Here is a 72,089-nt window from a genome sequence, read left to right on the forward strand (position 1 = left end):
TCACACCAAGAAGATCCGTTCGTAAATAGTACATATCGACATATGGGGAGGAAGGTGTGAAGTGCATTATTCGTTAATTTCAAATCAATTCCCAATAGACAGTGACGTCATTAACACTTATCTATTCTAATTGACATTCTCTAAATATTTTTATTAGACAATAAATGTTGCTTGCGGTGTTATGCATAAGTAACATAGAAATAAATTCAAAATTTGTACATACAAAGCTCAATTTTCCCCTCACAGACAGACCACCTCGATGGAGGACGCAACAAGGCCAAGGACCGAAGGCATAACAAGCAGTAGTCACAGTGGGACTGCTTCGTGGCAGGTTATTTCCATCCTTTTTGTTCTAATATTTCCATTCCGGCATGGCACCATCAGCATCTTCGACTGACGAACTAGCAGTCGATCCGGAAGAACTCAACAAAGGCATCCGAAACGAGATAATTAATGGCTTTTCGATACTGCTTGGACGAGATGAATTGGGCCACGCAGCGGTGACGGTGTTGTTGCTGAGTTGTCGAACATTCATTTCTAAAGGATGCAATCTACATGTTGCCGCTTGCTCTTGTTGTCGGTTTAGCTACTGGAGTTTGTCGGTTCGGTTACAATCAAATGTTACCGATGTTTTTTGTTGCCACGACAGGATCATTTCCCGAAAGAATTGGTCCAGTCATGCCGAAAGGACGGACCGCTTGTTGTGGTGTCGGGCGGGAGGATGAAAGCATGGTACGGAATTAATTTATTTGATTGGATCGTGGAATAATTCGAGGATGAGGGTGTTAATGTGTTTTTGGATCGACAAAATAGGTTGTATAGCGGTGGATTGATCGAATTCCATACCAATCAGTTATTTAATAAGCCAGTAGCAGCAAGCTGTTTTAGTTATGGGAGACTCAAAAAAACGACTGACTATTCTATTACGGTCTTAAGATACTGCAGAAACACAACAAGGAAGTTTTGAATTGAAGGAACGACACACACAAGAATGCGAAGCATTTTATCCATTATCCATCAGGATGAACTGATATAAGTTGCCGGCAAATGTTTATTACAAACAGAGATGAGAATTCTCGCATCATGAGCTGCGTAAAGTATTTGAAATTTCAAACTCATAAACGATTAAAAAAAATAGTGTGATTTGGAACACACCAGAATAATATCATGTTTCATGAATAAATATCTTCAACTGTGAAGGCCATTGATGAATGGCAACAGAAGATGCAGCATGGGTTGGGCAGAATAGATCAACTAGAGGCTTGGGCATAGAATCTAGAGCGATTCTACGATAAATACCATCAGGTAACCGTCAAGATAGAGGGGTTATCTACCAAGGATCATAGCATTAACCTAAAATGCGAGCCTTTGAAAAGATAGTAAATATATTCCCAAATGCATGATGTTAAACGCGCGCATTATGTCATGAATTTGATTAAGCAGAAACACGAATAATAAAATAAAACCCGTTCCAGCACCACGTACCATCCTTTCATTATAGAGGTAATATTATCAAGTTGAGAATATAAGCTGAAGTTAAAAAACTGAAGCAACTAATTTTGTTTATCTTTAATTTATAAATTTTCAGTTAATTTAATTAATCTCTCAGCAAATAAATACTTGAATATGGAAAGGATAGATTTTTTGCTGCGTCATTTTCTTATACCAATAAAAAAGCAATGGAAACTTTAAATCCCCTTTTAACTATTCTTATCTTTTTCATGTTTTTAACATCTCAAACAAAATACTGTTGTAGACGCTCTCTATTTTCAAAACATATTTGGCGAAGAATAGTGTATGCAATCAAGGAACTGACTTCGTAGTACAATATGAGCTTCAACAATAATGCTTGTTGGGCATAAGGGCCTTACGATTTGGTAAATCGTACATAACTTATGAATTTAAAAAAAAGCAGTAGTTGTAAAAATTTTCTTTTTTTTTTAACTTTTTGGTCTACAATCGGCCGGCTTGGCCTTCCTGCTTCGATTTCATTTTTTTTTAAATATTGTTATTGGATATTTAAAATATAACTTATCATGACGGCCTTTAGGAGGCGCTAGTGAGTTTAAAAAAATGATATCTCAATGACTATGTACACTAATATTTACATTAAACATTTGATAACCTAGATTGGAACTGATCCCTAAGCAACGGACCCTAAACTTTTCTTTCTGGGAGGGGTGTTGAGGATCATACTCAGGAATCTGTTTTGGACTCGTTGAAGTTTGAGGTAGTGGGTTTTAGCTCAGCTCTCCCAGAACGGCATGTGGTATTCGATCACAGGGTAGATGATTTGATTATAGACAGCAAGCTTATTTTTCATGGACAATGACGACCGACGGTTGATCAAAGGGTACAGTAGCTTCAACAAAACGTAACACATTGGCACTGTCTTGTCAACCTGTTGTAGGGTTTTAGTACCGGGAGTACCGGTACCGGAATTCCCGGGAGTACCGACCAATTTTCGGTACCGAAATAACGGTACTGGTTTAATGAAAGTACCGGTATTTTCGGTACCAAGGAAAAAGTTTTGGATAAAACTTCCGATGGTTAAAACCACATTATTTGAATGCAGTAGCTAGTAAGAAAGATATTAATTTTTTTTTACTAGAATGTCAAACATCTGACAATGGAGGTAATAAACTATAGAGGACCATTGTCGCTGCGGTTCCCTTTGTTATCGTCCCCAAACATGTTGGCTACCTATCTGTCAAAACGTACTCATTTTCCTTCGCTGACATTTAGGCTGTAAACCATTCCACCGATTCGTTTAACTTTTAGTTGAAATTTGACACTTCGATGGTTATTTTCCCCTCATGGTTGTTCGGAAGCCGACCCATTTGAGTTTTGACAGATTGATAGTTATTCGGAACGAAAATGATTTTGGCGCCAATTTTCTCGCGAACAAAGTTTAACTTTTTGTTAAGGTGATTATAGAATGAAGCCCGTGGTTAATTTCAAATTCACCACACGTTTATCTACATACTTTTCCAAAAGCCCAAATCTGGCGTAATAGTTTTCGTACAGTGCCGAAACTCAAATTATGATTGTTCAGCATTACTAAGCAAACGATCTACCATTATTTCAGCCCCATACGCGTTATGGTTCTTTCATCTCGTGCTCTTGAAAAACATATTGGAAAAGCACGTGGTTTACAAAATGGCCGATTTCTGGCTTTATTGTATAATCACCTTAAGAAAATCTTCCAGTACCGGTATTTTCCCGGTACTCCCGGTACTGAGGGGTTCAGTACCGTAGTACCGGGACTCGCCAAAAAGGGTCGGTACTAAAAACCCTAACCTGTTGCCGGAAAATAAGCTTGTTATCAAGAGTCAAGCAAGGTGGTCGGCCTCATTGACCCATTCCACAGTCGTGCCATTGAGGATGATTTTACAGTCCCCAGGCGGGACAAGTTTAGGGGATTTAGAGTGGGGAAAAATGATGACGTGGGTCTTCGCCGCTTCCAGCTGGTGAGGTACTCTGTCAGGTACTCTGATCACTGTACCATTGTAGACGATGGAGGTGTCATCTGCGAACAGAGACCGATTGCTGCCTTCTGGAGGTTCTGGCATGCCGAGGGTGAATATATTGAAAAGCAGAGGCCCGAGGATACTGCCTCGCTCCGTTGATGGAGACCTGGAATGTCGTTGCCGACAGGCAATTATTGATGATTTTCACTAGGTAGCTGGGAAGATTGTAGCGTTGTAGTTTGTACACCAGGCCATCGTGCCATACATTGTTGAATGCCTTCTCGACATCGAGTAAGGTCATGGCAGAGGTTTTTGAGACAAACTTGTTCCGTCTGAGGACGTTGGTAGCTCGGGTCAGTTGATGAACGGTTGATTGACCGAGCAAGATGTTGTGGTGTTCGGCAGACTCAATTAACCGGCTGTGGATCGTTTTTTCAAACAGCTTCGATAATCCTGAGAGAAGGCTGATGGGGCGATAGCTTTTCGGAGAGGAAAGATCCTTCCCAGGCTTCCGGATGGGGATGACTTTCGCTGACTTCCAGGACGATGGGGAGTAGCTGAGACGAAGACACTGATTAAATGTCAGCGATATGTGCTCGAAGACTGGGACCTTCTTGTTTTTCGATTATTTGATATAGGCTATCAATTCGCCAGCTGAGATCTTAAACTCCTCCGAGAAGTCGTTGGGAATAAGATGGATGTTGGGAATTGCTCGTTAACAACTGCTTCGTGTGGACTGATGATTTTCTGTCCAAGATTGTGTGAGCTGATAAAATGGCGACCTATTTCGGCTGCCTTCTCTGCAGGAGTTATCAAGCGATACTTAGAGTCATTGTTGTCTAGCGGGATCAAAGGTGGAGTGAGCCAAAGCTTGTATTTTAGAACTTTGGTTAGCTTCCAGAACGGCTTAGCACAGTCTGGAAGAGCGCGGATCTTATTGGAAAAATCATTATTTCTGAGGTCCACCATTTTGGCCTAGATTATTTTTGACCATGTGATTGCATCTGGTCTTAAGCGCAGGCAGCCCAGTACTTTGGTACTGCCTGGGAGTGGCATTTCTCTGTCGGATCAAATCTTTGGCGAGTGCATCCATTGTCAGGGTATTACTTACCTGCCGGGTCTTTGGAACCGACCTATCAACTATCTATCAGCTATTAGGGCTCAGGATGGTGTAGTGACCCTCTAGCTCATCGTTGCACCAGATGACTCCGTTCTGTTTTGAGACAGTGTTTCCCCATGATTGGTGCTTTGCGTTCAGGTCTCAGGCGAATATGAACTGCCCCTGCCGCCGAGTGAGCTTGACTATGTCCCTTCGTAAATCGGCCGTCGGCGACTCTTACTTGTGTGGGGCAGTAAGCCACGATGAACGTGACGACTCCGACGGAGGTGGTGACTTCCACTCCAACGGCTTCAATTATTTAGAGCTAGACATCCGGCAGCAGGCGCTAGCAACGTTACTTCGCAAGGCGATTGCCACTCCTACCCCTCTGGAGCTTGTTCGATCGAACCACACCAGCCGACCGGGTGCGTCGTGCGTTCATGAAGCAGTTCCGCATGCCATGGCCGACGTGGATACAGTACGTCTCGTCACGATGCACGGGCTTGTACTTTGTCCACTCGAAGATGGTGCTGTTGATGGATTTGATTTGCTTGAGGTCCTTCAGCGTGGTAGTACCATGCTCCAGGGGCACCAGGTACATCTGGTCACGATAGGTCCGGGAAGTGTCATGCCGACGGATTTTGTATATGTTGATCGGCTTCAGATCACTTTCCTTCAGCTCCTTTTCGTCCACGTCGTCGTTGCCATGCAGCACGACTTTGAGGGGCGTCGTTTCGCATTCAGGTACTCCAGAACCTTGTCGAAGTGAGACCTTCCCTCGGTGATTAGTTTCACATCTTCGACGCACAGCCGAAAGGTGCACTCTAGGCCCCGGGCTCTCAGTTTCCGGAGGTCATCACGAAGGTCCAACGGATGTCCTTTCACGAAAATCGGCGGGCACTTCTTCTTCCAGAGCGGCGATTTATTGTGGAACAGAGGCTGTTGCTTCTTCCTTTTTCTCGTAGTGCCCAGCAGATTGCCGGCTTCACCATCCTTGAGCGAGGAGCACTGGCGGGGACAGAGGTGGGGCACCACACGATGCAATCACACTATTGTTTTCATAGGCTATTGTTCTTGCGCCAAGTGGTGCCCCACCAAATAATAATAGCTGGCTCCGCCAGTGGCGAGGAGTACTTGTCGCTCAAGAGGAGCTTTTCACTTCACCAGCTTTTCAGCTGGAATGATGCATTTAGCTAGTATTCACTGTTCGTCCTTTCATACTGTAGGTATTTGGCTCCGAATACTTGTTTTCAACCTACCATAAAAATGTTTTCAATGATAGCGATTCAATCGCGATTGACCTCTATCAGTCGGAGGGTAGCAGAGTAGTCGTTCTAATATTTCATGCCTATTCTTCGAGCGGGTGCTGATTCATGTTTCATTTGACAGCAAAAAAATTATATTTGAAAGGATGAACTTTCGGGCCCTCCTTAGCCGTGCGGTAAGACGCGCGGCTACAAAGCAAGACCATGCTGAGGGTGGCTGGGTTCGATTCCTGGTGCCGGTCTAGGCAATTTTCGGATTGGAAATTGTCTCGACTTCCCTGGGCATAAAAGTATCATCGTGTTAGCCTCATGATATACGAATGCAAAAATGGTAAACTTGGCTAAGAAACCTCGCAGTTAATAACTGTGGAAGTGCTTAATGAACACTAAGCTGCGAGGCGGCTCTGTCCCAGTGTGGGGATGTAATGCCAATAAGAAGAAGAAGAACTTTCGAATGTACTCTCGGTTATGGTGAAGGAGTTTTTTTTTTAAACAAACGAAATACTTTCACAGAGGACAGATTTACATTCATTTCAATAAAATCGAAACACCTTTCGAAATAAAAGCGCAAACCATTTAGTTGTACAATTTTTGTTATTTTCTGTGTAGTAGTTTGTAGAAGTAATGAGTGAAGTCCTGTAAGCTCAGATGTTCAACTGAGATGTTTAGCGATTCACGGATACGTCATTAATAAGGGCTTGGTTGATCGGGAAGACCGCATGTTCTGAACTCCGGAACTTTTTGGAGATCCTGAAACATTTTGCGTTCATTCAAAACTTGACAGGATCACATACAGGAGAAGTAGGAGGAGTACCAACGCACACTTTCGAAGAAAACGCAGATGTAAGATATGGAGGATGCAAATAAATCACGAGTTGTTCTAACAAAAACTTTTTTCATGTCCATATTGAGTGAAAATTTATCAGCGTGTTTTATGCATACAGCGCCAAATATAGGTTCAGCTGCCTATCATCAACCAACGACACATTTTGGACGTTTAAAAATTTGTTTAGGAAGTAATGTCTATAACATTAATGTGGACCAACATTTGAAAAGGGCGTATATTTTCCTAGATTTCTTATATCAATGTTACACACAAATGACCAGATTTACAAAATTGTGATGTTTGATGGACTATTGTAAATTTGTCTGAACTGTAAAATCTGAAACATAAAAGAGCGTTTCGTTCACCGAAAAAATAAATCAATGAATGTAAAGATTAAAATTGGTTTAGCAAAAAAAAAATACTCATTAATTTGTAAATTTACTCGAACAATTTGAAGACATTTGGGCCTTCATCTGAGTTGGAATATTTTTAGCCAGGATTTTATTATGATCGATTGGTATAAAATAATGAAACTTTTGTGTGCCAGTTATAGTTTTTTTTTTTTGAATAGTTCATCAAACTCTTCTGCCATTGTTGAGTATTGCTCATTCGAGATATAACAGAAATGTAATTTATGAAGATATTTTTGTCTGATTGTGTAAATGCCAATTCATACAAGGAGGAGCCTTAATAATATTTCCATAATCTTTGGCAAGACTTGCTCGTTTTGCCATTCGTTTGAGAGAGCCACCAATAGCTTCGCAAGGGCCTTTTCCTTGCGATGTTGGAAAAAAGTGCCATTCTGCTTCTAAGCCATGTTTTGAATTGAAATTACACATTAATTTCGTAACGCAAAAATCTACCATTTTCAACCCTCTCCTCCAACCCTCCAACTTTTTATATCAATCATTTTAAAATTGTGTATTGATTGTCACACTTATGTAATTCATGGATGTTCATTTAGGTAAGCAGAGTTTAGATTTAGTTGACAACTTCAGCAAAACCAAATTGTTAGTAAAAAGACCAAAAAGATCCCAAATTATCTTTAGATTTTTAACATTCAGATAATTTTAAATTTTTAACATTATTTTAGATGGCTCGGAGATCCATAGTATTACATACCGACCGTCTATGATCGGCGAACTGAGGTGATGTCTGTGTTTTTTCTAACCCATTTTGCGGTACTTATCCTTATCCTTATTTGCTTTCAACTGGTTGCATTTAGTGGGAGTTTCATTCGATTATGAGATGGTGCTGCCAGCCCCATAGAAGAGTTGGCGCGAAATTCGTCTATACATTAACACCTCAGCGTGTCAATTGGTGATCAGCAAGCCATGACTCGACCTCTTCTTGTCAGACCTCCGTGGCGTGCACACGCACCGACGGAGAGCTCCTGTGATCGCATTTCGTTCCGGCCAATTTGGGCCACACATTTTGGCGAACCTTTCAGGTTATTTTTTGGATGCTGAAGCTGATTTCAATAGGTGAGCTGCATTCAAGGGGCTACTGTGCTAATTAGTAAAATATTGGATGGATTAAACAACCACAAAGCAAGGTGGTTTGTATTACCACAAAGGTGATTTGGAAAATCACAAAGCGCGTCGGGACGACCGCTAGCAAATGGATTGTGGTTTGGAAAATCACAAAGCGCGTCGAGAAGACCGCTGGAAAACGGATTGTGGTTTGGAAAATCACAAAGCGCGTCGGGACGACCGCTGGAAAACGAATTGTTGTCTGGAAAAACACAAAGCGCGTCTGGAAGACCGCTTGAAAACAAATTGTGGTTTGGAAAATCACAAAGCGCGTCGGAAAGACTGTTAAAAAAACGAATTGTGGTTTGGAAAATCACAGAGCGCGTCTGGAAGTCCGCTGGAAAATTGGTTGTGGTTTGGAAAATCACAAAGCGCGTTTGGAAGACTGCTGGAAAATGATTTGGGGTGTGGAAATTCACAAAGCGCGTTTTGAAGACCGCTGAAAATTTATTGTGGTTTGGAATACAAGAGGCGTCTGGGAGAATCCCAAGGTGCAGTGGCGTAGCCACGGGGGTGGTTTTGGACATACCCCCCCCCCGAAGACAACATTTTTAGAAGTTTTTTTTTTGTCCAAAAATTGTTCGGTAACAACCCCCCCACCCCCAGGCAAAATTTTTGGCGCCACTACCAAGGTGAGTGCTGATTTAGGTTAAAATAAATTTAGTTTGATAGTTATACACTTGACGGCTTTAGTGTACATGAGACTACCAGTTAAGACAAGTTTATTTTGGAGTTCAGTTTTCAAAGAAATTAATCGGTTTCTCAAATGCAACATAGTCAATATTCATCTTCGTCTCGCGCATACAACTAACTTAGAAGAAAATCATTGCGTCCTATGCAAGAGGATTTTTTTGCCTTTTTTATGAGAGAAGAAGGGGAATGTGGGGTTTGAGTAAGTTACTTTCAGCGTGTGATTATACATTAACACCTCAGCGTGTCAATTGGTGATCAGCAAGCCATGACTCGACCTCTTCTTGTCAGACCTCCGTGGCGTGCACACGCACCGACGGAGAGCTCCTGTCATCGCATTTCGTTCCGGCCAATTGAGGCCACACAGTCACGTAGTCAGAATGTAGTATAGTAATTCGATAACGATCCGACGGGCTCAAGAAGGCCAGGTGCGCAACTAACAAGGAGGATCGATCAGGTGGAAGATGATTTGCGAACGGAATGGAGATGACTATTATGTACTGCACAGGTCACTACGGCCTTAAGCTGAATCCTGGGGGGGAACTGTTCCGTTTTCCATCTCACTGAACATATATTCACTGCCCATGATCGCATATTTGAATTATTTATTTATTTATTCAGACTAAGGCCGAAGTGGCCTTTGCGGTATATAAGAGTTTTCTCCATTCGGCTCGGTCCATGGCTACACGTCGCCAACCACGCAGTCTACGGAGGGTCCGCAAGTCATCTTCCACCTGATCGATCCACCTTGCCCGCTGCGCACCTCGCCTTCTTGTACCCGTCGGATCGTTGTCGAGAACAATTTTCACCGGGTTATTGTCCGACATTCTGGCTACGTTCCCGGCCCACCGCAGTCGTCCGATTTTCGCGGTGTGAACGATGGATGGTTCTCCCAACAGCTGATGCAACTCGTGGTTCATTCGCCTCCTCCACGTACCGCCCGCCATCTGCACCCCACCATAGATGGTACGCAGTACTTTCCTTTCGAAAACTCCAAGTGCGCGTTGGTCCTCCACGAGCATCCAGGTCTCGTGTCCGTAGAGGACTACCGGTCTAATGAGCGTTTTGTAGATTGTCAGTTTGGTACGGCGGCGAACTCTATTCGATCGGAGCGTCTTGCGGAGTCCAAAGCATGTACGATTTCCAGCCACTATGCGTCTCCGAATTTCTCTGATGGTATCATTTTCGGCAGTCACCAGTGAGCCCAAGTACACAAATTCTTCTACCACCTCGATTTCGTCACCACCGATGCAAACTCGCGGTGGATGGCTCACATTGTCGTCTCTTGAACCTCTTCCTATCATGTACTTTGTCTTCGACGTGTTGATGACTAGTCCGATCCGCTTAGCTTCCCTCTTCAGTCTGATGTAGGCTTCCTCCATCTTCTCAAAGTTACGTGACATAATATCTATGTCGTCGGCGAAGCCAAATAGCTGGACGGACTTATTGAAAATTGTACCACTCGTGTTAATCCCTGCTCTTCGTATTACCCCTTCCAAAGCGATGTTGAATAGCAGACACGAAAGACCATCACCTTGCCGTAACCCTCTGCGGGTTTCGAAGGGACTCGAGAATGCCCCTGAAACTCGAACTACGCACATCACCCGATCCATCGTCGCTTTGATCAACCGTGTCAGTTTATCCGGAAAACCGTGTTCGTGCATTAGCTGCCATAGCTGGTCCCAATCCCAATGTGACAAATAAGACATATATCTATTCGCAAATTATTTAGCTGGCACTTTCAATTCTAATTTGAGTTATTTCGTAAAATGAGACGGTTTTAAATAGAGAAGAAATTGGAATATATTAATCATGCAAAGCTACTAATAATAATTTGTAATTAGCATGTCATATCAGAAAAATAAAGTCTGTACAATAAAGAGAACAATGCAGTTCATAGTCTTAACTCTTCTCAATTATGGACAGATGTCGAACAGCTCCCTAACTAAATAGGGTTTCTTACCCCATTCCCGGCCTAACATGCGCACGACTGCATTAATTAATTGATATTTATGACTAGGAGCTACTTTTCCTGAATTTTGTGGGCCGTGTAATATTGCGATGTGGTTCACCTCTGCTTAAAAAATAGTTATTCTTGCTAAAAACCGCTCGAAAAAGCTTTTATTTGATTTAAATTAACATGGTGCAGCACTCATTTCAGTCACAGGCGATTGCTTATCCGGCATACGCAAGTCTCTTCGGCATACGCAATATTTTACTCAATCTCTCAACATCTTACTCTCATTCTCTCTCTCTTGGGATGGTAGAAAATGCGACGTAAACAAAAATATGCACGTTCCACGATAACGTGATGCCAGATGGTATTATTAATAATAATTTTTATTTGATTGATAAAATATATGCACTCATCCAAATTCCTTCCAAATACTTGAAAAAGTATTGTTTTTAGTCTTTGAAATTGAGATAATTGTAAATAACATAAAAGCGTCAACGTTTTAGACAGTTTTCCTATTAACGACGAAGGATTATCTTCATACTAAAATAAGACTTATGGTCTTTTGGCAGCACTGTACAGTAGGGTGGCTCAAATTAGTATGGGAAAAACTTTTTTCAATTTTTTTGATGGGCCGCCCTCTTATTCGGTTCTATTTGATGCCCTGATGCTCTGGACAAAATTTCAGCCAAATCGGTCAACGTTTGGGCAGTGCTAAACTCGTTGGAAGTTTATATGCAAAAATGTATGCAGAAACATCCCAAAACAGCGAATTGCAGTTGGACGGCACAACTTACGATGAAGAACTATGATACTCACTCAGATCTTGAAGAATTTAATACAGAATGTTATGCAAAAAACCGCGAGAAGATTCGAGTTTGCCCGGCTAAGTTATTAGCATTTCTCTGAAGTGGGGTTTGAGCAAATTTCGTTTCTTTTACCTTTGAAAAGAAATAAATTCACCCCTACAACACTCCAGTAAAATGCTAATATCTTTGCCTAAAAAACTCTAATCTTCTCGCGGTTTTCAGCATAACATTCTGTATTTAATTCTACAAGATCTGAATGAGTATCATGGTTCTTGATCGTAAATTGTACCGTCTAACTGCAAATTACTGTTTTTGGATATTTCTGCATACATTTTTCCATATAAACTTCCAACGAGTTTAGCACTGCCCAAACGTTGACCGATTTGGCTGAAATTTTGTCCAGAGCATCAGGGCATCAAATAGAACCGAATAAGAGGGCGGCCCATCAAAAAATTCGAAAAAGTGTTTTTTGAGCCACCCTACTGTACAGCTAGAAGTTCTTGGGCCGAGGTGATTTTTTGTTCGGTTTGAGGATACATTTTTAAATGTATTCTTATATGTTTATATAAGATCTAGTAATAAGAACAATTAGAAAAGATTGAAGTGTGTGATTTTAGCATTATTGTGTGGTGATAACCAGCCTGAAGTAATGGTTGTATCGAGCACTGTGACGATTTTCAGGTAGGTGTTTATTTGATGATACCGTTTTGTAAAAGTGGAAAAAATCACTCCGGCTCAGTGGTGTTGCAACAAAGAGCAAAAGTTTGAAATCTGCATTTTTATTTTCTATAATTGGATCGATTAGGAGTGAAATAAATGGTTGAAAAATATTGAGTATTGTGCGCGATAAATGGGAGACTTTTTAAAAATTATCAATCATAAGCCTACAGCTACCAAACAGTATAAATCATTAGTTTTCTGTGCAGTGAGCCTGGAATGGGGTCCATAGGCCCAAGTAGTGATTTACTCTATATTAGATTTCTCGAAAAAAAAACATTCAAAAATAAATTTCTTTGAAAATGTTGACCCGTTTTATATTCGCTAATTCTGCGACAATATATGTAGATTTTCATCAGAAGATGAAATGTCTTTTTACATTAGTGCTGTCCAATGAGAGCTTGAAGTAGCTCGAAGTTTCTCCCTGTTTTGCTCATGCTCATTTGTTGACAAAAAAGAACGAGCAGGACGGGAACAACTTATTTGTAGGTAAACAGGCTTTATTGCAAACGCTTATTAGCAGATGACAATGTATATTTACATTGAGCTAATGTCGAGATAGTATTACGGACAGTACATTGTCGCCAAGATTATAGTGGATATGTAAACGGGCCATCCCATAAAGTTTCGAATATAATAAAATATCAAATCTCGCTAAACTTTTAAAAAGGACTTAAGTGACATTTTTTCCCATGAATCAATTTGAATATTGCAATCAACAGAAAAATATTAAAGCTTTTAATTGCAGTACTCAAATTAAATCATGAAAAAAATGTTACTTAGGTCCTTTTGAAAAGTTAGGCGAGAAATATCAAAAGCGCTCTTGCTTCGCGGTACTTATTCAAAGCAGAACTTTTGTCATGGAACGTTTTGAGAGAGCAGAAATGTGCGCACTGTACTCTTCGCTTTCGATTTTGTTCCAATCGCACTCTCTTCACTGAATCGCGCATGCGTTGTTTGAAGCGGTATACTCGATAGGCACCAAACCGTGCAGTGCCAGCGAAGAACGCTTTGACTACCTTAGAGTCCTACAAGAAGAGTAACGTCATGTGCCACGTTTGACAGGTCTCCTGCTCGTTTGGAACGCGCATTTGTATGGAACTGACAGACGATTCTGTTCCAATTCTGACACTTGACGACACTGTTATTATAGTCACGGTAGACTACCTATACATCGCCGACTGCGGTTTTCAGATTCATACAGAAACACCTTGCTAGAGGTTACCAGAGCCCGTAGTCAAATTCCGCCACAAATCGCAGTGCTTCTGGTAACCCCTGAGACACACAAAATTTCAAAGCTTTTCAACATTTCATTAAATTATGTGTTTTCTGTTCAGCAAAGCATATTTTCTAGTAATGTCATAATAAGAAATATAAACAAAACATCGCAAATATAGCATTAGTTGCTTTGATCACTAGCCTGGAAAATATCCATTGTAGGCTCTTTGGATTTTCCAGGGCTCCAAATTTTTCTTGCAATGCGTAATACAATCGATCTTATAGATGCTGATCACGTCAGCTAATGTGGCAGAACGCGAAGTGATAAAACAAATGTCTGCATCGAAGAGCACAAAATTATTTAGTGCAGAATCGATCGTATTGTAGAAGCTTATTAAACAAAGCACATTGATCTTGCGTTGGATTGATTTGAAACACAGTTTTCGTCTTCTTGTTTTCAAAATAACTTCGTTTACAATAAATATTTAGTCGGTTACCAAGAGGCTTAACATGAATTACCTTTTCTACTAACCAACGATTCCTTTCCCGTAGCGCTCACGGAGATGCAGAGCATTCTCCGGTCATTTATAACAATGAGTGTTAAATAATTTTTTCTCTCCTAATCCTAAATTGACTGTAAGGAAGTGACCAGCACCGTTATTGGTCATGAATTGGAAACTACGCAGCAAGTATACAATAAGAATAACTTTGTTGCATCCTAAGAATATTATTTAATTGGTGAGCTGTACATATTTGCTGTTTCTCGCCCAATCACGATTAGCAACTACGATGTGTACAGTTAATCAAGCTAAGCTCTTCTTTGACTATTTGCATAATATGCAAGGAACATTGAAGATTTGTGGGCATTTCTAGATATTCGCATGGAATCTGCAAAATAAAAAATCCAGTACGGGTTGAATGATCATTATAATTGCTGAAAGTTCTTTACTTATGATTGCTTTCAGCTCATTCTGACCATAACAGCTGTTCTCATATGCCAAGGACAAACAGACAATAGCTCAGTTCGTCAAGCTGATTGTATATAAGACTATGGGTCTGTGAAATTCAATCTGAAGTACATATATATGTGCATTTTAGAAAGGTGCACAGGATTCTTCTAGTGTAAACAAAATCCCATGCAAAATTTTTGCAAAGTTGCTCAATTTTGCATGATTCGCCGAGAAATCATAAAACTTTTTTTACACGGATTTTAGAATTTTGAACTGAAAACTTTTTTATACGAAACGCATCCTCCGTGTTAAAAAAGAATCGGGTGTATGCTATATATGTAGACAAATAATAAGAAGGAATAAGTTTTGGCTCAACCGTCTAAGACGAGTAAGTAACCTCCATTTAATTCCACCAATTATTTCGATATCTTTGCAGATACGTATTTCGACCACAACTGTGTGGTCGTCTTCAGTGTCTCGTACTTGACTCGACGAGACACTAAAGACGACCACACAGTTGTAGTCGAAATACGTATCTGCAAAGATATCGAAATAATTGGTGGAATTAAATGGAGGTTACTTAACTCGTCTTAGACGCAGGGTTGCCACATTTAAATCTGTATTTTTTCCCCAGAAAATCTTTATTTCTGTATCTCAAGTTAAAAAATCTGTATTACAAATCTGTATCCATCTGAACTAAATCAAAATAGTTAGTTTTCATAAGATAAAGTACGGAAATATACAGAACTTCAAGTATTGTCGCGCTTATCTTTTTCTAGAGTGCTGCGGCGGTCTTACACTCGCAGTCTCGACTGCGAAGGTAAACGTCAAGATAGCCGCCGTGTTAAAAGATAGGCAGAATTTTCCCGCTCAAAACAAAACCACGTGCTTTTCGCGAAATGACAGCAGTGTTCGATTGTATTAGTGAGAGGCAACCGGAGTCACTGAGTACATGGATAGTGTTTATCATGGCAAGTGCATACGGAGGGTGAGATTTTTATTGACTCTGTTGTGTTTAGTGACCGTTGCGATTACCTGAGAAGCAACCAGCAGGAAACTGCAGTATTCTATTTTATCTCGAGATGCATAATAAGACATGTCAAGATTTAGCAAATTTTTTACACATTTCTTCACAAGGATTACAAATAAAGAAATACAGGCAACAATGTTTGCTTTCTCAAGGTTGAATATTTGATCATTTACGAATAACATTTGTCAAGGATCCATTATAGCAATATGCACAACTTTATTGGACTAATACTCAGCCACACTGAAAAGAAGTACTGATAAACTGTTTCAAAGCATATCAGATATGATCAATAATGGTTAGACCTGATTCTTTAGTATTATCACAGATAACAGATATTGAAGCTAGAACAAATTTTATTGAAAATCCTGTGTAAACTTTTGAATTGATATACGTTGGCCCACTACTGCCATCTACTCAACTGATTGCGGCAGTACATAAGGATGCAGCTGATTAACAACCGTCGAACGCAGCCAATGCGTTTGACAGCCGCATTTGGGCTGCGTTTTCAATAACAATGATCCTTGCGCCATCTCCAATCGATTGCCAAACGCGGTCCCAATTTAAAATACATTTGAATTAACGGTTGCGGATGTTTACACACGTATCGGATGCCAGCCTCAATATCTGTTATCTGTGGTATTATTATTAGAGCGTTTTCTGAGACCACATCTATTAAAATATAATCTGAACATTTTCCGGAACATAATCTGATCGAATTTCAAAATCATTAATCTGCATAAATTGCTAATTAAGAACAAAACCTAACAGTTCTACATTTTCAAATTGAGATTCAGTTAACTTCTATTAGAGGTGCATAAATTACAATAATTTTCGGTACTAAAATCCTCAAAAAATCTGTGAAATCTGTAAATTTTTCAAAAATCTGTATATCTGTATATACAGATTCTTGGTCACAGCCTTACCTCAAAAATCTGTAAAATACAGAAAAATCTGTATATGTGGCAACCCTGCTTAGACGGTTGAATACATTCCAATAAAAAGAGCTTGAAATATTTTTTCTGAAGTTTTGGCTGTTATGCCCTTTTCAAATTTACATTCTCAATCTGTGTATGCGCCTGGCAGATGTGGATACATAATTGAGTATCCCACTAAATAAAAAAAAATTAAGCTTTCATTTTCTAATTTTGACTTAACTCAATTCTATAAAATCACAAAACGCGATAATGCGATGATTTATCACCGACTGCATCTTCTGTTATTTTAATTCTATTGGTCGCAAAACAGTTATTTGACTTCGAAAAAGTGAAATCAGAATTGCGTACATAATGTAAAACCAATTTAATAAAAATTCCGCGGAAAAAAAATTAAAATTTCGTTTCGTTTCGAAAAATTTCGAATTAAATGAATCTTGATTTCGTATCGTTTCGAAGTTTCGAAAGTAAATCTATATTTCGTTTCGTTTCGATCCGAATCAACATAGACATTTTAAATTTCGTTTCGTTTCGTTTCGTTAGGAAAAAGTGTGTTATCGCATACCCTTACAGTCCATTATACATTATACAATACAAAGTTTTAGAATAAAAACTGAAACCATCAAAACTGTATCAATGATTGTTTTGGAACTGTACACATCCGCCATTATGCATTCTTATCCGAGGTACCCCCTGCGGTCAGCGAAGGTACCCCCAGGGGTACATGTACCCCAGGTTGAGAACCGCCGCCCTATATATATATACATAAAAATGAAATTCTGTCTGTTTGACCCTTACAGAATCGGAAACTACTGAGCCGATCGGCGTGGAAATTTGTATGCAGGGGTTTTTGGGGCCGCGGAAGGTCTAGCGTACTGTAGGGTCGTGGGTTCGAGTCCCATCGAATAAAAAGTGGTTACCTCCAATACATTTTTCAAATCATTATCTCCCACATAATGTACATATTCATTCACATATGAGTTTTCATAACACTTCAAGTTAACCTACTTTTTGGTGCTTGCAAAACTGGAAAGGAATAATTAAAAATCTGATTGGCAGCTGCAACAAATACTAGGAACAACTTCAAAGGAATTTCAAACGTATTCCTTAACAAAGTGAATCGAGAACAACTAGAGTCGAGCTAACAATCTTTCCTTTCCTTGGTGACCATAAGGAGGTAGCCATTTCCGTTATTGCCTTAGTGAATTGATTAAACTTCCAAACATAGGGAATAATAACTAACCTCCAAGTTCTATTGACCTTTCCCGTCAAATATTTTGTCTCGTTTATTGTCAATTTTTCCAAAGAACCCATATTTTTTGAAGTCTCTAACTATTTTTAAAATCGAAACAAAAACCGAAAAAGTGCGGCACGTGTAAACCCTGAAAAATTCACCCGATGTTCGTTCAAAATAAAGGTATCATAAAAAAACAGCGCTTTTCGATTTTTGTTTTAAATTTTAAAAATGCTTAAAGGAGTAAAAAAATATGGGTTTTTTTTAGAACAACTTTCTCAATAAGTCAATAAGCCAAAGAAACGATTGAGTAAATAAAAAAAAATGACGGGAAAGGTCGAATCATTTGTTGATTGTTATACCTAATTGTTTTGTGACTCGGATGATTATATTAAAAAAAAGGTTGAGGGATCATTTCTTTCAACTTTTTCAACAACTGAATTATTTTTGAACAGTTTATTACGCATTAATCTCTTTGTACCTCATTTTTGTATATAAATATCTTCTCAACTTATTAGTTTAATGTAAGGAATTCAATTTTATCTAATTTAGAAATATTCTTATCGTCTAATTGTCTCATATCTAGTCAAAAACAGTCTGATAACATTTCTCTCAATTTGTAAAGTAAATCTACATTCGCACCTTTCGCGCACTGCACACGTCGACGACTACTAAACCTTCGTTACCTTTGCTACAAACTAACCCTGCTCGAGCTAACCCTTACTGCTAATAAAACTGAATTTATGAAAACCCCCGAACAAGGCACCCATCGGCAGCTCATATCCAAATATTTACAACTTTGCAGCGCGCTTTGTCCTGTCGGTCGGTCGGTCGATCGATCGCCGTGGCCATGCAAAAGCCCATAAAAATTAGCTAAGGTACATATTTTCAGCCAACTTGAAACACTTAAAAATCTAGCCCCCTTCTAGAGATAACGAGATACAGCGCAAAGTCGCGCCGCTCCATGGAAAACCGCAGCGAACTGAACGCGTGCTTGAATATTTATGAACTCCCTGAAAACGGAAACTTTTCGCTATCTACATTGCGGCGGGGGCACCGTCGGCGGTCAAGTGCTTTGGCCGCGCGCGCGGGACAAATTATGCATTTTTTTTCGATTGCACACACTGTCCCACTCTTTCCCATATTTGAAGGTGGGTGTGTGAGTTAATTATGATTAATTTATAGGTGTGTTTTTGTTTCAATGCAGGCGGCTCATGTCCAGGCCTCCGAGCTGACCGAAGTACGGATAGCCGGACTTGGCTTCGGCGGCAGCGGCTGCTGCCGCGGAGTAAGCGTGGTGCGGGTGGTGATGGTGGTTCATGTTGTTCGAGAAGAACGTACTGCGGAAGGAAGGAGAGAAATGAAAAAGTGTTGATTAGATATTGTTTTTGTTTGGGAAGGGAAAGTTTGTTTTAGTTGGGGGAGGTGTTAATTGTTTGACACTTACCTATAAGCGTCCCATTCGGTGGTGGCTTTGTTGTGGGTTGAATGAGACGAGCGCCATTGCGAGGATGAGTTGTCGATGGTGGTGGATGCGTTGGCGGAGGTGTTCGTCGGAGCGTAGGAAGCAGCAGATGCGTAGGACTGGGAGTTGTCCAGCATGGGGAAGTAGTTGTAGTTGGACGAGGTGGTGGTTGAATGGTGGTTTGCGGAGGTTGCGGACGGGATTTGGTTGTGGACCGGGCTGATTGATGTCGGCGGGCTGAGGGAGGCTGGTGGGCTCATGGTGGCTGATGTTGGGTGGATCATGGTTTGGGCCAGAGGGTTGTAGGCCGTTTGGGATGCAGCGTGGATGGATGTTTGGTTGGTAGGCGGGTAGCACGCTTGACTCCACGATTGCATGCTTGATGGGAATCCGGCGGAACTTGTTGGGATGGAGGCAGCGGCTACAGCAGCAGCGGAAGCAGCTGCTTGTTGTTCGAATGGAGCAGGGTACTGGGCGTTGTAGGCAGCGAGCTGCTGGGAGCTCATGTGCTTACGTAGACGTGCACGACGGTTGGAGAACCACACTTGAACGCGGGCCTCCGTTAGGCGAGTTTTCTGCGCGAGTTCTTCACGAGTGTACACATCAGGGTACTGTGTTCGGGCGAATGCGATCTCCAACGCCTCCAGCTGTTCTCCGTTGAAGGTAGTTCTGCATCGACGCTGCTTTCTCTTGAGTTCGATCCCTGGTTGAGATTCCGTATCGCTATCCTCATCGCACGAAGATCCACCCAAAATGCCATTGATCGAGTGATTTCCATGGCGTTCATCCTCGGGACGGCCTCCACGAAGAATTCTAGTGATCGAGCTAACCGACGGTGCTGAATTCTTGTCGCAAATTCCCTCCTTGATCAGTTTCTCACGGATATCGTAGCTGTAGATTCCGGGATTACCCTTACGCATCTCTTCGATTTTGTTCTCGATCTCCGGTGTGGAAACGCGTGGCTTAGATCCTCCGATGACTCCCGGGCGAATCGATCCCGTTTCTTGATAGCGATTCAAGATCTTCGAAACACACCCGTGCGAAACTCGTAGCTGCCGGGAGATGGAACAGGGCCGCACACCGGCCGCAGCCATCTCTACGATTTTCAGCCGAATATGATTGGGAAGGGGGCGCCCGTTGATGAATACTCCTCCGAGTTGGTTCACACGTCCCTGTCCTGTAAAAAGAGAAGAAGAAAGAATCTCATTAGGCTAACCTGTTCACAAATTTGTACAATTCATAGCGCGGGTGGTCGAAAGACTTCAAAGGCGGTCAACCGATCTGCACACTTAGAACCTCGGTGATGAGAAACTGAGGCTGCTGAAAGAGCCAGCGAGAAGGCGGAATGAAAAATTGATCCATTTCTCTTTCGGAGCCATTCGGGACCGTCGTAGTCGTCGTCGGTCGGCTTTTGTGCCGTGTCATACTCCGGCGGGGTGTCACATTGTTGTGTCATCCGAATTGTGTTCGGGCCGACGGCAGTGTGGCGGCAGAAGAACAAGTGGGACGACAAGGGGCAAGCGATTAGGATCTTGTAATGAGGCCGATCGGGTATTGTTCGGTGACCGTTTTGAAAGGGAACACAAATTGAGGATGAAGTGACGCGAGAGAATAAGCTCAATTGATCGTGGGTGATCGATCAATTGCAGGGGAATTCAACCGGTTTAATTAATTTCCTGTTGATGCATGGCGGGAAAAAGGGTGAGCGGAAAGAGGGAACGGGCTTGTTGATTCATATTGATTAAAACTTTGCGGCGATTCGCGATTTTCGTTTTTGATCGCGCTTGTGCGCAAAAGGGTACAATTTTCCTTCCATCTTTTGCGGTGCGTTTTGCGAAGAAGTTCTGCGTCGGCAAGCAGGCAGAGAATTAAAATCCAGCAGGTTTTTGACACGCCACAGCCAGTTCCATGGAAGGGATGGATCAGAAGAGGGGATGTCATTTGTCAACGGAATCGTGTCCAGCAGGCTCCAAATAAGGGCAACGATTACTACGCCCAACCGTCACGCTGTTCTGTCCTTTACGCAAGTTACGGCATTTCCTGTGCGTGACTAATGCGACGACTGACAACGTGTGAAGGTCAAACCTATCAATCATCGAGCTGAAGATGCCGCGCGACGTCCCGGCGTGAGGACTCTTCCACAAAGTATGATCCACTCGGACATCCAGACATCGACCTTGGCGTCGTATTTGATTACACTTCAATTAGGCGCGAATTGCAATTAATTATTCCGCCAATGGTGCCTGCCATGTCTTCGGCACCAGTCGAGGCTGGGCGAAGCGAAACAAAATACCGAAACGATCATTAGGCTACTGTTCGGTGTCCCGGCTGGAGCGGGTCCGAAGCGAACCCTCCTGGGGTTCATTTATCATTCCGCAGTGGAATTCGTGTTCGCGCCGCGGACTTGCTCCCGCTACGGAACGGATGGTAGCTTAATTAGAATTTAATGGTTTTTAGCGGAGCACGCGGATTTGTGGCATTCAAATTCTGACGAATTGTTGGTCTTTTGTATTTTTTGGATGAGCGTAAGCGTGAAAATGCTGCACACTCGGAAGGTCACGATCGGTAGCCAGACGGGGGTACGATGCCATTTGATACGAATGCTTTGTTTGAGGCCATGTGTTTCAAACGATCCTCGCCAGGCTTTTCCGCCGAAGCAGTAAATTAGATTTGCTGTCCCGACGTGTGTGATCCGGAATCCTCGAGGCGGATTATAATTTTGAATATTATTATTTGCACTTTCGTGGTTGGTTCCCGGCGGAAATTACTCAATAAAATCGTGGAATATTTTGACGACGAAGAAACCGGTTCCTGCACGGAGGTGATCTTACAGAAATCAACGCCAAAGTCGGTCGACTCGGAAGATGATGAATGTGAGCAGCATGTTTACACGTTGTATATTAAAATCTAATTATATGGTGCAGGATTGTTACGCCTTTCTTCGGGCATGATCGTGGCGAGGCAAGGCAAGCTGCCATCGATCGTCGATCAATTCCGCAAGCATGATCACGATGTTTGACTTCAATTTCTGCCTCACTTGTGTGCTATAATTAGACGCAATGCTCGATCGTTATTCCGAAAGGCTGTGGAGTTACTCGAACCTTCTTGAGTCTCCCATGTGCCGCGGAGCAGAAATTGAATTAGTGACCTATAAATCAGTCCTCGATCAATGAACATGGCAGCCTCTTGCCTGCGTGCGTGTGTGTTCATCAGAGGTCCATAAATTTCTTGTAGTGAACCCATCCGAGCAACGAACGTGTTGAAAAGATAAATGATCCCCTTTGAATGTAGCCGTGGACACATGTTGCTGTCGGTGTCGTTGTCGGCATTCCGTGAATAACCAACTGGTCGATTTCGGCAATTTGATTAAATTCTGCTCGCTTGAGATCCGCCTCCGCACGCCTCTTTGAGGGTCCCTGCACGGCCTAGACGGTGATCGCGCGATCAATTGATTAAAATGTACGTCGTTGTGCAGAGTCCTGAAGTACTGAGTGCGCCCCCGGCGGCGATACTTTATCATATAAATTGATCATTTAGTTTATAAATATATTAAACATCCATATAAATTATTACATTAGGAGGTTCCTTCGGGGACCTCGGTGGACCATGCTGGAGTAGGACGTGGCCAGGTCGGCGAAAAATTTCGACGCGATTTATTCTCACTGCGCGTTTGCACCCAAAGATCACGATCCTCGGAGAGCTCCCTTCGGTGTGTTCTCGGAGGGACCAGCTAGCGTTGAAGTAATAAAATATTTCCAATACCATTACGTTATCATTATCGAGCATCTTCGTCTGAGACCCGGGGATCCCGTCGTCCCATCGTCCATCGATCGCTCGGAAGAAATCGCGAGAGAGGGTGTCGAGTTATTGTTGAAAACAGGAATTACTGAAAATAAGATCAAAGGCAGTTCGCCGCCCTCACTCCATAGAGCTCGCGCCGTGGTCGACCGGTCGACGGATCGCAGCCCGTGATGATGCGGTGGGAGGTACCGCTGCTGATCCCCTCCAGCCCTGGGCGACCCGGGATCAGCGCTCAAATTTTGTAATAAAATATGTGCGCGCTTGTATCGCCGCCCTGCCATACCACGCCACCCGCCGTGATCGCTTCTTCCTTTTTCCGTCCTTTAGGGCCCCGAGTTCGTATTCGGTGCGCGGAAGATCGATCGAAAGCGGAGAGCGCAAAAAATGCGCGCCAGCGTGTCTGGGAGTGCGCTTCTGGAGTGCATTCGTGCGCTTCACGGGATGCATTTGACAGGGAGGTCACGCGAGCGGGGAGAAGGTTCTGGAAAGCGAAGGTGATGTATCTCGAATTTTAATGAGTTTTCAGATGGGAAATTGAAGGATTATGGCGAGGGAATAGACACTTATTTATGCGAAGGCCAATAGCGGAACTCGATTCAACGCGATCATAATTGAGCTGTTCGTGGCATAACCGATGACCAAATTCTTAAACAAATCATGATTGATCTCTCAAATCATTGACACACCCTGACAATCGATCAGGACTATGGAGTCCTGCTATAAGTATTTTTCATTTAAACTTCATAAAAAGCCCGTTAAGTCAAGAATGCTATAAAAAAATTTAAAACTTCAAAACTATTACAAACACTGAATGTGGTGCGGTACAGAAAAATCAACAAGTTTCAGTTCTTCAATGTATCCAAAACATAGATTCTTAGTAAATAAACCACACCTTTTTCAATCAGATTTGAAAATACTTTTGAAAGACTTAAAATTATTGAAACTTGAAGTCTGACTCATAAGGACGGGATGCACAAAATGCATCCTTGCTCGATTTACTCAATTTCCAAAATGCAATCGTGCATAAGATTTTTACGTTTTCTGCTAAGCTCACGCAAAAATCTAAATCCTGGATCGACTCAACGCCCTAATAAGCTTATCTTAATCCCTGATCTACAACCAACGCAACACCCGATAGGATCTATGTCTCCGTCATGCCTTGCGCACAACCAAACATCCAAAAGATCAATTTAATCCTCTTTCCCAGCTCTCAAGCACTTCTTCCCCGTTGCACAAAGCCAGTCCATTTCCCGAGCCCCGAACAATGACCAAACAATAACATATTTACAATCATTAATCTTGTTAGCCCCTTGCCGAGTGCAAGCAGTTCTCCTTCGGTCTCTCGATCGATTCGGTCCCTTTGATATTCATCCCAAGTAACCTTCTGTTACAATGGCTTCTCACCCTACAAACGGTTGAGAATTTATTCACGATCAGAACCCACTTTCCCCGTCGGCCGCATTCGAATTAAAAATTACAACGCCCCTTCTTTTTCCCTAGAGGAAAAATAGATCCTTGCCTGCCGTCTGTTGCCGCACAGAGGATCAAACTTTCTCACCTCCAGTGCTGCCGCCGCCCGGCAGGATCGCTATGATTTATGATCCCGCAGAAGCGATAAATGATCGACACCGATCGACCAAACGCAACAACATATGGCTCCGCGGGACCAACTGTTATCCGTGATCCCGCGAGACACAAAGCCCAACCGCCCGACGGCTCACCGCCCTCAGTCTCTCACTTTGATTAAACGATCATGACTTTTCAGAAACGAAAATGAAAACCTTGCGCCAGCGTCGCAGACTTACCTTGGAATGGATATCCGGAGAAGATCGGCGACATGTTCAAACTTGCCACTGCCATTCTGTCGTTTAGATCACCGTGCAGCTCCAACTTGATCGCGCTCGCCAAATATCGCTCCAAATTAACTTTCTTATCACTTTCAGTTCAACAACACTTTCCGATCGATTAAACAGTCCCAAAGCAAACACTTCTCTCACTTTCGGTCCGGATTGCAAACAAACATAAACTCCTCAAAGCAATCAAAATAAACATTCACTTGACTGCAACGATCACTTCGCTTCTGTTTACTCTCGCCCACTCCTCCTTGCAGCTTTGTATTCCAAAGATAATGTTCTCAACGACTGAAGAAAGGAAAAAAAACTCAACCGAAACCAGTTTTCTTACGATGAGGACGAGATGTTTCTCCTTGAGAGGCTAGCACCTTACTGACTGCAACATTCGTCCGCTCGGCAGGTTCTTTACTCCACCGAACTCGGGCCGGCTTCGGCATCATCATTCCCACGTTGTTTTTTCCGTTTCCATCTTCTCTGCGGTTCTTCCATCGTACTCTCCCAAGCAACCGCATCCAAACGCCTGGCCACGCCCACCCCATTCTCGCGTATTCCGCTTTGTCTTTCCCGTTCTTTTTCGATCGTCCATCATAGCGCAGAGTCGACCAAGTCGATCATCGTTTTGCGCAGCCGCTCGTCGCTGATTGGTTCGAGCGTCGCACCAATACCAGTGGACGGCAGTCTTCAATGCATCGCGTGCATTCGTTGCATTGTGTCACCCCGAAGACGACGACGACGACGACCACTTCGTCGGAAGGCGACAATTCTCCCTGCGATGATCGATGTTTCTTATCAGCGGAGGCGGCAAACCGGGCTTTGATCTTCTCCTTGAAGGTGGTCGGTCGCCGCCGCACAGATGTGGTGATCGATATATTATAGCCCGCGCTATTCTGGGCAGGGATTTGAGGGAAGTTTATGGCGTTTAACGGCCTTAGAGGCACAGAGAAGGGAAACTGCCACACGAACAGGGGGCAGTAATGTGTGGCACAGGGAAAGCCTATGTGGCGGCTTCGTTGGCGGTAACTTCTGAGCCGATGCCATGTTTGTTAGGTGACAAATGGTCCAACGGCTTAGAACTGGAATTGTGCACAATGCCATTAAGGCAGTTTGATGATGATTGTTTCGTGTTTTTTTTGGGTGCTGGGAAACGGCGGTGGTGTGTGGATTTAAAATTGGAAAAAATGTTCCAGTTTGAAACCAGGATTAGTTTATGAGCTTGGGTGGTGTAAAAATAGGGTTGATTTACAACGATAATTAGAACGGAGAGGAAATGAGATGCAAGTTTCAATTTAAAGGAGTAGTACTGGTAGATAAAGTTTGTGAAGGAATACTGCTGCTAAGGGTCAGAACTGGGATAGAAATCATCTCTCAGCTTCGTTCCAACGAGCGGAACGTCCTACAAATGAGAATCATTATATTACTCGGTGTAGTGCTACTATAGTGCGAGTATGCCTGGAACAAAATAAAAAGTTTGCAAGAGATTTGACTAGCGATATTTTTTTAAACAATCAGTGTCGTTGGAATTTGTTGACCAAGTCCGTACTGTCAGTTGTGTGTCGATATTGTTGTAACTAGATACTGGGAATATCTTCGCTTCTCCATAATTTTCACGGGGAGGGTGTTGAGTTAGTTGTAAGGTTCTTTGACCTATGTTAAAAATTACGAATATTATTCGTTCGTAGTGTTATTCGGTAATATTTACGTATGTGCCACTCTCTATCTTTGAAAGCTATCCTTGTTTGTCTGCAGAAGCGCCAACTAAATTAATTTGATGGGGGGGGGGGTGGGGGCCAAGGAGTTATGAAATCATTCAATTCAGGAAATGAAAACATCTTTTAAACCGATTTTTAAATTTTTATATGTCATGCTTGCAGTTAAAACTTTTTATTCTCAGGCTTTTTCTGGAAATAAATTGATTAACCACTTCATCCACATTCAATTTATTCGCCATGTCCTTGTAGAAGTGCAGTAGAGATATGAAATTCGGTCGCTGTTGGCCCATACTGGGTCTCTTATAGATTTCCAACCTTCGGAACCCAGAGACGCAAAGGGATTCCTGCGAAAAGCAAGGGCTGCCTTTGCGAGTTTATGGAATACCTGGAAAAACAGGCAGATATGTGAACGCACCAAAATACAAATTTTCAACTCCAACGTGAAATCTGTGATGTTATACGCTAGCGAAACATGGTGTGTATCAGTGGAGAACACTCAACGGCTGCAGATGGTTCATCAACAGATGCCTGTGGTATATAATTCGGGCCTGGTGGCCTCACAACTGGATCTCAAACAACGAGCTCCATCGTCGTTGTCACCAGAGGCCGACAGCAACAGAAATTCGGGATCGGAAGTGGGGCTGGGTCGGCCACACTCAATGTAGGGGCGGAAACTAAATCTGTAAACAAGCATTAGACTGGAACCCAGCGGGACATCGCAGCAGAAGCAAACCCAATAAAGAAATAAAAGAAGTCGACCGAAATCTAACCTGGCAACAGGTTGAAGCGATAGCTGGACAACGCTCAGGATGGAGATCTTTCAAGTCGACCCTTTGCACCACCGGAGGTGTACACGATCCATAAGTAAGTAAGAGCCCAGAAAACGATCGCTAAGCAGCATACAGCATACATACCGTAATCCGTAATTAATGTTGATTTTATTTTGGCGACAAATAAATGTAAATTCATCCGAAGTTTATATCAATCACCAGCAAATTTAGTCAAGATTAAGATACCTAACTCACAATTAGTAATTGTGACAACAGGAAATAATATTTTATTCATTTCTTGAATGTGGTGAAACTGATCAATGTCACCCCGGTGATCAATGTTCCCCCGGATTACGGTACTTAACAAATTTTGGCAGAAGATCTATTAAATGTGTTTGTCCCTGCATAAAGTCCACGACATCTGAGACGCTTTCAGAAGATTTGGTAAATTCTGTCAACAAATGCAGAAACATATCTCGTTGTACCATCAACCGCCTTGTCATTGTCAGACAAAGCTGTTAAAAATCAACTACAGTCAAACCTCCATGAGACGATGTTCTATGACTCGATATTGACTCATGGAAGCAAATTATGCCATAGCAAAAAAAATGTTCTGGGTTGCTGTGATGGTTCCTTCAAACAGCTTTCCAAAAAATTTCTATACTACATCTCGATATTTCCATGAGTCGATGGTCCTTCAATATCTACTCATGGCGGTTTTATTGTAAACCAGAATAGTTCGCCAGAATAGACGATATCTACACATACATTGCAGTCCATCTTACTGCGCAAAACGGTATTTAGGTTGGTTGTACCATTTGATTAGAGAGCCTGAAACAGAATCGCTGACTAAATTGATCTCTGAGAGCCCGTTATGGAGAGCCCGTAACAAAATTGATCATATCCTTAAAATATCAAATTCTCAATTCTCATCGGTGAGTCATATTATGCACAAGTCAAATCCCATCAGAATCATGGCCAGAAAAATCGCTCGTGATTCAAATCGTGATTTGCCTCATTGCATGATTTTTACGTGTTCTTTAATGTTGAATGCATAGAATTAATTGTTTTCGCTTAAAACAATGGCCAATAAATCCACATGTAAACATAACATACGAATCGATTGCGTTCTGCAGAACGTCATGACGTCATGACGTTTTTTTTTAGAGCGAAATCATTGTTCGGCGAGTGAGCGGAGCGATGCGATTCTGTTCGAGAAATAATGACCAAATAATGCTCCCTTTTCATCATTTATGGTCATGCACGCACATAGCAACGCAAGCATGTACATGTACATTAGGGCAGTTCAAATTTCAAAATTTTTCGAAAATTCCAACTCCCATATGTCTATTAGCATCATTTTGATTATATAGGAGTCCTGGCAAAATTTCAGGCAATTCGGTGGCCATTTAGGGGTGGCGCGAAGTCAATTTATGTTTATATGGAAATTTGTATGGGAAAAACTTAAAATTTATTCAAGTTTCCCTACAACTGTCTAATTGTGATGAATTCAAATAAACATCCCCAACCCCCCCCCCCCCCTTTTGGAATCTATATAAATGAGACCTCCGGATAACACATTAGTTATGAGTGGATTGAACGGTTCTATTGACAGTGTGCATATGAGATAATATATATGAGAGTGTAATTAGCCTCAACGTAGCAGTGGAAATATAAATAAAAACTAATGAGTAATCCACTGGTTGAGCCCAAAATGAATCCAAACATGGAGGTTGGGGATGTTTATTTGAATTCATCACGATGTAAGAGTTGTAGGAGGATTTGAAAAAAAAAGTTTTTCCCATACAAATTTCCATATAAATATAAATTGACTTCGCGCCACCCCTAAATGGCCACCGAATTGCCTGAAATTTTGCCAGGACTCCTATATAATCAAAATGATGCTAATAGACATATGGGAGCTGGAATTTTCGAACATTTTTGAAATGTGAACTGCCCTAATGTACATGCAATATGATTAAAAATTGTCTGGTAGCTATTTGAATCGACCGTTGCAATAATATGAGATTTTATGGATAATCTTCAAAAATGAACTTTTGAAGGCAAAATATATTGAGGAAGGCATAATGATACTTTGCCCCCTTAAATAATTATTGAAGGGGCAAAAGTGTCTCGCCCCCCAAAGTTGGCGCCTATGCCTGTCTGCATTTAAAATCCTGCTGCTTCGGATTTATTGGTTTAGAAGTAACAGAAAAGGTTGAGGTGGATTGAGGTTAAAAACTAGAAATTTCTAATAATGAAAACAATTTCTTATTTCAGTATCTTTTCGGGCAGAAAAGGTTTGGAGAGGCTAATTGTACATTTTTGTTGGAATTGGATTTGTTTGGATTCGTTTTAAAATTTATTGCGAATTTAAATTAAATTTATTTTATTGGATGTAGATGTAAATTGAATTGGATTTGAATTACTTTAAAATTGATTGTTATCAGTTCTACCGGAAATCACGATTTTTTTTTCAAGATTCTAATTTTGTATTTTTTGATTTCCTGGAATTGACTTCGCTGATGATCAAATAACATAATTTGCATCATTGGTTGGCCAAGCAAAAACACAAGCTTTCAAAAAATATAACTTGGAAACAGCTTATCCGATCATGTTGGTGTCTTCGGCAAAGTTGTAGGTAATCAATGGATTGAGCAATAGAGGCTCTAGAACACCAGTCTTGCATCAAAATCAGGCTATGTGGAAAAACTATACAGCGGGAAAAAAAATTGCATTAAAGGCATCTAAGGTTCGATTTCTCAAAATTGAAAGCACCTTCATCGAAAAAATATTTGGTAAGCGGAGTAGCGGACACCTTCCTAAATAACCTGTACCAAAAAGTTGTTGATGTAAAGTTCCTAATTTTAAGAAAACTCGCGTTAGATGTCTTTCGCCATACATAATTCTGGCAGTTAACTCATGCTGGCTATTTCCGCATATACGATACCGCCTGGATGCTGGCAGCGGCGGGTTGAAATCCAGCTACTGCCAATAATTCATCGATTCCCTAATACTAAGCATATGCGGTATTTCGAAAAAATTCGTTTCAGGTGGTTCGAAACGAAATTTCGCGGAATTTGAGCTTGGTGAAATCTGATGTCTTGATTTCGTTTCGTTTCGTAAAATTACAAAAATTTCGCTAACTTCAACAAAACTAACTTCAAACGAATATTAACGGAATAACGCGGAATTTCGAAATAAATTTAAGCTTAAACCATATTTTATATTATCAAAAATTTGGGCTGCGCCGTTGAGCAAAATCATAAAATTGTTTTCAAAACTTTCTGTTATACACATTTTCTATTACGCTTACTACATAGCCCCATTCTGAGTCAACAAATATGTATTTAGCATTCTTCTATAAAACGTGTTCAGTGTTGTGTTAGAAATATCCAACAGAAAATGAATAGTATCTTAAACTATTCTATCCTATTTTTAAAAACAGTGATCCGACTCAATATTTAAGACGTCAGGCTTAAAGTGTGAATGTAATCTGATATGAATCAGATTAGTATTACTTTGTCAAAGAGGCAAAGCCGTGACGTGGATTCCTAGGTCCCTTGTGAGCGCTCCTTTTTTATTAAAGGCCAATTACTTAATCTCCGCTTAGGCCTCAAACCAGGTGTAAGCGCATTGGTCAGCACCGCTTAAGAATAATGGAGGTCCTAAGGAACACAAAATGCATAATTTCACGTTCAAACAACAATTAGAATCGTACCTAAAAGTAAGAATAAAAAGCTCAGAGGATTAAAGATACTACTTACAGTCAATATTCGGCGAATGATCGTGATATTTTTTGACTATTTGCATAATATGAATACGGAAAAGCCCAAGTCCTGGTGTTAGGTGGGACGCTAAACAGCCCTGACACGACGGCCCTCCGACGAGACAGAAGGTTTGCGCAGGCTCAATAAGCCGCCTGGAAAATCAATCATTGGAAAACCATTGTTGCGACAGGATGATCTACGATGAATTACATCCCCGCAACTTTGACGTCGTGGCGCTGCAGGAGATTTGGTGGACAGGACAGAAAGTGTGGAAAAGCGGGCATCGAGCGGCTACCTTCTACCAAAGCTGTGGCACCACCAACGAGCTGGTAACCGGCTTCATAGTGCTGGGAAAGATGCGCCAACGCGTGATTGGGTGGCAGCCAATCAACGCAAGGATGTGCAAGCTGAGGATTAAAGGCCGTTTCTTCAACTATAGCATCATCAACGTGCACTGCCCACACGAAGAGAGACCCGATGACGAAAAAGAAGCGTTCTATGCACAGCTGGAGCAGACATACGAGGTTGCCCACTGCGGGACGTCAAAATCGTCATCGGTGACATGAACGCACAGGTAGGAAGGGAGGAAATATATAGACCGGTCATCAGACCGGATAGTCTGCACATCGTATCGAATGACAACGGCCAACGGTGCATAAACTTCGCAGCCTCCCGCGGAATGGTAGTCCGAAGCACCTTCTTTCCCCGCAAAAATATCCACAAGGCCACATGGAGATCACCTAACCAAGAAACGGAAAACCAAATCGACCACGTTCTAATCGACGGTAAATTCTTCTCCGACATCACGAACATCCGCACTTACCTCAGTGCGAATATTGAATCCGACTACTACCTCGTTGCAGTATGCCTGCGCTCAAAACTCTCGAAGGTGTACAACACGCGTCGGAGTCGGACGCCGCGGCTTAACATTGGGCGGCTACAAGACGGTAGACTAGCCCAAGAATACGCGCAGCAGCTGGAAGTGGCAATTCCAATGGAAGAGCAGCTAGGCGCAGCGTCTCTTGAAGATGGCTGGAGAGATATTCGATCCGCCTTTGGTAGCACCGCAACCGCTGCACTTGACACGGTGCCCCCGGATCAGAGAAACGACTGGTATGACGGCAAATGTGAGCAGTTAGTAGAAGAGACGAATGCAGCATGGGCGAGATTGCTTCAAGACTGCACTAGGGCGAACGAGGCACGATATAAACAGGCGCGGAACAACACTCGGACAAAACTCGATTTTCCGGAGGAAAAAGCGCCAGCAGGAAGATCGAGACCGTGAAGAGACGGAGAAACTGTACCGCGCTAATAACATACGAAAGTTCTATGAGAAGTTAAACCGTTCACGTAAGGGCCACGTGCCACAGCCTGATATGTGCAAGGACATAAACGGGAACCTTCTTACGAACAAGCGTGAGGTGATCCAAAGGTGGCGAAAGCACTACGAAGAACACCTGAATGGCGATGTGGCAGACGAAGATGGCGGTATGGTGATGGACCTGGGAGAACTTTCGTGTCTGCTATCCAACATCGCTTTGGAAGAGGTAATACGAAGAGCAGGGATTAACACGAGTGGTACAATTTTCAATAAGTCCGTCCAGCTATTTGGCTTCGCCGACGACATAGATATTATGGCACGTAACTTTGAGAAGATGGAGGAAGCCTACATCAGACTGAAGAGGGAAGCTAAGCGGATCGGACTAGTCATCAACACGTCGAAGACAAAATACATGATAGGAAGAGGTTTAAGAGAAGACAATGCAATGTGAGCCACCCACCGCGAGTTTGCATCGGTGGTGACGCAATCGAGGTGGTAGAAGAATTTGTGTACTTGGGCTCACTGGTGACTGCTGAAAATGACACCAGCAGAGAAATTCGGAGACGCATAGTGGCTGGAAATCGTACGTACTTTTGACGCAAGACGCTCCGATCGAATAGAGTTCGCCGCCGTACCAAACTGAAAATCTACAAAACGCTCATTAGACCGGTAGTCCTCTACGGACACGAGACCTGGACGATGCTCGTGGAGGACCAACGCGCACTTGGAGTTTTTGAAAGGAAAGTGCTGCGTACCATCTATGGTGGGGCGCAGATGGCGGACGGTACGTGGAGGAGGCGAATGAACCACGAGTTGCATCAACTGTTGGGAGAACCATCCATCGTTCACACCGCGAAAATCGGACGACTGCGGTGGGCCGGGCACTTAGCCAGAATGTCTGACAGTAACCCGGTGAAAATGGTTCTCGACAACGATCCGACGGGCACAAGAAGGCGAGGTGCGCAGCGGGCAAGGTGGATCGATCAGGTGGAAGATGACTGGCGGACCCTCCGTAGACTGCGTGGTTGGCGTCGTATAGCCATGGACCGAGCCGAATGGAGAAGACTCTTATATACCGCACAGGCCACTTCCGTCTTAGTCTGAATAATAATAATAATCAGTCACAAAAGGGCGGGGCTAACGGGCTTAATTTATTGAATACAAGAAAGCTGCTTTCCGGCGCGCGCGAGCCATTATGATTGGGATTCCGCAAGGAGCCATCCGACAAAATCTGATGCATCGGATCGGACACTGCAGCTGCAGCACGAAAGCGTGGGTAGCACCAGTGACAATGCTGGATATTTATTCCAAAGTGGTGGAGGTTTAGCGAAAAATCATCGAGTGACGGTCGAACAATTTTAACGGAAGGTACCGACAAGCGTTTGGATGCATTTAGTTATTGGAAAGGCGCATTGGGAAAAGAAAAAAGGTTCTTCTCAGGACCAGCATTTTATGGAAAGAAAGAGTTAATAGTGAAAATGAACTGTTTCGGTGGCATCGGGTTTGGCGTGGTAGCTTGGTTGCTGTTTAGTGATTACATCCATTCAACAAATTTATTGCATCATCCCTTCAATCGCTCGATTGTGATTCTGCTACCGAAAAGTAGCTTTCTGACGGCGCAAAACGATTAAGTTTTGCACTTTGAAGAAAGTTTATCTCGGATTAACCTTCTTTTGTATAAAATGATGGCTCGGAGAAAACTGATTTCAATTCTAATGACTAACAGATACATAGCCAAATAATCTTGCCAGAAAATTTCACTTTCCGCCGATGACAGCCAAATCGATGAAGACGCCAATACCAATGGTCTTGCTTTGTGGCCGCGCGTCTTACCTTACGGCTAAGGAGGGCCCCAAGTCAATAGATAAACTAATAAATTTGCTAACAAAAATGATCTATCTCATCAACATCAACATAACATCAACAATTACCAAATATTGCTTGCACCACTATGGGTACCCTGTTCCTTTAGTGGCGGTAAAAAATAATTTTGGTTCCCATAGTGGTGCTATCCATTGATTTCTTATGAGACTCGCCACTATTGTTACAGTTGCACCACTATAGGTGCAAGGGAGTCAATTTATTTAAGGAAAATCATTGTTTTCAATAGTTTTTCAAGCGAAATCTTAAGGAAAGTTGCATTTAACAGGATATTTTAAGCACGATTTATCAACTTAAACCATCGTAAAGTCTATAAATATGATAAATCTCATTAAAACCCCACTACCTCCACTAAGGGTACGGTTACCATATCTTTCCTTTATTTCGGACATTTTTGAGGATGGTGTCTTCTAGGATTGTGATATCCTCCACTGAAAGCCAATCGAGTGGGTTCAGCGTAGATGCGGACGATGTGTCATGTTAATTCCATGGTTTGAGACTCAAAGTCCATCCAACTGGGAGCAACTATTCAACTTCATGATTCAGTTGACCTCCGAGCAGTTTGCTCAGAGACACACATTATTATGGCAAATACCATCCATGTCGTATAGCTACGTAGTCCAACGTCACATTTGCGTACAACCCGATTGGGCTGCACCTTTGAGTTTTTGGTTAATTTATATAACAAATCTAGACCAACATTTGAAAAGGGCGTTACAGCCAAAATTGATTCCCTCTGATTCTCCGTCTACATATAAAGCTTAATGTTTGCAATTGGCATAACCAGATAAATGAAAAAATGCCAAAGTTGTTTCAATTCTGAAGCCGGACAAAAATCCAGCAGAAGCTTCTAGCAAATATTATATCTTCTACATAGTTATTGTCCAATCAGTTTGCTTTCTTCAATAAGCAAACTGTCTGAAAAGATTATTTTAAATAGAATGATGGTTGATATTCATGACAATTCTGTTTTTGCTGATGAGCAATTTGGTTTTCGCCATGGACATTCAGCCACTCATCAGTTATTAAGAGTTACGAGTTTAATTCGACTCAACCAATCTGAAAGATATTCGACTGGAGTTGCTCTTCTTGGTATAGAGAAAGCATTTGACAGTGTTTGGCATGAAGTTTTGATTGTAAAATTGATGAATTTCAATTTTCCTCTGTACTGATCAAACTGATCCCAAAATAATTTATCAGATCGCTCACTGCAGGTAAACTTTCAGAATCTGATAGATTACCTGTAAGAGCTGGTGTTCCCTAAGACAGCATACTGGGGCCCATATTATATCACATTTTCACTTCTGACTTACCTGAATTACCACCAGGGTGTCAAAAATCTTTATTTGCAGATGACACAGGCCTTCCAGCCAAAGAGTGAAGCCTTCGTGTCATTTGTAGTAGATTGTAAAAAAAGTTTGGATATTTTTTCCACTTACTTGCAAAAATGTAAAATTTCCCCGAATGTTTCCAAAACTCAGCTTATTATTTTCCCACATAAGTCGAGAGCTTCTTATTTGAAACCTTCTAGCAGACATATTGTCACTATGAATGGGGTTCAAATGGATTGGTCTACACTCAGCGAACTATCGAAATTCATAACTGGTGCCTCTTCGACTGATTATTCCAGCAAAAGTGCTTCTTGTACGCAGTTACCTTCTCAAGTATTCAAGCGTCGATGGGCGTGTGGTCTATTGTCGGCGTAGCACCAACTTAGAATTCGGAAGTCCGGACTTCCGAACCGAACTTTCTTCCGAAGTTTTATCTGTCAAACTAATGGATGCGTTGTTTAGCGTATCTTTAGGGGAATCCAGCGCACTACTTCCGAAGTTGGGAAAGTTGCCTGTATCTGGAGAAAAATCCAACTTCGGTATAAAAAGCGGTATAAATTTATTCCGGATACACAATACATACCGGCTTCCCGACCCCGACATCCATGATTCGAACCCAGTCTGCCGCACTTTGCTATTGTTTAAATGAAGGCAAATATGGCAACATGTTGAAATTCATACCGATTCCTTGTGGCAAATTTTCATAAGGCGTTTGATTGAAAATCATACGTCTATTTTCCTCAGTGTAGCGAAGCTAAATATTTAGAACTTTTGCTAGACCAATTTTAAAAAATCGCATAAGTAGTCTATGCTATAAAACTTGAAACATCTCTTTTTTTGTGTTGTACTCCATAATTTTTAAAATTCTATAGAAGAAACTAAAAATATTGTTTACTTGATAACTTGCATGACAACGCATTGTAAACGACAACATATCTTTTATTTTAATATTTTTTATCATTGCTTATTGTAATTAATAATTTAATATTTTATTTATCTACATATCTATTTCTCTTTTGGGTGATTTTAAAGCTGCGGACTGTTTCTTTGGAGGGATCCCTAGCCCAGAACACATTTAGCGAAATTATTTCTGAGCTGTGTTAATTTTTGAAATAAACCCATTTTTCTCACAGCCCGTCAATGTTCTAATATACATAACATTATGATTCCTAGGGATTCAGTGTATTTTTTTTTTAAACTTTATTAAAGTGATTTTTCAAAATTAGAGTTCATCACTAAAATTCAGTGTATCAATTGATAATCTACTTCCAAAACGTTCTTTACGGTTCTAAGAAAAATAATATTTATAAAATTTTTGTTCGCTAAATACTTAGTTGTATATGGTTGTACGCCACTAAAACCGCTAAATTACAAGAGTTAAATGATCTGTTACGAATCTATTACGAACCACCATAACAGCTCATGACGACAAAGATGGTATGATTCGTTCGACTTCCAGCAGTATTATGTCATCCCGTCGATTTGAAGACTTCGGATTATTTCTAGACACCATTACTGTGTTCCAAGAGGTATTGAAAACAATATAGAAAACAACAGCTTCGTGAAGGAGACCTGGTAGTAGTGCATACCGTGAAGTTACCAGGAACAAGCAATATGTTGAGAGCGAAGCTAAGACGGAAAATGTATTGAACAATTGTTTTATTTGAATATAGTTAGCTTCACCAAGCCAAGCAGTATACATTATGTGTTTACGTTGAAACGATTGAACCGTGGGGAACCGAAATGCGTACAATACCGAAGTCCGTCCACTTCATGAGATATTAATAAAAGAGGATTTAATGAAATGAATTTATAAATAGTTTATCCTACCGTGTTCATATATGCTTGTCAGTAAGATATCTAGCCATTGGAATGAAAATTAGACTTTGAAATTAAAATGGCAAAATTCGAAAACTAATCAAAACCATACAAACGTGGCGTTTCAGATTAACTCATGCTGGCTTTTTGCGCATATACGATAGCGCCTGGATGTGGAAGCGGCGGGTAGAAAATCAGCCACTGCCAATAATTCATTCAATAAGAAACTTTTAAAAATATCAATCACGCTCGTTTAACGATATGATAAATAAGTCAACGTTTTAAGGTAAAGCACTCCCCAATACATCATGCAAGGGTAGCAATATACAATGTGTCTAGCCATTTATTCGGCCACCACTCACATTAGTCTGGAATTCAAGAGCAGCCACAACACAACACGCACCCGTAAACTAATTATCAGCGATTTATCAAAAGAGCACAACACGATAATGAACGTGGCCCATCCCGAGTCGGCAATCATCTCAGGAAATCAATTTTTAATGAGCGGCCACATTTATTTTGTAGATTCGTTTACATAGGTCCTAGAAATAGAAAAAAAACACTCCGGATGATTTAGTTTATGATGGGGGTAGGAGTAGGACCTCAAAAAAAACTCTTTAAAAATACTAATCGTTTCAATTTTGAACGCACTGCAGCTACTGATACAGATTGAAATTGAAAAAAAAAACCTCCGCTTGAAAATGGAAAATAGTTTTCATGGTACTTGAAGGCCAGAAAGTCACTGCCTCTTGGGTAAGCTTCTTTCCTCGTCCACATAGCTTCTCGGAGCTGGTGAACAATCTGTGCTCACAAATAAATATTATAGGATAATTTATCGCTACATTAGACGCGGACCCCGAATAATGTGGGCAAGGAGAAAAAAAACGCCGGAAAAGAGAAGCGGATTTGAATTTTCTCGGTTCAATATTGGAAATTGTAGGCTGGTGGGGCGCAGTTTGGGTTGAAAGTAGCAAACAGTAAAACAGTATATATGCATAGATTTCAAAGATATAGATGAGCGTAAGCAATGACTTAGTTTCACTATTCTGAACTTTTTAAATAAATCTTTCCTATTTTATGATGTGATGGACGATGCCAACCGGGCCGAAAATCAGCAATGACTAGAAAGTCGTCGACTATATAATAATGAGCTTTGCACAAACACTTCGTTATCAGCGCATTTGCTGATGAAGAAATGTGTGTAACTCCTAATAAGCTATTAAAATTTGTCCAAAAAAAATCGTGGATTAGTAAAGGAGGGAAAGAAACTCAAGATTATTAAACGATGACGATGATATTGTTTTCATTTTTAAAAAATGCGAGAAACGAAGAGCAGAACACATAAAATTTTATACTATGTTCACGTTCTTAGCTCTCTTATCTTATTTCTAACTTCTATATTTTCATATTTGTTTCTCATCTCACTTTTAACCTTTAACATATTTTCCTCACTGTTTTCCTTAAATTCAATTATTTTCCAATTCTTGCGTTTCGCTTCACAATTCACATTCTTAATTTCTCTCCTCTCACATGTCATTTCTCATTTCTCACGTTCCGCAAGTCGCTTCTCACTTACATTTCACTTCTCATTTTTCCCTTGAAGCATCTCACTTTTACTTTTTCACTTCTTGCCTTTCGTTTTCCATATCTCATTCCTCGTATCTCTCTTATCGCTCCTCGATTCTCGCTTTACGATTCTCAATTTTCACTTCTTTCTTCACATTTTTCACTTTCATCTTACTTATAACTTCTCATTTCTCACTTGTTGTTTTTTGGCATAACATAGCATACACATTGTCCCAGATAACATTTTAAGTTTTATAACGCTCTTAAAGACCATAATTTACCCTATAAGAGTATTATAAAACCATCATAAAACCAAAATGTTACTAGGAAGGTGGTCATACAATTCTCAACTGAGCAATCTATTTCCTATACATAAATAGATGTCTAGCTGACCACGTCCTTACAATTCGTTTACTTTCATTTCTTACTTATTGTTTTTTAGTTCTCTAAAAACCATTTCATGCTTCCCACTTTTCAACTCTAGCATTTTTTTTTCTCATTGTTTAGTTCTCGTGTCTCACTTCTCACTTCTCAATTTCATTTTTCACTTTTCACTACCCACTTTTCATTTCACAATCTTCTCGCAATTCACACTTCATTTCTCACTTCTAAGATCTCATTCTCATATCTCCTACTTCCTTCACAATTTTCACTTCTATTTTCTCACATGTCATTGCTCACTTCTCACGTCTCGTGTCTTACTCTTCACTTCTTATTTTTCACCTTTCAATTCCTACATTTCAATTCCTAAATTTCCCTCTTTGTTTTTCATTTTTCAAATCTCATTCTCATTTCTCATGCCTTGGTTATCATTTCTCAAAACATAAAACTTTGCAGCTAACGTGTCTCACTTCTCCCTTCGTAGTCTCTTCTCCGCTTCTCGCCTCTTGCCTCTCACTTCACTCTTCCCACATGTCTTTTCTTATTTCTCACGTTTCGTGATCAATTTCTCACTTTACAATACTTACATTTTTTCACCTTTAAATTTTAATTTTTTAAATCTAATTTCGCATTAAAACTAAGACAGGGGTGGCCTGTTCTGTACATAAAAGTCTTCTCCTTTCAACTCGGTCTATGGCTGCACGTCACTAGCCACGTAGTCTGCGGAAGGCCCGCAAATCGTCTTCCATCTGATCGATCCACCTAGCAGGCTGCACAGCACGCCTTCTTGTGCCCAACGGATCGCTATCGAGAACCATTTTCACCGTGTTATTGTCCAACATTCTGGCTACGTGCCAGCCTACTGCAGTCGTCCGAATTCCGTGGTGTGAACGACGAAAGGTTCTCCCTGATGCAACTCGTGGTTCATTTGCCTCCTTCATGTAATGCCTCCACCGTAGATATACGACTACAATTTCTCCCTTAAGGTGTCTAACTGCTCGCTTTTCGTATTTCACTTCTTTCTTCCCAATTTCCATACCTCATTTCTCACATCTCACTTATAGCACCTAAAACCTTGCTTCACGATTCTTCACTTCTGCTTTCTCATTTGTGGTTTTTGCTTTACTCATTCATAGAAATACCATTTCTTGCTTCCTACTTTCACTTCTCTTTTTTCATGTCTAGCTTCTCAATATATTTTTTCTCTTCACGCTTCCCGCTTCTAAATTTACACTTTTCACTTCTCCCAAGTCACTTTTTATGTCTCCTCTCTTATTCTTCATTTCTTACTTCTTATTTCTTATTTCAAAATTCTCACATTTTACTTTTTCTTGTTTCTCACTTATCTCATAAGTAATTTCTTATGTCTCATGTCTCACATAATATTTTTTTCTTTTTACGCCTCACTTCTCTCATTTCCTCTAGCATCACTCATGTTCCACACAGATTACTGCAACTGATATGTGACCAGATTTACACTCTTCACTTCTTTTTTATAATTTTTATTTTTTGTTCTTATTTCCCGCTTCTTGTGACAGCAAACAGCTCATTATTTTTTTCTTATCCCTTCTCACAATTCACTTCCTGCTTCTCAGTTCCCTCCCTCCTTTCTCGAATCTCACTAACTCTCCTTTCTTCCCACATATTTTTTCACTTCAGTACTTTCTGTAAACTTATCCTTTTCCCATTTCTTGAATTTGACTTATTTATTCTAGGAATTCCTCACCTCATCATTTCTAATTTTCACTTCTCTTTTCTCACATCTTATTTCTCAATTGTCCCTATGTGCAATTTTAACTTCCCAATTCTCTCATTTCATTACTCACTTCTCACATCTCGATTATAGCTTTTAATTTCTTGTTTATCATTTGCATATAAAACTTTCTACTTCATATTTTCCATTTCTTATATCTCATTTCTTTTTTTCTGAATGCTTGCGTATCGCTTTTCACTTCCTAATTCTTATCACTTTTCAATTCCTCTCACTTATGGCTTCTCTCATCTCTCACGGCTCACTTCTTATACCCCAATTTTAAGTTTACAATTATCGAATTTTACCTCTCTTTAGCAATTTCTCACGTCCCACCACTTATAATTTCTCACTTGGAACTTTTTACGTCTCCTTTGTCATTTTTCACATTTTACTTTTTAATTAATAATAAAATTATGTGTGACACATGCCTTTATCAAACAATTGCAACCACAGTCAAGCAAATCTGATGGACGCGTTTTTGCCTGCTGGAAAGATAACATAACGTTTTTTTATTATTAAAAATGTAGTAAAGACAACAGACAACTTTTCAATAACTTGGCGCAATCCTCGCTTATGTGCTCTACCACACATATGTTAAGATTGTTGAGAAAATGTTTTGACTAGTGAAAAAACATCAACCTTCCAGGACTCGCTTAGTCCTGAATCATTCATGAAGTCTTTTTACAACGATGCGAGTCCTCGAGGGTTGAGTATTCGTATTCGTTGAGTATTCGAGGGTTAATTATTCTAAGATTTCCATTGGTCTGGGAACATTTGGGACCGCTATGCACGTTCGATATGTAAATGAAACTTCTCCCACTTTCGTACTAATAAGTGGGCTTCATTGCTTCATTCATATAATAAATATCAATGAATTTCTAATACAACACACAAACCCTCAAAATAAGTTGCGAAAGCCAATGGATCTTCAAGACGCTTGCCTCACATGTGCCTAATTCATTGATTAACTCATTCATAGAAAAATGCAAGAATTTTCGCTAACCAATCAATCGCAGTCGACGCTCAAAATAGAATCCCTATCAATAAACATTCGATAATTAGAAATAACAAATGACCGGCGCAAACGCGATTTGACTCACCTGCGCAAATGCGAACGAAAGTTAAGTGCGAGCCCCGGAATCACAGCTCACGAATCGTACCTTCCGCCAAGTGCGGCAGAATTAGACCGCATCCACTTGGACGTATAAATATGAAAATTGAAAACGTCCATCCATTCAGCCAACGCGCAACGCTCGCGTATGAATCATTCCCGGCCCAACCACCGCTAGATTGATTTCGGACATATTTCATTTTCGGAGTTTGATAAGTACCTACCTACATGTGGCTAAACGACTGGAAGAGATTTACTCGGACGGAATCTGAATTGATTGGTTCACCCTCGCGAGGGATTACCATGCCGGCCTGGGGCCCCGGTTGTAACTTCTTTCTCTAGCTTTTCATTTGGCACCGGAATCAAGCGAAATCGGATTGGAAGACGATATCGCCCTCGGGGTGATTATCAATCAAAGGCAGCTAATTGTTAAGTATCTACAGTTTTGGGTTCGCTTCGAGGGTTGGAGAGCACACGGATAAAAGTACGTCATAATATTTCATCTCGAGGAGTCGGAATCCGTTCAAAAGATGTTCGCGGCTCCACGGTTCGGGACCCCTTGCTGTGTGCTCCGGTGAAGCGAGCGAGGGTGGGTTGCAGTCGGTTTATCCGAGCGCGGCTCCATTCAGCCTCAGCGCATAATAATCAGAGCATGAATGCGAATGGGTCTTGGAAGCGGAATCTGAACTAGCAAGTGGAAGCATCTTTTGATCCTTCATCGTGGCGATTTGACTGCGCTGAAACTTATCCCCCCACGATAAATGTATTGTTCTGATTCTAGCGGACTTGATAAATTCGACCACTCTTCAGATTTCGATGGAAGCCTGCAGTGAGGATAAATTGAGGCAATTTAATTCATTGTACGATGAGAAGCTTTAGCGATAGATTACAGTAATTTAGTTTTCTTTAACAACTATAATTAAAATTTGACCCTCTCGTTAGCTTAATCGTAAGTGATTCAGACGATCGTCGATTTGTGTTTCAGATCAATCAGTCTGACCTCTTTTTTTCAAAAATGTTAAGAACGATTTCATGTGATTCTACACCTGGAAAGTTATCAGTTGTTTACGATATCGAGAATAAACATCATAAAACAGACGTTGAGTGAAAATACTTTCATATCTCTAAAAAAAACTGAGGTTTTCGCTGCGTCATCGTTGTTTATAAAATCTATACATTTTGGCACAGTGGTTCAAATTGCAGGAGTCTACATTATTCAGTACAGTGTTATTACAATATAAGATTAGATGAGATAACGATTGTATGCATCTGCGTTACTTGCCAAAATTCAAATTTCCCTTTTAAACATGTGGGAACTGCATTTACAATAATAGTCAGAAATATTGAATATTGAATATGTATTTCCCCAGATGGTTGTTCCAGTTGTTTTTTAAACCTTCATTTCTACTCGTATCCCTTAAACAGGAACGAATGAAAAGTTTTACAATAGTGAGCGATTGTTAATCCTTTCATCGAATGTTTTCTCTTCAATGTCAATTTTCGAAGGGTTTCGTTTGCAAATTATGTTACGCTAAATTTGGAATTATTGACCTTCTTCTTCCCCCTCGTGGAATAAGCAAATTAATCGTATAAACCGTAATGCTTGGGCACACCCCCTTCCTCCACTTAAAGTGTTAAGTTATTTGTGAATAGGCCCAAAGGCATCTGTGGAGGGACGGTTTGGACGGTTTGTTCAACAGATTTTGAGTTTTCTGAGAAAATTTCCAATGAAAACCCCAATTAAAAATATTCAAAGACAATTCAATTTTGTTATGAGGAAATTCTAAATATTCCCGAAAATTTAATTAAAAAGCCCTTTGGTAGTTCGAATGAAATTTTAGCGGTTTAAAAAGAAAAAGAAGAAGCCAAGGAGATATTCACGCAATTACAATCTAAACAATTCTCAAAAAATAGGAAAAGTCCCGTAAAAGAATTTGAAGTGTTAATGCAAAAGAATAATACACAAAATCTCTAGATCTGCGCGCCACACCGACACCGCCGATGAATTTTGTACGCCACTACCACCGCTGTCCAAAACGAATCAGCGTACTGCCGTATAAAAATTGACCACGCCACTGAATAGTTATTACCATGCCGATGGCTGATGACCGGTTTTTTTTTCTTTTAGGGGGCAGCAGGGACTATGTCCAAGGGCTTGACGATCCCTCCCCAGGCCATCTGCGAGTTGTGGCGCCTGCCTAGGATGTGGTGGGGTTTGACAGTGGGCCCTGTCAAATTCCTATAAAAAGCTGCATGCATCCGCAAGTAGGCCCCACCAAAGCGACATGGTGCCGCTCAAAGCGCACAAGCCCAAGTCCTGGTGTCTGGTGGGATACAAAACAGACACACAACACGACGGCCCTCCGACAAGACAGGAGGTTTGCGCAGCCCCAATAAGCCGTCTGGAAAACCAATCATTACGAACAATATAAGAGATAATGCGACTCGATATAATCGGCAAAGACTTAGGCGACGAATAAAGGATAACGATTGAAATGCTTGGAACATGGAACTGCAAGTCGCTAGGCTTCGCAGGTTGCGACAGGATAATCTACGATGAATTGCATCCCCGCAACTTCGATGTCGTAGCGCTGCAGGAAATGTGCTGGACAGGACAGAAAGTGTGGAAAAGCGGGCATCGAGCGGCTACCTTCTACCAAAGCTGTGGCACCACCAACGAGCTGGGAACCGGCTTCATAGTGCTGGGAAAGATGCGCCAACGCGTGATTGGGTGGCAGCCAATCAACGCAAGGATGTGCAAGCTGAGGATAAAAGGCCGTTTCTTCAACTATAGCATCATCAACGTGCACTGCCCACACGAAGGGAGATCCGACGACGAGAAAGAAACGTTCTATGCACAGCTGGAGCAGACATACGATGGATGCCCACTGCGGGACGTCAAAATCGTCATCGGTGACATGAACGCTCAGGTAGGAAGGGAGGAAATGTATAGACCGGTCATCGGACCGGATAGTCTGCATACCGTATCGAACGACAACGGCCAACGATGCATAAACTTTGCAGCCTCCCGCGGAATGGTAGTCCGAAGCACTTTCTTCCCCCGCAAGAATATCCACAAGGCCACATGGAAATCACCTAATCAAGTAACGGAAAACCAAATCGACCATGTTCTAATCGACGGTAAATTCTTCTCCGACATCACGAACGTACGCACTTACCGCAGTGCGAATATTGAATCCGACCACTACCTCGTTGCAGTATGCCTGCGCTCAAAACTCTCGACGGTTATCAACACGCGTAGGAGTCGTCCGCCGCGGCTAAACATTGGGCGACTACAAGACGGTAGGCTAGCCCAAGACTACACGCACCAGCTGGAAGTGGCACTCCCAACGGAAGAGCAGCTAGGCGCAGCATCTCTTGAAGATGGCTGGAGAGATATTCGATCCGCCATTGGAAGCACCGCAACCGCTGCACTAGGCACGGTGGCTCCGGAAAGAAAAGGACTGGTATGACGGCGAATGTGAGCAGTTAGTTGAGGAGAAGAATGCAGCATGGGCGAGATTGCTGCAACACCGCACGAGGGCAAACGAGCCACGATACAAACGGGCACGGAACAGACAAAACTCGATTTTCCGGAGGAAAAAGCGCCAGCAGGAAGATCGAGACCGTGAAGATACGGAGGAACTGTACCGCGCTAATAACGCACGAAAGTTCTATGAGTAGTTGAACCGTTCACGTAAGAGCCACGTGCCATAGCCCGATATGTGTAAGGACATAAACGGGAACCTTCTAGACCTGTGCGCCGAAGTATTTGTGAACGGCGGCGGCGTAAGGCCATTTTTACACCGGCGGCGGCGGCGTCGGCGGCGTCACGCCGTAAGCAATGTTCGGCGGCGGCGTGAATCGGCGTGAATGATTTTAAGCTGAGAAAAAAAATCACGCTATAAGGCCTATCATGCTTTTATTGTATTTTAGGTTTTTGTACAATTGCTAGACGGATAGGGTGAACATGCTAATAGCTATAGCTTGTATCTCCACAGCAAAAGTTTACATAACATCTTCCATTAGGATATTGCCGCATCACAGCACATAAATTCAGTGGAAAGTACTTCAGATATAAATCCAGAAATTCGTTTGGAAATTTCTCAAGATATTCCTCAGAAAATTCGAAAAAGGAATTCGGTGAACTAATTTATAATTCGGTACATTCAAAGTTAATTGCCTATATGCCGGGTATTAAGCCACCCGGAGTGGAAATTAATTACTATGTCTGAAACTTGATTATGCATATGTACAACATGTGATAGATTTAGTTCGGAAAAGGTATTGGAGGGTAACCGCCCCTTCGGTGGGGTTTGATCCCACGACCCCAGTTCGCATGACAGGTGCTTTCCCTACTAAGCTACGAAGGACCTCCGTCGTCCACCGCAGCTTAGCGGGTACTGATGAAACCAAATTCCCAGCACCAGGTACCAGCCGATCTCTCGCAATACATTTTCAGAACTAACTCTCTCAAATGTATTTTTGTACACAATGTCAACCAAGTAGGATGAGTATTTAGTATTGTCCGGCTCCTACACACTTGCTTCATCAGCAACGGCGCTCAATGAAGTAGGGTTGTGTGAGGTTGTGCCAGTTTGGTCGTCAGATCCCAACACGACCACACAAGCGAAGAGAGATCGCCACTCGAGATCAGTACATTCAAAGTTAATTGCCTATATGCCGGGTATTAAGCCACCCGGGTGGAAATTAATTACTATGTCTGAAACTTGATTATGCATATGTACAACATGTGATAGATTTAGTTCGGAAAAGGTATTGGAGGGTAACCGCCCTTCGGTGGGGTTTGCTCCCACGACCCCAGTTCGCATGACAGGTGCTTTCCCTACTAAGCTACGAAGGACCTCCGTCGTCCACCGCAGCTTAGCGGGTACTGATGAAACCAAATTCCCAGCACCAGGTACCAGCCGATCTCTCGCAATACATTTTCAGAACTAACTCTCTCAAATGTATTTTTGTACACAATGTCAACCAAGTAGGATGAGTATTTAGTATTGTCCGGCTCCTACACACTTGCTTCATCAGCAACGGCGCTCAATGAAGTAGGGTTGTGTGAGGGGTCGTGGGATCAAACCCCACCGAAGGGGCGGTTACCCTCCAATACCTTTTCCGAACTAAATCTATCACATGTTGTACATATGCATAATCAAGTTTCAGACATAGTAATTAATTTCCACTCCGGGTGGCTTAATACCCGGCATATAGGCAATTAACTTTGAATGTACTGATCTCGAGTGGCGATCTCTCTTCGCTTGTGTGGTCGTGTTGGGATCTGACGACCAAACTGGCACATACCTCACACAACCCTACTTCATTGAGCGCCGTTGCTGATGAAGCAAGTGTGTAGGAGCCGGACAATACTAAATACTCATCCTACTTGGTTGACATTGTGTACAAAATACATTTGAGAGAGTTAGTTCTGAAAATGTATTGCGAGAGATCGGCTGGTACCTGGTGCTGGGAATTTGGTTTCATCAGTACCCGCTAAGCTGCGGTGGACGACGGAGGTCCTTCGTAGCTTAGTAGGGAAAGCACCTGTCATGCGAACTGGGGTCGTGGGATCAAACCCCACCGAAGGGGCGGTTACCCTCCAATACCTTTTCCGAACTAAATCTATCACATGTTGTACATATGCATAATCAAGTTTCAGACATAGTAATTTATAATTTCCCTATGAACTCCCTTCAGAACTTACTCCAAGAATTCCCTTGAAAATTTATTTGGCTATTGCTTCGGAAATTCTTTCCAAAATTTCTTCAAAAGTTCCTTCAGAAAAATTCCTTTACGGAGTCTTTTGGGATTTTTTTCGGAAATTCATTTGAAAACTTTTTTCCTTCGGAAATTCCTTTAAGAATTCTTTAGAAAATACCCATGGAAACTCCTTCATGAATTTCCATCGGAATACCTACGGACACTGTTTGAGGAATTCATCCGGAAATCCCTTTAGGAGAACGCCTTCAGAATTCGATTTAGTTTTTTTTTAAATCCTTCAAGAATTTCTTTTAGGGATTTCTAATAGAAATTCTTCCAGTAATTCCTTAAAAATTTCTTCAGAAACTCTAAGAAGATATTTTTGGTATTCTTTCGAAATTTTCCTCTGGAATTTATTTAGAACTTCCTCATTCAGCATTCCTCTTCCAACATTCCTCCGGAAATTCCTATAGCAGAAATTCCAGAAATTCCTGTAGCACTTCGAAAATTTATTTTAAAATTCCTTTAAGAAATCTTTCGAGAAATACCTTCAGACATTCTTTTGGGAAATCTTCTAATTTCGTTTGAAAATTCCTTTAATTTTTTTGAACCTTTGAAATATCTTTGGAAATTTCTTGGAAAATTCCTTTATAAATTCCTCCAAATAAGAATTCTTTCTGGAATTATTCTTGTAAGAATTTTGTATAGTTTATTGAAGGAATTTCCTAAGGACCTCCTGGAGGAATTTCCGACTCAATTCTTGAAGGAATAACCGAAAGAGAACCTGAAAAGATTTTCTAACAGAATTTTTAAATGAATTTCAAAGAGGTGAACCAGGGCTGAAAACCTCTATAATAAATTTTGTTTGACTATTATCGGCTCTTTCAGTCATATAAGTATCACGAAAGTATCACATCAACTCTACAACAAAGAATAAAAAAATGAATTTCTGAAGGAATATCCGAAAGAATTCTGAAAGTAATTTACGAAGAAATGTTTAATGGATTTACTGAACAAATAGCTATTGGTATGTACACAGAAATTCCTATAGTTCTCCAGGAATTTCTTCGAAAGTCCGGACAGTAGTAGAACAAACTCAGTTTTGGCTTTAGAATCAAGACTGCATGCCAAGAAAAACTCCCAAAATATCGAGATTGCAGATATTCGGATATTCTCAAGAATTCTTTGGGAATTTCTTGCACGAGTTTCTTCGAAAATTTCTACAAATTTTTCTTTATAAGTACCTTAAGTAATTCCCTAGGAAAAATATTCAGGAATTAGTTCGGTAAGTCATCGAGAAACTCATCCTAAAATACCTTCTAAAACTCCGTCAGCAATCCGATCAAGAATTCCTTCAAAAACTCTCCAGAAATGAAACCAGGCTTTTCATTTAAATTCCCTCTAGGAATTGCTTCGGAGCTTCTTGGAACCTTAAGAAATTTCTTAAGGAATTCTTCTGGAAATTCCTTCAAAAATTCATATAAGATTCACACTGACCATTCCATAAAGAATTCCTTCAGAATTTCTTTTTAGTAATACTTTTAATAATTTCTACTCATTTAGATGGATACACTTCCCCACAGTTGTAATGGACTCGACGTGCCCTTCTTCAAAGAAGCCATCCCTCGGAAAACTCAAAAAGGATTGCGAATCTATTTATTAGTCTGTTGGATTACATTGCTGAAAGGAGATTCTCTCTATCCCGCGGGCTTCACGTAAGTGTCTCTGGTTACGGGTCCGCCACCTCAGTTTTTTGCCCTTTACACAGAAGTGCATTGAAGGCAGAATGGTAATTAAATTCGATTGTACTATTGGGTGGAGCCGCATGCAGAGCAAGACTCAAGCCAGGGTGATGGATAACCACATACATACATACATACTTTTAAAAATTTCTACAAAATTCCTTCGGAAATTATTTTAACAATTCCACTGGAATTTTTCCAGGTATTTCATAAGACATTCCATTCCCTCGGAAATTAATCTAGTAATTCTTTCGGAATTTCCAACACCATTTCCTTCCAAAACTGTAGGACGAATTTTAAGATACCTATCTCCGTACGAATTCCTAGAGCAATTTCCAAAGGACCTCCTAAAGGAATTACTGACATACTTAAATTTCTTAAACAATTTCTTTGGACATTCCTCGTAGAATTCCTTCATGATTTTCTCCAGAGATTCCTTTAGAAAATCCTCCAGAAATTACAACGGAGATAAATTCAGAAATTCTTCAAGGCTCTAAGAATTTTCTTCAGATATTCCTTCAGAACTTCCTCCAGGACTTCATGGAAATTATTTCAAGAAATTGTTTATCGAAATAAATCGAAACCAATTTTTTTTAAACAATTTTAGCAATTACAAGGAAGATGAATTAAATATTCAACTTGTTGGGTCACGTGCCCAATCGTGTTCCAGCTCCAGAGGCCAATAGATTCAGTTTTGCATTCGCATATCATGAGGCTAACACAATGATACTCCATGCCCAGGCAAGCTAAAAAAATCATACCAGACTGGGAATCCAAATCCAACATGCATTATGCGGTGTTGATTTGTAGCTGTATTTTTTCGGGATCTCAGCAATTTGTTAAACTTTTACCGAGATTCGCACAGCCGAGCCCCAACAAACGTGTTTTTTGGCAATATTTCTGTCAAAATTGCTGAAAATCAGCAAATTATTTGCCGAAAACCAGCTAACAAATGTTATTTTTGCTGGGATATCAGTATTTATTTTTCTGTGCTAACGGCTGTGTGGAATTTGCCGAGCTGTATAAATAAAAACTGAGTGTGTAAGCACTGAACCAATTAAGATATGTAACATTCCAACCATTAAAAAGATGATGAACCACCCAATGCGACCAGAATGAGGTTATTCCACATGAAGTTACATATGAGATTAGAAGTTAATCGCCACGCTCATTGATTTGTAGATCTGTAGCCAAGAAGTTTTTGGATGACCTAACATTTAACACGCCAAAGCGTGTTAAAGTGACAGGGATAAAATTAAACAAATCTGCTAAAGGTATAATAGCTATTTAATTAATGCTTGATAGGTTGCCTTGGTTCGGCAGATGCAAACGCACTGCTGGTCAAACATCGGCGTGAAATACGAAATTCGGCGGCGTGGACCCAAGCGGCGTATGGCGCGCCGCCGACACCTTGACCGGCGTCGGCGTACGTTAATAAGTGTCGGCGGCGGCGGCGTGGCGCGGCGGCGCACAGGTCTAGAACCTTCTTACAAACGAGCGTGAGGTGATCCAAAGGTGGCGGCAGCACTACGAAGAGCACCTGAATGGCGATATGGCAGACAACGGTGGCGGTATGGTAATGAACCTAGGAGCACGCACGCGGGACATGCGACTTCTGGCTCCGAATCTCCAGAAAATCCAGGAGGAGATCGGCCGGCTGAAAAACAACAAAGCCCCTGGAGTTGACCAACTACCAAGAGAGCTGTTTAAACACGGTGGTGAGGCACTGGATAAAGCGCTGCACTGGGTGATTACCAAGGTTTGGGAGGATAAGCTCTGCCGCAGGAGTGGATGGAAGGTGTCATGTGTCCCATCTACAAAAAGGGCGATAAGCTGGATTGTAGCAACTACCACGCAATCACATTGCTGAACGCCGCCTACAAGGTACTCTCCCAAATTTTATGCCGTTGACTAGCACCAATTGCAAGGGATTCCGTGGTCCAGTACCAGGCGGGTTTTATGGGCGAACGCTCCACCACGGACCAGGTGTTCGCCATTCGCTAAGTACTGCAGAAATGCCGCGAATACAACGTGCCCACACATCAACTATTCATCGACTTCAAAGCCGCATATGATAAAATAGATCGGGACCAGCTATGGCCGCTAACGCACGAACACGGATTTCCGGATAAACTGACACGGTTGATCAAAGCGACGATGGATCGGGTGATGTGCGTAGTTCGAGTTTCAGGGGCATTCTCGAGTCCCTTCGAAACCCGCAGAGGGTTACGCCAAGGTGATGGTCTTTCGTGTCCGCTATTCAACATCGCTTTGGAAGGGGTAATACTTAATAGGGAAGCCAAGCGGATCGGACTAGTCATCAACACGTCGAAGACGAAGTACATGATAGGAAGAGGTTCAAGATGTGACAATGTGAGCCACCCCCTGCGAGTTTGCATCGATGGTGACGAAATCGAGGTGGTAGAAGAATTTGTGTACTTGGGCTCACTGGTGACTGCCGAAAATGATACCGGCAGAGAAATTCGGAGACGCATAGTAGCTGGAAATCGTCCGTACTTCGGACTCCGCAAGACGCTCCGATCTAATAGAGTTCGCCGCCGTACCAAACTAACAATCTACAAAACGCTCATGAGACCAGTAGTCCTCCACGGACAGGAGACCTGGACGATGCTCGTGGAGGACCAACGCGCACTTGGAGTTTTCGAAAGGAAAGTGTTGCGTACCATCTATATGGTGGGGTGCAGATGGCGGACGGTACGTGGAGGAGGCGAATGAACCACGAGTTGCATCAGCTGTTGGGAGAACCATCCATCGTTCACACCGCGAAAATGGATCGATCAGGTGGAAGATGACTTGCGGACCCTCCGTAGACTGCGTGGTTGGCGACGTTTAGCCATGGACCGAGCCGAATACAGAAGACTCTTATATACCGCATAGGCCTGTTCGGCCTTAGTCTGAATAAATAATAATAAAGTAAAAAAAAAAACAGAAAGAAATAAAGTAGAAGGAAGAGGGAATAAAGAAGAAGCAAGCTAACTTAGCACTTCTCACTTTTCATTTCTTTCTTTTCACTTCTTTCTTCTCACATCTTACACCTCTGTGAAAGTGTGAAGTAAGTAGAAAAAGTTTCTCACTTCTCACTTCTCACTCTCCACTTCTCACTTCTCACTGAGTCACTACTCACTTAGCACTTCTTTTTCTCAATTCTCAATTCCCGCTTCTTAGTTTTCACTTCTCACTTCTAACTTCATACTTCTAACTTTCCACTTCTCACTTTACTTTTATTTTTGTGTTTTTATTAAGGAGACTTTCAGCCCTAGGCTGGCTCGTCTCCGCCTAACTTTTCTCTTCTTTCTTTCTACTTCTCACTTTACGCTTTTTATCACTCATTTTCCACTTCTCACTTCTCACTTTGAGCTTTTCATTTCGAATTTCTCAATCCAACATCTCACTTCACATTTACTTACGTTTCATTACTTCACTAAAAAATTCGATATTTAGGCGTTTATTTAAAAAAAATACGTTGGTTCAGGGGTCTAACCAATTTTTTTACGAGGATTACGATATTTACGTTGTTTATAATTGTAACGTTTACGTGGTTTATAAGCAACAACGAAAATATAAAAAAAAAATAAAAAAATTGTGTTGCCAAAATCGAATGGTTGTTGCCAAAACGGAATGTTGATTATCATTTGCTTGTCATCATCACTTGATTAAAATTTTAATTTAATGTCAGAAATGATTAATTGATACTTGCTAACTATAACAGGAGAGCATTGCTCAAATACGTCGAAAACGAGTCAAGCACTCTCCATTTAATTCCACTACGTTTTGTTATCTTTGCAGATACACACTTCGACCTTAACTGTGAGGTCGTCTTCAGTGTCAGTGTTCAGTGAGGTGTCTCCACTGTACGAAAGTCGAGTCTAGTACAAAATACGTATCTGCAAAGATAACAAAACGTAGTGGAATTAAATGGAGAGTGCTTAACTCGTCTTAGACGGTTGAATACATTCCACTAAACAGAGCTTAAAATATTTTTTCTGATTGCTCAAATATTTATTTTAGGTTGGAAAACAATGTAGAGTAAATCACTACTTGGGCCTATGGACCCGGTTCCCGGCTCACTGCACAGAAAACTAAGGATTCATACTTTTTGGAAGCCGTAGGTTTATGATTGATAATTTTTAAAAAGTCTCCCATTTATTTTTCACAACATTCAATATTTTTCAATCACTTGTTTTACTCCTAATTGATCCAATTGTAGAAAATAAAAATGTAGATTTCAAAATTTCGCTCTCCGATGCCACACCACTGAGCCGGAGTGATTTTTTCCACTTTCACAAAACGGTATCATCAAATAAACACCTACCTGAAAATCGTCACAGCACAGTGCTCCTTACAATCATTGCTTCAAGCTTTTAATCACCACACAATAATTCTAATCTCACGCACTTTAATCTATTCTATTTGTTCGTTTCACTAGAACTGATATAAACATATTAGAATACATTTAAAAATGTATTCTCAAAGCACACAAAAATTCACCTCGGCCCAAGAACTTCTAGCCGCACCGTGCTGCCAAAAGGCCAGGATTATGAAAATGATCCTTCATCGTTAATAGGAAAACTGTCTAATACGTTGACGCTATCATGTTATTTATAATTCTCTCGATTTCAAAAGGTGAAAAAAATATTGTTTTTAAGTATTTGGAAGAAATTTGGATGAGTAAATATATCTTCTCAACCAAATAAAAATGATTATGAATAATACCATCTGGCATCTTGTTGTCGTGGAACGTGCATATTTTTGTTTACGTCGAATTTTCTACCGTCCCAAGAGAGAATGAGAGTAAAATGTTGAGAGATTGAGTGAAATTTTGCTTAGGCCGGGAACTGGTTTTATGTATGCCGGAATGCGAATCGCTATGACTAAAATGGGTGCTGCACCTCGTTAATTTAAATCAAACAAAAGCGTTTTTGAACGATATTTAGCACGAATAGCTATTTTTTAAGCAGAAGTGAATCCCAATGCAGTATTATACAACCCACAAAATTCAGGAAAAGTTGCTTCCTGCCATAAATATCAATTAAATAATGCAGTCGTACGCATGTTAGGCCGCCCTATCATTATATGGCATCAGTTTATGTTTCGGGGATTGCCCGCTTTTTTGTATTTTTTCATTTTCATTTTTTGCCCATCTTGACCCTCTGTGCAACGATTTATATTATGTAGTCTTCTTCTATAATATATATTGAAAACCAGTACGGGTTTTTTTCCAAAACAAAGTTATCTCAAGCATTGTATTCCAGAAAACAATATATTTGACTTGTCATAAGACGAGTTTATACAGTCCCATTGAATTCCACCACTTAAAGTGGTGGAATTCAATGGGACTGTATAAACTCGTCTTATGACAAGTGAAGACATTCCACTAAAAAGCTCAAAATAATTTTCTTATCAATATATTTGATTCTTACAAAGCTTTTTTCGCGTAAAACATTATATATGCAGTGGCGCCGGAAGTGGGTAGGACAAGTAGGACATGTCCTATGCACGAAATTTCCTGGGTGGGACAGTCAAGGCATTGTCCTACCCATGATTTTGGTGACATATCATCCTCGATATCATCGGTTGTTATTTTAGTTGCAATACTGGTAGGTCTGATTTATAGATCTAGAAAAATATCAACTAATATTAGACAGATTAATGTATTTTTAGTTCAAATGGATTAGAAGTCAACGGGGAAAAGTTTTGAAGAAACCTCAAAGGATTTTTTGAAATCTAAGAAATCACAAACGTTATTAGGCCCGCATGAAATCTGGTCCGCATGGGGTTCAGAGCTCCCCAAAAGATTCTTTAACGTTCATACAATTTTCTGGAAGTGGATCGCTACGCCGAGACTGTTGACTGGGACAATATTTACATAATAATTTTAGATATATACTTCTCTAGTCTCAGGCAGTGAAGTTGAATGATTAGTGCTTGATGAATCATGTACTTATAGAACACGTCATTCCTGTCCAAATAAGCGCCAAATAAGCGAGACTCTTAATAAGCCACTGGAGTGTGTGGAGTACACTGAAGTCGGTTTTATGCGGGGGACACGTTCCGTGTAAACCAAACCGTTCAAATGCCAAAATCAGCATTCAAATCCGAGTAATTCCCAAAAACCGCGCAAAAAACGACTTTACGAAAACAGATTTTCCGTGATTTCCGTTTTTTATCGCACCTTTCTGACTTGACGACTTCCTATAGGTTACCATCCTTCTTGTAGCAAAGATTTGAAAGATTGTTGAATTATTTTACTTTTCTTATTCTACATTGACTTAATTTTGATTGAGCAACTACAAAGTTCTGAAAATTGATGAATATGTGAGGATTCTGTCAGGAAGATCCAGCAGTCCATTTTTTTTTATATCTTATATATAAAAATGAAATGGTCTGTTTTCGTATCCGCATAACTCGAAAACGGCTGGATGGATTTTTTTCATTTCTTCAGCAGAAACATTCGTTATAGTTTCCGACGGGTTTATATGATATTTTCTAATGCAAAAATTACGTTGATGACTAAATCTGGCGAGCAGGAGCGCTCGGCAAGGTCGTTCAGCTTACTCTGCATATCATATCATGTCATCAGCCAATTCGAAGTCGTTTAGGTGCTCCATGGTTATAGGCTGCCATAACAGCCCGCGGTTTGGTTCACGGTCAATCGCATCTACCAGAATCTCATCGATTACGATGAGGAACAGTAACGGTGATAGAATACATCCTTGCCTCACACCAGCTACGACCCGGATAGGGTCGGACAGGACCCCATTGTGCAGCACTCTACACGAAAAGGCCTCGTACTGTGCTTCGAAGAGGCCGATGATTTTCTCAGGAACCCCCTTGCGTCTCAGGGCGCCCAACATATTCTCGTGATTGAGACGGTCGAATTGGCTAACTCGAAAAATATGTGCAGATTGCATTTAAAGAGTAGTGATTTTTATATTCTCATTTGTCGTTTTTCAACTCTCATAACTTTTTTAATGTTGTTTTCTTTTACTTATTTCTCCAAGTTCCAAACAAATAACAAATTGATCGGATGTTGGAAACAATAAGTTTTGCATCTGGTTGCATCGAATGTAATTGGCAAGGTTTGTGTGACATCAAATGAGTTGCTACCGTGCTTTACAACTGGTCGAATTATTAATACCTAATGGACGAGCTTTTGAGTTCATGTTTGCTTCTACCGTTCTACTAATTTTCTCATACCGGTCAAATTTCCCATCCCCTATGCAAACGGCAATCCCATGGCCAAGAACAGCACACCACTTTATTGAATCAACACGTAGGAGGGCATGTTTGGCAACCCATAATTTCGGGAATTGTGCGCTGAAATAATGGGGCGGTACAGCGCTTTACACATATTTTGGCACTGTGATATGCATGCAATATGCGCTTAAATTTTTGTTTCATTCCGCATTTTTGTCGGTCGTTTGTCGGTTGGTTTGTTGCTTGGACTGCAGGAAGGACACGCATCACAGAGCCCAGGTCCGAGAGTACGACACAGAGATGGATTCCCGAGCGCGGCAGGTTCAGCCGGCAGCAGAAGGAACTTGCTGAGCTGTCGAGATGATTAAAATTAAGACATATTGAGCTGCATGTTTCTGTCGGATTTGGGGGCCTTAATTCGGACGATTTCGGAAATTAATAACAACGCCTTTCGGGGTACTGATGGCTTTTATTTATGTCTGGTTGATGCGGTCACGAGAGGATGGGGAAGGGGTCTCCGTGGTGGTCAGTCAGTGTGAAATGTAAGAAGATTGCCGCACAAGATGACTCACATGGGAAGCTAAGCACGGATCCGTCGCATCTCGTCAAGGCGACTGTAGTGCAGGTGGCTTGAGAGTGATTGTTATAGATAAAGAGTTTTCGAAGCCTTAGATATTTATTAGAAATAGAAAACTTAATCAAGATGTATGGATTATACTGATTGACATATGCGAGAATATTGGGTCCCAGTCGGACGCAACAAAACAATTTTTGCTGTACAAGCTAATGTTTTACTGGAAGAAGCATATTTTAAACGAAATATGTGGGGCAGCCTGGCTTACTTTATTTCTTGATTGAATATTGCAGGTTTCAATAGATTGGAAATAGAGCCGTGTGACATAATTGCTTTGGGAGCAAAGACCCAAGTACAGTTGTGTAACGAAATGATTACAGGCGTACAGCTGTGGAAAAAGACATATGGAGCTATGAGAAACTTCGAAACTTTACAAAAATTGTTTAGGCAAAGAATTTTAAATTGAGCCTTTTGTGAATTTCAAATGAACCCTAGCATATTACTATTGTAAATGTCACCATGCACCAGCGTTCACGATAATAAAATGTCTTGATTATGTTTACTGGGAAGCACAAAAAGCTAATAAAATGCACACAAAAGTCTTAAACTTTTCCGACACAGGCTCGGCTGCATTTGAGCCGCGGCCGACTCAATACCGACAAATAGCCACATGACCAACTGGATGGCAAACCATCCAACTCCTCCACCGCCTTCAATCAATGGGCGGCAGCAGCCAGCCGACCAACGGCAGCTTCATAAACTCATCATGTACCGAGACACCATCAAATCGCGCCAAACAACTAATAACAATAATCGACTTTGTCGGCGCTTTTAGGCATTTATTTTTACGTTTGCCGCCGCTCTGCCGCACCTGTTTCACCACCTCGCCCATCATGCGCGGACAGAAAAACTGATCGGAACTGGACTTGAGAGAAATTTCCCACTGATTCGCGAACCAACGCACGCAACTCCAACTGGTTCGGCATGCCATATTTATGACGATGATGACCTATTGGTCGTATCTCATCGGCTTGTTCCTGATGGCCCTTGGACGGAACCAGCCGGTCGCTCGCTCGCCCCGAGAGCGTTATGGGCTTTCCACGTCGGGGTCGTCGTCGTCATCATGTCTCGGCTGACCGACCGACCGACCAAAGCTTAGCAAAGACGGCTTCAGGCACGCGGGACAAATCTGACCGAGACGTCTTCTTCAGGTGGAAGGCAAACCCGAAAGGGGTTGCGGACAGGAGAAAAGTCAAAGGTGTGTGCTTCAATTTGGGCGCGCGTGATGAAATTGACTCGCTTTTGTGATCAATGGAAGTGGCGGTGCGCCGGAGCGGAAGGGTTGTTGAAAAGTATTTTAAATTCTATTTGAAAATAAACCACGTGCGGGAATGACGAGTCGCGAAGGTAATAGAATCTGTTCTAATAAACTGTTTTACAATTTGTACCATTTTTCGTTCTATAATTCCACCTTCTTAGCCTAACGATGAGATGTGCACATGAAGGTGCTGCTGAAGGTTCGATTCCCGGTCAGGTCTAGTCAATTTTCGTTTTAGAAATCATCTAGTCTTCCCCGGATATTAGAGCATAATCGTGTTAGCTTTATAATATACGAATGAAAAATGGTAGCTTGGTTTTAAAACCTCGCATTTATTAACTTTGTAATGCGGAAGGTTGTTTGGCCGAAACTCATTCGGCCGAATGCCACTAGGTTGAACAAACCATTAGGCCGAAAGTCATTTGGGCGAACGGGTCATCAGGCCGAATATGTCATTTGGTCCAATAGGTCATTTGAAAAAATGAGAAATGAGGAGTGAAAAGTGAAGTGAGAAAAGTGAGGGATGGCCGTCTCACTACTCTTTTCTCACCATTCACTTTTCACAGAAGTATGAGATGAGAAGTGAGAAGTGGGACGTCTCACTTCTCATATCTCACCCCTCATTTCTCATTTATCACATGGTACATTCAGCCAAACGATCCATTGGACCAAACGCCCAACAACCTATTCAGCCAAATGACCTGTTCGGTCAAATGACTTATTCGTCAAAATGGCTTATTCGGCAAAATGGCCTATTCGGGCAAATGATTTATTCGGCCAAATGACTTATTTGGCTATACGACCCTTCCGACCAAATGACCATAGGCCTAATGGTCTCTTCGGCCAAAAAACTTTCGACCTAGTGGCCTTCGGCCAAATGGCATTCGGCCAAACGGACCTTTCCCCTATGCAATAGCTTAATGAACATTCAGCTGTGCTGTGAGACAGCATTAATAAGAGTAGAATTTCACAAATGCATATTAATTAGAAAATTATTTAAAGCTGTTTAGTATATTATCGTCACTTGCTATAAAACGAGTAAGTACCAACCCTTTTAATTTTGCTACTTGATTGTAGCTTCATAAATACGAATTTCGGTCTTTTTTTGTAATTCCACCTATTTCTAATTAGTCAGATAAAATTCTCACTATTTAACATATTTCGGCGTACCGCTCGACGAGTCGAGGGCGGCCGCGGCATCGCCCGCAACTAGTCGACAACAGGACGACAGCCACATCAATTGACAGCGGGCCCGTGTGTGTAGGTGCTTTTCATGTTCACCGGCACCTCGCGAGGCGCAAAGCTCAAAAGCGCAACAGCGCGCGGAAAGGGTCATCCCGGCACTCGGCATCGGAATTGGTGGCTTTGTTGGATTGTTCAATAGGTACCTGCCTACCGACCGACCGAGCTCGCAGGCAGGCACACCGACGAGCAATTGAAGGTGAGAGCATGCAAGGTGACATATGACCCAAGTAATTCCACGCTTCAACCAAATAACGATCTATTAGCGAGCCGACTTTTCTCTTGCTTGCAGTTTACGGCGACAGGGAGGAGGTGTGAATTCATATCATTAACGAAAGTGCTTGGTTTACAGCTTGCAAATTGGACATACACACGCCGATGGTGGTAGATAATTTTCGCTATCATTCTGGATAATGATTGGAATTACGGGAGCATAGATTGGAACAATGAACTGAAAATTGGTGGAAATGTCTACTCCTGTTGGAATACGAAATTTTTGGAAGTTTCTGTTTAATTTCTTCTCAGCTTCACTTGAACGGTTGCTTCCCGTGAGTGACTAACATTGATGGAATCGCACATTGCAATGGTCAAATACCCTCTTTCGCTACCACTTGTTTTTCATTGGTCTTAACCAGGCTTGTAAAATGTCATCTGCATGTCATTTTACTAATTTGTACATAACTTTCTTCAGAAACCAAATTTGCTTCATAACTTGGCATGTACTCATAACGCTTTTGTGGGGGTATATGTTTGTCCAAAAGTACATTGCTCTAAATATAACATCTGAGGCTGGAGAATGAAAACTCTCCTAAATGTCACGTGTCACTTGACATAATGTCATTTGAATGACATTTTGCCTCCCGCGTCCCAGATTACATATTTACACAATGTCTTGTTAGACAAAGTTGTAGGCATATTTAAGCCCTACAAGTTCGTCATACATCATGAATTGATAGCTAACTCCAAAAAAAGTTCTGGGGAAATTATTGATACGAATGCAAATGACATTTTACAACACTGGTCTTAACCCTTGTGTTACCAACAAATACGTTAAAGAAATTGTCTCGAATTTCCTGGGTATCATTATGTATCACCGTGTTAACCTTATGATATACGAATGCAAAAATTGTAACTTGGCTTAGAAAGCTTGTAGTTATTTACTGTGGAAGTACTGAATGCGAGGCGGTAATGTATCAGTGGGAGATGTACTGTCAATGAAGAATAAAAACGGCGGCGGCCAATTTTGGTGGTCTTCTGGGTCTCCAGAAGCAACAATAACCAGCACACCTAATAGTTTCCGAAGGGAAGGGTCGTTTGGCCGAAAACCATTCGGTCAAATGTCATTTGGCCGAAGGCACAAACTTGTTTGGCATAATATACCATTTGGCCGAACAGGCCACCAGGCCGAAAGGGTCATACAGACAAAAAGAACATTTTACCGAATGGTCATTCGGCCGAATAGATCACTAGGCCGAAAAGGTCATTTAACTGAATAGAATATTTGGCCGAGGTCCTTTGACCGAAAATGTCGTTTCGCCGCAACGGTCGTTTAGCAGAATGTCATATTGCTGAATAGGAAAAAATGGACTACTGGGAATAGTGAGAAGTGATAAATGATGAGGGGGAAGGGTCGTTTGGCCGAAAGTGTTATTTGGCCGAAAGGGTCATTTCACCGTAGGGACGTTCCGATACTTCAAAATATCGATATTTGATTCGATACGATAATCGAATCAAAGTATCGATATCACCAATATATTGGATTAAAAATATCGATATATCGGAAAATCATATGATATTTCTAAAAAGAACATATTTAGAATATATTTGTTGTATTTATTCAATAACTATCGTATTACCGAATCACCCCTTCAAAAAAATTATTGGAAATGACTTTTGTTTTCTATTACCTAATCCAATTTGCTTCTAAAGTGTGCCAGTCCAACAATCATCGGCGGCGGCGTTCGTCGTAGTTTTAAACGGTAGTGGCGGCGTTTTCGGCATGATACTGACCTCACTAATTTCCGTTCGCGCGATCAACTGATGTTTCGAGAAATTTGCTGAATGCATTGCATTAGAATGACAATTTTTCTGTATTTCTCATTGGGTTTTTCTGATTCTTGACAACAGAAAATTCTCTCTTCAAAATTTCCAAGGAAGTTTTTTGAAGTTTTGAAGTCAAAGAAAATTCAGAATTTTCAGTAAATTCATTCTATTAAAGTATTTTTAACCAAAAATTTCACGAGAAATTATATTTTTGCTTCGAATGAAGTTATCTTGAACTTCGGCAGAAAATTCTCTTCGATTTTCACGGGCATTCTTCAAAATTTACGCAAAAAGTTCCATAAAAAAAAATTTAAAATCTTGATCAGAAAACCCGTAGAAAAATTTTAAGGAAATTCAAATGTTTCCCAATTCTTCTAAACTCCCATTTCCGCAAATCTCTTCCTAATTTCTCGAGTTTATTTATCTAATTTATCATAGGAACACGTCGAATATGTAATTGAATTCGCATAAGATTTCAAGGACCAACGGCGTGACAGATGTTGCACAACGGCGCGTCAATGCAAAGAGTCGAGTTTCCAAAACTATTTGTGATGGAAGCACACACCTCACACCATCCACGCTACCGGAACAAAATCCTCTTAACCATTAAAAATACGGTCTTTCAGATCCATTTTGTAGTACTTTGTACTTTGTTCTGATTCAATATATCGATATCGAAAGCAAAAATATCGATATGACCGATATATTGGAAGCAAAATCTCGATACAAAAATATCGGATATCGAAACAAAAATATCGATATTCCGATATATCGGAAGTATCGGAACGTCCCTATTTCACCGAAAGGGTCGTTTAGCCGAAAGGGTTATTTTACCGAAAGGGCCATTTGGCCGAAAGGGTCATTTGGTCGAAAGGATCAATTGACCGAAAGGGTCATTTGACTGAAAGGATCATTAGGACGAAAGGGTCATTAGACCGAAAGGGTCATTAGTCCAAAAGGGTCATTTGGCTGAATAGGACAGACGTCTCACTAAGCACGCATCTTACTTTCTTACAACTGTAAGAGAGCAGATGCGTGATTTGGTCGAAAGATCATTTAAGATTACCTTTGTATGGGTCCCATCCCATTGCCTAATCTATGGCAACGAGAAGGCGGACTCGCTAGCAAAGGTGGGCGCACAGGAAGGTGAAGTTTTGATAGACAAATCTCGAATAACGAGTTTTTCCCATTAGTCCGTCAGAGTACTCTTCAAAATTGGCAAATGATTTGGTCACACAATGAACTTGGACGGTGGCTGTTTTCCATAGTTCCAAAAGTTTCTGCGCGAGCGTGGTTCAGAGGTGAGGACTTAAGCAGAGGCTTCTTTCGCACGATGTCGAGACTTATGTCCAATCACTATTCACTGAACGCACACCTCTATAGAATAAACCTGGTCGATAGGAATCTATGTAGGTGTGGAGCCGGTTACGATGACATCGATCACGTAGTTTGGTATTGCTCGGAAAACGACGCCTCCAGAGAGCAACCATTGGATACCCTTGATGCCCGAGGTAAACAACCCTACAGGGAAGTAAGAGGTGTTCTGGGGGATCGCGATGTGGTTTATATGCAGGCCATCTATGCCTTTCTTTGCTCGTCTGACATAAAAGTCTAATTCCCCTATTTTTTTCTTTCTCGTTTTTGTTTTGTTTTTGTCTTATTGTTCTGTGTAATACGAAGCTATGGCCATCCGGAAGATGCTCCCTGACGAACCACAACTCGAGCCCGACGCTACGCCATACCGTTAATGACGTCAAATACCCGGATGAGCAGCGGTAATACCTCAAACCAATCCCAACCTAGTCCGTCCTGAAATTACGCAACCTAACCTTGAGTCGCCACGAGTATCTTGGTCTATACCCTTTCCCCTTACTAACTGTTTATAATAAGATGATATCGATTGTAAATATCATAAAGTCTCTCCGTTAAGTGTTATACACGCCTGAGCCTGTCAAATAAACGCAATAGATAAAAAAAAAATTGTAATTATTTATTTCTAATATTGATTTATTTATGGAATGTTTGTATTTTTCCGTGGAAAATTTTGATTTCTTTATGAAAAATTATCTGCCAAATGACCACGATAAGCCACATGGGGGGAGGAAGGGGGTTGAAAATCTTTAAAAATATGACCACGTGGTTTCTGGATGGCCCCTTAGTCCAAAAGGGTCATTTGGCTGAATAGGACAGACGTCTTGCTACTCAGTTCGTGTTTGGTTCTAAATGTACCTGGAAACTCCATTTTGAGTATTTGATACAAAAATGCCGGAAAAGGGTAAATTTTCTACGTTCTATCTCCGGAACATGGTGGGGTGCTCACCCGGAAGACCTCATCAAACTCTATAGTACTACTATTCTCTCTGTTTTAGAGTACGGATTCTTCTGCTTCCTCTCAGCAGCTGATTGCCACCTGATCAAATTGGAACGAATTCAATATCGTTGTTTGTGTATTGCCCTTGGCTGTATGCATTCAACGCATAACATGAGCCTGGAGGTGCTTGCTGGAGTCACTCCTTTAAAGCACCGTTACTGGGAGCTCTCACTTGAAATACTCATCAAATGTGGAACAAGTAACACACTTGACTTAGATATCTTCGATAAAATGCTTGAACTGACTTATCGTTCAAGATTCCTTAGAGTCTCTCTCAACTACATATCAACAGATCTTCGTCTTCCTTTTTTTATTTTGCCTTTCTCGTATACTAAGTATACGGTAAAGGCTATATGATCGCTCCAAAAACAAACTTTTTATAGAAGGCCCGGAGACCCATAGTGTTATATACCAATCGACTCAGTTCGACGAATCGAGGTGATGTCTGTGTGTGTGTGTGTGTGTGTGTATGTGTGTGTGTGTGTGTGTGTGTGTGCAAAACTACTAAAAAATGTCACTCATTTTCGGGCACTTATCCTCAACTGATTTGCTTCGCAACAAGTTGCATTCGACGCAGAATCCTGTCCCATTGTTTCCTATTTTAAATTGGTCAGATCGAACTATGGGATCGAAAGTTATGGCCAAAATACAAATTCATACGAAAATATCGTGTAAAATATGCCACTCTTTTTTCGGCACTTATCCTCAACCGATTTGCTCGCAACAAGTTGCATTCGACGCAGAATCCTGTCCCATTGTTTCCTATTTGAAATTGGTCAGATCGGACTATGGGATCGAAAGTTATGGCCAAAATACAAATTCATACGAAAATATCGCGTAAAAAATGTCACTCATTTTTCGGGCACTTACCCTCAACCGATTTGCTCGCAACAAGTTGCATTCGACGCAGAATTCTGTCCCATTGTGTCCTATTTGAAATTGGTCAGATCGGACTATGGAATCAGAAGTTATGGCTAAAATACAAATTCATACGAAAAAATCGCGTAAAAAATGTCACTCATTTTTCGGGCACTTATCCTCAACCGATTTGCTCGCAACAAGTTGCATTCGACGCAGAATCCTGTCCCATTGTGTTCTATTCGAAATTGGTCAGATCGGACTATGGAATCAGAAGTTAAGGCCAAAATACAAATTCATACGAAAAAATCGCGTAAAAAATGTCACTCATTTTTCAAGAAATTTTTCTCAACTGATTTGCTCGCAACAAGTTGCATTCGATGCAGAATCCTGTCCCATTGTTTCCTATTTGAAATTGGCCAGATCGAACTATGGGATCAGAAGTTATGGCCAAAATACAAATTCATACGAAAATATCGCGTAAAAAATGTCACTCATTTTCCGGGCACTTATCCTCAATCGATTTGCTCACAACAAGTTGCATTCAACGTAGAATCCTGTCCCGTTGTTTCCTATTGAAAATTGGCCATATCGGACTATGGGATCGAAAATTATAACATTTTTGCCTTTCTCGTATACTAAGTATACGGTAAAGGCTATATGATCGCTCCAAAAACAAACTTTTTATAGAAGGCCCGGAGACCCATAGTGTTATATACCAATCGACTCAGTTCGACGAATTGAGGTGATGTCTGTGTGTGTGTGTGTGTATGTGTATGTGTGTGTATGTGTGTGTGTGTGCGCAAAACTACTCAACAAAAATGTCACTCATTTTTCGGGCACTTATCCTCAACCGTTTTGCTCGCAACAAGTTGCATTCGACGCAGAATCCTGTCTCATTGTTTCCTATTTGAAATTGGCCAGATCGGACTATGGGATCGAAAGTTATGGCCGAAATACAAATTCATACAAAAAAATCGCGTAAAAAATGTCACTCATTTTTCGGGCACTTATCCTCAACCGATTTGCTTGCAACAAGTTGCATTCGATGCAGAATACTATCCCATTGTTTTCTATTTGAAATTCAGACTATGGGATCAAAAGTTATGGCCAAAATACAAATTCGTACGAAAAAATCGCGTTAAAATGTCACTCATTTTTCGGACACTTATCCTCAACCGATTTGTTTGAAACAAGTTGCATTCGACGCAGAATCCTGTCCCATTGTTTCCTATTTGAAATTGGCCAGATCGGACTATGGGATCGAAAATTATGGCCAAAATACAAATTCATACGAAAAAATCGCGTAAAAAATGTCACTCATTTTTCGGGCACTTATCCTTAACCAATTTGCTCACAACAAGTTGCATTCGACATAGAATCCTGTCCCGTTGTTTCCTATTGAAAATTGGCCATATCGGACTATGGGATCAAAAATTTTACCATTTTTGCCTTTCTCGTATACTAAGTATACGGTAAAGGCTATATGATCGCTCCAAAACAAACTTTTATAGAAGGCCCGGAGACCCATAGTGTTATATACCATACGACTCAGTTCGACGAATCGAGTTGATGTCTGTGTGTGTGTGTGTGTGTGTGTGTGTGTGTGTGTGTATGTGTGTGTGTGTGTGTGTGTGTGCGCAAAACTACTAAAAAAATGTCACTCATTTTTCGGGCACTTATCCTCAACCGATTTGCTCGCAACAAGTTGCATTCGACGCAGAATCCTGTCCCATTGTTTCCTATTTTAAATTGGTCAGATCGGACTATGGGATCGAAAGTTATGGCCAAAATACAAATTCATACGAAAATATCGTGTAAAAAATGTCACTCATTTTTCGGGCACTTATCCTCAACCGATTTGCTCGCAACAAGTTGCATTCGACGCAGAATCCTGTCCCATTGTTTCCTATTTGAAATTGGTCAGATCGGACTATGGGATCGAAAGTTATGGCCAAAATACAAATTCATACGAAAATATCGCGTAAAAAATGTCACTCATTTTTCGGGCACTTATCCTCAACCGATTTGCTCGCAACAAGTTGCATTCGACGCAGAATCCTGTCCCATTGTGTCCTATTTGAAATTGGTCAGATCGGACTATGGGATCAGAAGTTATGGCTAAAATACAAATTCATACGAAAAAATCGCGTAAAAAATGTCACTCATTTTTCGGGCACTTATCCTCAACCGATTTGCTCGCAACAAGTTGCATTCGACGCAGAATCCTGTCCCATTGTGTTCTATTCGAAATTGGTCAGATCGGACTATGGGATCAGAAGTTAAGGCCAAAATACAAATTCCTACGAAAAAATCGCGTAAAAAATGTCACTCATTTTTCGGGAACTTATGCTCAACCGATTTGCTCGCAACAAGTTGCATTCGATGCAGAATCCTGTCCCATTGTTTCCTATTTGAAATTGGCCAGATCGAACTATGGGATCAGAAGTTATGGCCAAAATACAAATTCATACGAAAATATCGCGTAAAAAATGTCACTCATTTTCCGGGCACTTATCCTCAATCGATTTGCTCACAACAAGTTGCATTCAACGTAGAATCCTGTCCCGTTGTTTCCTATTGAAAATTGGTTATATCGGACTATGCGATCGAAAATTATAACATTTTTGCCTTTCTCGTATACTAAGTATACGGTAAAGGCTATATGATCGCTCCAAAAACAAACTTTTTATAGAAGGCCCGGAGACCCATAGTGTTATATACTAATCGATTCAGTTCGACAAATTGAGGTGATGTCTGTGTGTGTGTGTGTGTGTGTATGTGTATGTGTGTGTATGTGTGTGTGTGTGTGCGCAAAACTACTCAAAAAATGTCACTCATTTTTCGGGCACTTATCCTCAACCGTTTTGCTCGCAACAAGTTGCATTCGACGCAGAATCCTGTCTCATTGTTTCCTATTTGAAATTGGCCAGATCGGACTATGGGATCGAAAGTTATGGCCGAAATACAAATTCGTACAAAAAAATCGCGAAAAAATGTCACTCATTTTCGGGCACTTATCCTCAACCGATTTGCTTGCAACAAGTTGCATTCGATGCAGAATACTATCCCATTGTTTTCTATTTGAAATTCAGACTATGGGATCAAAAGTTATGGCCAAAATACAAATTCGTACGAAAAAATCGCGTAAAAATGTCACTCATTTTTCGGACACTTATCCTCAACCGATTTGTTTGAAACAAGTTGCATTCGACGCAGAATCCTGTCCCATTGTTTCCTATTTGAAATTGGCCAGATCGGACTATGGGATCAAAAGTTATGGCCAAAATATAAATTCATACAAAAAAATCGCGTAAAAAATGTCACTCAATTTTCGGGCACTTATCCTTAACCAATTTGCTCACAACAAGTTGCATTCGACGTAGAATCCTGTCCCGTTGTTTCCTATTGAAAATTGGCCATATCGGACTATGGGATCGAAAATTTTACCATTTTTGCCTTTCTCGTATACTAAGTATACGGTAAAGGCTATATGATCGCTCCAAAAACAAACTTTTTATAGAAGGCCCGGAGACCCATAGTGTTATATACCAATCGACTCAGTTCGACGAATTGAGGTGATGTCTGTGTGTGTGTGTGTGTGTGTGTGTGTGTGTGTATGTGTGTGTGTGTGCGCAAAACTACTCAAAAAATGTCACTCATTTTTCGGGCACTTATCCTCAACCGATTTGCTCGCAACAAGTTGCATTCGACGCAAAATCCTGTCCCATTGTTTCCTATTTGAAATTGGCCAGATCGGACTATGGGATCAAAAGTTATGGCCAAAATACAAATTCATACAAAAAAATCGCGTAAAAAATGTCACTTATTTTTCGGACACTTATCCTCAACCGATTTGCTCGCAACAAGTTGCATTCGACGCAGAATCCTGTCCCATTATTTCCTATTTGAAATTGGCCAGATCGGACTATGGGATCAAAAGTTATGGCCAAAATACAAATTCATACAAAAAAATCGCGTAAAAAATGTCACTCATTTTTCGGGCACTTATCCTCAACCGATTTGCTCGCAACAAGTTGCATTCGACGCAGAATCCTGTCCCATTGTTTCCTATCTGGAATTGGGCAGATCGGACTATGGCATCGAGAGTTATGGCCAAAATACAAATTCATACGAAAAAATTGCGTAAGAAATGTCACTCATTTTTCGGGCACTTATCCTCAACCGATTTGCATGCAACAAGTTGCATTCGACGCAAAATCCTGTCCCATTGTTTCCTATTTGAAATTGGCCAGATCGGACTATGGGATCGAAAGTTATGGCCGAAATACGAATTCATACAAAAAAATCGCGTAAAAAATGTCACTCATTTTTCGGGCACTTATCCTCAACCAATTTGCTTGCAACAAGTTGCATTCGACGCAGAATCCTGTCCCATTGTTTCCCATTTGAAATTGGCCAGATCGGACTATGGGATCAAAAGCTATGGCCAAAATACAAATTCATACAAAAAAATCGCGTAAAAAATGTCACTCATTTTTCGGGCACTTATCCTCAACCGATTTGCTCGCAACAAGTTGCATTCGATGCAGAATCCTGTCCCATTGTTTCCTATTTGAAATTGGCCAGATCGGACTATGGCATCGAGAGTTATGGCCAAAATACAAATTCATACGAAAAAATTGCGTAAGAAATGTCACTCATTTTTCGGGCACTTATCCTCAACCGATTTGCTTGCAACAAGTTGCATTCGACGCAGAATCTGGTCCCATTGTTTCCTATTTGAAATTGGCTAAATCGGACTATGGGATCAAAAGTTATGGCCAAAATACAAATTCATACGAAAAAATTGCGTAAGAAATGTCACTCATTTTTCGGGCACTTATCCTCAACCGATTTGCTTGCAACAAGTTGCATTCGACGCAGAATACTATCCCATTGTTTCCTATTTGAAATTGGCCAGATCGGACTATGGGATCGAAAGTTATGGCCAAAATACAAATTCGTACGAAAAAATCGCGTAAAAAATGTCACTCATTTTTCGGACACTTATCCTCAACCGATTTGCTTGAAACAAGTTGCATTCAACGCAGAATCCTGTCCCATTATTTCCTATTTGGAATTGGCCAGATCGGACTATGGCATCGAAAGTTATGGCCAAAATACAAATTCATACAAAAAAATCACGTAATAAATGTCACTCATTTTTCGGGCACTTATCCTTAACCGATTTGCTCACAACAAGTTGCATTCGACGTAGAATCCTGTCCCGTTGTTTCCTATTGAAAATTGGCCATATCGGACTATGGGATCGAAAATTTTACCATTTTTACCCTTCTTACACCCTAAGAAGGGTATAAAGATCGCTTGAAAAACCGACTTTTTATCCGAGGCTCGGAGACCCAAGTCGTATATACCAATCAACTCAGCTCGACGAACTGAGCACATGTATGTATGTGTGTGTGTGTGTGCGTGTGTGCGTGTGTGCGTATGTGTGTGCGTTACAAAAATCTCACATCAAGATCTCAGCCGTCCGTGGACCGATTTGCACGACTTTAACACTAAACGAAAGCTATGACTTCGTCATTGAACAAGTTCAATTTTTTTTTGCAATCGGACATTTGGTTCCAGAGATATGTGAGAAATACGAACATGAAGTGTATTCTCAGAAAACTAACAAAATAATGTCACATAAATATCTCAGCCGTCTGTAAACCAATTTGCATGATTTTATCTTTAAACAAAATCTATGACTTTGCCATTGAACCCATTGTATTTTGTTTTTGCAATTAGACATTGGGCTCCGGAGATATCTCTGAAATACGAACATAAAGCATTAGACGTATCAACTTCACACATTGGTAAAATATGTCCCAACAAGATCTCAGTCGTCCTTGGACCGATTTGTGCGATTTTATCTTTAAACGAAAGCTATGTTTTTGTCATTGGACACATTAATTTTTTTTCTGCAATCGGAAATTCGGTTTCAGAGATATCTGTGAAATACAAATATGAGACATATTTTCAGACTACTAATGAAAAATTGTCACACCAATATCTCAGCCGTCTATGACCCGATTTGAACTCTTTTGGGCTTAAACAGAAGCTGTAATATTGCCATTTAAGGCAGCAAATCAGATCTGCAGTCTTTTTGTATTTTTTTAAAAAAAATTTAAATTTCCAGAAATATCCTTTTTGCCTTTCTCGTATACTAAGTATACGGTAAAGGCTATATGATCGCTCCAAAAACAAACTTTTTATAGAAGGCCCGGAGACCCATAGTGTTATATACCAATCGACTCAGTTCGACGAATTGAGGTGATGTCTGTGTGTGTGTGTGTGTGTGTATGTGTGTGTGTATGTGTGTGTGTGTGTGTGCGCAAAACTACTCAACAAAATGTCACTCATTTTTCGGGCACTTATCCTCAACCGATTTGCTCGCAACAAGTTGCATTCGACGCAGAATCCTGTCCCATTGTTTCCTATTTGAAATTGGCCAGATCGAACTATGGGATCGAAAGTTATGGCCAAAATACAAAATCATACGAAAAAATCGCGTAAAAAATGTCACTCATTTTTCGGGCACTTATCCTCAACCGATTTGCTCGCAACAAGTTGCATTCGACGTAAAATCCTGTCCCATTGATTCCTATTTGAAATTGGCCAGATCGGACTATGGGATCGAAAGTTATGGCCAAAATACAAATTCATACGAAAAAATCACGTAAAAAATGTCACTCATTTTTCGGACACTTATCCTTAACCGATTTGCTCGCAAGAAGTTGCATTCGACG

At 41.0% G+C, this 72,089-nt stretch overlaps 1 protein-coding gene across 1 annotated transcript; it reads right to left on the reverse strand.

Annotated features, from left to right (window-relative positions):
- Nucleotides 1-18,167: 18,167 nt before the first annotated feature.
- LOC134224896 (protein gooseberry-like) lies at nucleotides 18,168-25,246 on the reverse strand. Its single transcript, XM_062704543.1, has 3 exons — nucleotides 24,798-25,246; nucleotides 19,174-20,368; nucleotides 18,168-19,066 (listed from the first exon to the last, which is right to left on the reverse strand). The coding sequence occupies exons 1-3, from the start codon at nucleotides 24,850-24,852 to the stop codon at nucleotides 18,925-18,927; spliced, it is 1,392 nt and encodes a 463-aa protein (XP_062560527.1). The 5' UTR covers nucleotides 24,853-25,246; the 3' UTR covers nucleotides 18,168-18,924.
- Nucleotides 25,247-72,089: the final 46,843 nt, after the last annotated feature.

This window comes from Armigeres subalbatus, chromosome 3 (assembly GCF_024139115.2).
Source record: "Armigeres subalbatus isolate Guangzhou_Male chromosome 3, GZ_Asu_2, whole genome shotgun sequence".
In the NCBI taxonomy this organism is placed as follows: domain Eukaryota; kingdom Metazoa; phylum Arthropoda; class Insecta; order Diptera; family Culicidae; genus Armigeres; species Armigeres subalbatus.

Excerpts from the sequence above, each read along its gene's own strand:
- LOC134224896 (XM_062704543.1), bottom strand. The coding sequence starts at position 24,852 with ATGGCAGTGGCAAGTTTGAACATGTCGCCGATCTTCTCCGGATATCCA. Across the intron at positions 20,369-24,797 it reads CTCCGGATATCCATTCCAAG|GACAGGGACGTGTGAACCAA; the intron begins GTAAGTCTGCGA and ends CTCTTTTTACAG. Across the intron at positions 19,067-19,173 it reads ACCGAATGGGACGCTTATAG|TACGTTCTTCTCGAACAACA; the intron begins GTAAGTGTCAAA and ends TTCCTTCCGCAG.